The sequence below is a fragment of the Emys orbicularis genome, chromosome 12, assembly GCF_028017835.1.
Source record: "Emys orbicularis isolate rEmyOrb1 chromosome 12, rEmyOrb1.hap1, whole genome shotgun sequence".
NCBI classification, from domain to species: Eukaryota; Metazoa; Chordata; order Testudines; family Emydidae; genus Emys; species Emys orbicularis.
In genome coordinates this window covers 37185601-37257246 of record NC_088694.1, presented here as the reverse complement: position 1 = coordinate 37257246, position 71646 = coordinate 37185601, and the positions used below count along the sequence as shown (strand labels likewise).

At 46.4% G+C, this 71646-nt stretch overlaps 3 protein-coding genes and 1 pseudogene across 3 annotated transcripts; all 4 read right to left on the bottom strand.

Annotated features, from left to right (window-relative positions):
- Positions 1 to 7185: 7185 nt before the first annotated feature.
- Positions 7186 to 8136, bottom strand: LOC135885970 (olfactory receptor 10A7-like). The gene has a single exon (XM_065413866.1). It carries the CDS (start codon positions 8134 to 8136, stop codon positions 7186 to 7188), a length of 951 nt encoding a protein of 316 aa, XP_065269938.1.
- A 21578-nt stretch (positions 8137 to 29714) lies between these two features.
- Positions 29715 to 33601, bottom strand: LOC135886118 (olfactory receptor 6B1-like). The gene is made up of 2 exons (XM_065413994.1): positions 33512 to 33601; positions 29715 to 30674 (listed from the first exon to the last, which is right to left on the bottom strand). Exons 1-2 carry the CDS (start codon positions 33599 to 33601, stop codon positions 29715 to 29717), a joined length of 1050 nt encoding a protein of 349 aa, XP_065270066.1.
- A 4496-nt stretch (positions 33602 to 38097) lies between these two features.
- LOC135887161 (olfactory receptor 5AP2-like) lies at positions 38098 to 39048 on the bottom strand (annotated as a pseudogene).
- Positions 39049 to 45127: 6079 nt separating this feature from the next.
- On the bottom strand, positions 45128 to 46036 carry LOC135886027 (olfactory receptor 10A4-like). Its single transcript, XM_065413918.1, has one exon. It carries the CDS (start codon positions 46034 to 46036, stop codon positions 45128 to 45130), a length of 909 nt encoding a protein of 302 aa, XP_065269990.1.
- Positions 46037 to 71646: the final 25610 nt, after the last annotated feature.

Sequence of the window (71646 nt, the reverse complement as noted above, 5' to 3'; positions counted from 1 at the left end):
GGCAGAAACAGCCAGGGACGAGGCTGCCCAGAAAAGAGCCCTGGAATTAAAAGACAGAGAAATACAGGCCCAGATTGATGCACAAGTGGCCAGAGAAAAAGCTGCTAGGGAAGAGAGGGAAAGAGAGAGGCAGCAGGAACTGGAGGAAAAGGAAAGAGAGAGGCAGCATGCTCAGAAGGAGAGGGAAAGAGAGAGGAACCATGACCTGGAGGTGATGGAGTGGAAAATACGGAACCCTTCAGCAGCTGGCTCTACTTCCCCAAAAATCCACAAATGGGAGTGACTATGTCCACGGTATGATGAATCCAGTGATATTGCTGAATATTTCATCACCTTTGGGAGACCCTCCATGAAGTTCCTGAAGACCACAAGATGACCACATTGGTAGCAAAATTGACTGGAAGAGCTCTGGATATATTCAACAAGATGCCTATTGAGGATGCTTCTGACTATGATAAATTTAAGGATTTGGTTTTGAAACTATTTCAAATTACACCTGAAACTTACAGAGTAAAATTTAGAGCCCTTAAGAGAGGGGCTGGAATAAGTAATGTGTCTTATGTAAACCAGATGACGGATCTGTTAGATAAATGGGTCAAAGAAAGGGGTGTAACTAGCTTTGAAGGAATGTGTGATTTGGTTGTAAAGGAGCAGTTCCTGATTATGACCAATGATGATGTAAAACAGTGTTTATTGGAAAAGAAAATGGACCTAGCAGAAAGTCTTGATTCTTATGCTGATCAATACAAGCAGTCCCAGATTGTTAGAGAGGCGGGGCAAATCAGAATAAAGCATGTGGAGATAGCAGACAGGAATAACCCTGGTTGCAGTTTGGGCGGATACCAGAAGGGACACCCCGAGACCACACCATACCACCGGGGGCCTCTGTATTCAAGTCTTTTTCCTAATTTAAAACAAAATTATCACAATTATGGCATTGAGGGTATTAACGCTATATTAATCTTGTGTTCTAATTAACATAAAGTCTTTCTGTGGTTATATTTCAGTCAGAAAACATGTAGAATATAGTTACGTTAATTCTAAATCGCCTAGTTCTTGCCTTAGAACAGCTGTTATATTAGTTTCCTTCTGGGAGGGAGTTTGATGCAGGAGGAGATTCTGACCTGGGGCAGGAGGTTGGGGTGAAGGAAACGGGGTCTGGGAGGGAGTTTGGGTGCAGGAGGTGATTCTGTCCTGGGGCGGTTCCCAGCCAATGCGGGGATGGTGCCGGGGTCTGGGGCAACACACGGAGTCTCCTCCTCCTGCCTGCCAGGGGCTGCAGAGACGTGCCATCAGCTGGCCGCTTCCAGGAGCGGTGTGGGACCATGTCTTGCAGGCAGGCTGCGTGAGCCCTGCTGCACCGCTGGACTTTCATCGGCCCGGAGATCACAATCGACTGGCAGAGGCTCCAGGATCGACCAGTTGATTGCAATCAATGGGTTGGTGACCACTGAATTATATATAATTATGGATTTATTTTTGCGGGGCCTCCCTTAGCCTGAAGCCCGGGGCTGCAGCCCCTAAAGCCCCTGTGTTAATCCCGCCCTGTCCTGTACCGTAGGTCTGTAATTCATCTGTTAGAGTTTGAGAAGCAAGGAATAACACTGATTCCATCCAGTAAAGGACAGTGTTCTATAGTCACACTAGCCAAATCATGGGTGAGTTTGGGTACAGTCAATATAATCATTTCCGTTGTGTGTATTGCAATATATTCTACAACTTGACTCCAACACTGTCCTTCTCAGCATGAAGTTTTTGACCTACTGTCACTTCTTGCCCTGAAGGGAAGGTTTGTTCCAACATTTACAGAAGGATACAAATATCCACTTATTTCTGAATGCAAAACCAACTAGGAGATTGTTATAATTCCAAGTTCTCTCCTACCATAATTTGCCCCCTAACCATGCAGTAAGGTCTCAATCCAATTTATCCCCATTCTGAATAATTTTGTGCTAAAGCTTTGTTGTTCATAATGTCCAAATGTTGAATATTTGTGGCTCGCATCATTGTATTTTTGAAAAAGGGGTTTGTTTATTTGTTTGTTTATTTGTTTGTTTTTAATTGATCTCTGGCAAAAACATTGCTGACAGGCGTGGGTGGTGTGTAACGTAGGCTGAGGGATACTAAGACTCCCCAAACAGTCCAGCATGGCCCTGCCCATGGTCCACCCTGAGGCTCCCTCCTGCTTGCTGCTTCCCCCTTGGCCCCACCAGCCCTGGCAGGCTGCTCCTCTTCCGGGAATCATGCCAGGGTTGGGGCTGGGGCTAGAACCTGTGGCCAAGACTTGAGGCAGCTGGGGCCGCCCAGCAATGGGGTTCCCTGGATTCTGGGGTCATACTACACAGAACTCCAGGGCTGGGGGTGCTGGGGCTACAGTGCGTGATTCTGGGGGGTGCTGGGGTGGGGTGGCCCAGGCCCCGGGGTCGGGGTGAGTGATTGTGGAGGGGAGAGAGGGGTATGGGGCTCTGATAGGGTATGGGGGAGCAGAAGGGGAGAAGGAAGGAATGGAAGGGGGAGGGGCTTCAGGTAGAAGGGGCAGGGCTGGGGGCTAGCGTCCCCCAAGGAGCGGCTCACAAACTGCCCATGCCAACAGGGATGAAATCCCATTGCTTAACTCTTTGAGGGATACATGTCTAACCTGTACCTTGTCTAGAATACCAGGAGAGAGCTGAATCTTCTCACACTGCGGCTTAAGTTTTTAATTTCATGTGGATTCACTCTTCATCACTTTAAGGAATATTAAACCTGTGATTTCAGATAAAAAATATTATTTTATTTGTCATTCCTTGTGATCAGCTGCCATGTAGATGTTATTAGAAAGGTTACATAGAACATAGGCCACATTAACCTTTGCTTCCCTTAATGCCCAATACACAATATAGCCCCCCCTTTCCCAGCCTTCCCCTCTTCTATCCCTATTGCCCCCATGCTACAGAAGAGCTGCCCCTTTGACATTCCTTACCCTCTGCTGCCCCAATGCCCCTTTGCCCCAGGTACATACTTGCATGTGCAGCTGGCACTGTACAAAAACAGGATGTACAACAGTACACTGTTAGAAATAAACAAACAAACCCTGAAGAGCATTCTGTGATGTATCAGCAGGAGTGTTGTAAGCAAGATATGAGACACACTTCTTTCACTCGATACCACACTGATAGGGCCTCTACTGGAGTATTGTGTCCTGTTCAGGAAAGATGGGGTCAAATTGGAAAAATCCAGAGAAGAGCAACAAAAATGATTAATGCTCTAGAAAACAGAACCTATGAGGGAAGATTGAAAAAACGGGGCTTGTTTAGTCTGGAGAAAAGAAGACTGAGAGGGGACATTATAACAGTTTTCAAGTACATAAAAGATTGTTAAAAGAAGGAGGGTGAAAAGTTGTTCTCTTTAACCTCTTAGGATAGGACAAGAAGCAATGGTCTTAAATTGCAGCAAGGGTGCTATAGGTTGGACATTAGGAAAAACTTCCTAATGATCAGGGTGGTTAAGCACTGTACTAAATTGCTTCACAACATTGTGGGATCTCCATCATTGGAGGTTTTTAAGAACAAGTCAGACAAACACCAGCCAGGGATGATCTCGTTATGATGTAGTTCTGCCTTGAGTTCAGAGGAATAGATGATCAGCTGAGGTCCCTTCCAGTCCTATTTTTCTATGATTCTGTTAATGTAAAAGACATTTCTCTTGGATTATAGGAATTTGTTTCAAAGCTAGGAATGTATGGACGTATTTTCACAGGGACTCACACAAGGTCTCTAGCCATATTTTGCACCAGGATAACTATTTTCGTTAGTGGTGCTAATGTGTTATGGAAATAGTTATACTGTTACACCATCTTGTGTGGACACACTTTACCAATAGATCGCTTATTCCCCTTCCCATGTGGGAATGAACTATCCCGCCAGAAGCTCCATCACATCAGTACGATTTCATCTACTCAGTGTAGACGAGTGGACACCTGACAGCACCCCCTGGAGGACTCAGGGCAGCTAAGAACACAGCCCCTCACCTCAGTTTCCCTCCCCCACCCCATATAATGGAGGGATTCCACTAGCCTCAGGGTTTTCCCTGCAGGAATCTCTCTTATTCTCTGAAATCTCACATCAGCCTCCTGAGTTTGACTCTTTCCCTAGCCCCCTTCTGCCCTTTACTGGAAATGGCCTGATTCCCCTCAGGTCGGGACCCTTCTCTGAGCTGGGCGGGATTGACTCCTGGCTCTCCAGCCCAAGGGCACACAGCCCTGTCACAGGCAGGGATAGGCAGATATAGTTAAAATGGTGCAACTTGTATGTGTAGACCAGCTTTGCACATTTATTCCACATACTGGATACGAAGCGGACAGATAATGGGAGGTCTGACAACAGAGAGAACAGAAAGAGAAGACGCAGTTTGGTTCTTTTATTGCATGATATTCTTGGTGAGAGACTTGACTGCTGAGTGACCCTGGGCAGATAATGTCACCTCGTTATGCCTGAGTTTCCTCCGCTATAGCATGAGGACAAGGGTCTGGAGCTAGGGCTAGAATCACAAAGCTCCCACTTTAGGCACCCGAATCCCAGAGTCTGGCCCCCGGGATTCACAAACCCAGCTCGGCTGCTGGCAAACCCTGCAGGCACCCAAGTGTTTCCAGTAAATGGGCTGTAGGTGCCCCTTACATGCCTTCTGCAGCCCCACACCAGGCATCTGGACGCCGAGGCCCCAGAGTGACACACAAACCTGGGGAAGGTGGGTCTTCCCCTGCCTGACTCCTCCAGGGCCCCATCCCACAGGCCAGGTGCCCAGAGGCTTTGGAAAATCCCACTGGGCCCCCAAGTATCTGGAAACAACTGCCCCTAAATCGTTGCTGAAAAGTGGGCAAATACAAGTTCTGTGCTGGTGTCCTGTGGCCAAGGCCAGAGGTTTCCTTTGGCTTTTCTCTTCCTTTGGAAAGCAGCCTGGGGATGAAATACACACTAGGAAACAAATGTTAATGGTACAATTGCCAAACGCTGGAGTTCCAGGAGGATGTTGCAAGCCTATGTTTTTATAATGTAGGTATCATATATTTGTGTGTGTGTGTGTTTGCATATATCTGTGTGGGTATTTGTGCATATGGGTATGTCAGGGTTCCCTCCCCACTCTGAACTTTATGGTACAGATGTGGGGACCTGCATGAAGACCCCCTAAGCTTATTTCTACCAGTTTAGGTTAAAAATTCCCCTATTCCTTGGATTAAGTAATGCTGCCACCACCAAGTGATTTAAACAAACATTCAGGGAGGGCCACTTGGAGCCCTACCTTGCACAAATATCCCCCAAGCTCCTACACCCCCTTTCCCGGGGAGGCTTGAGAATAATATCCTCACAAATTGGTACAGGTGAACACAGACCCAAACCCTTGGATCTTAAAATGATGAAAAATCAATCTGGTTCTTAAAAGAAGAATTTTAATTAAAGAAAAGGTAAAAGAATTACCTCTGTAATGTCGGGATGGTAAGTACTTTACAGAATAAAAAAACCCCTCAAGAACATAGAGGATCTCCCCTCTAAGCAAAACCTTAAAGTTACAAATCCAGGGATAAACCTCCCTCTAGACAAAACCTCCCCTTAGACAGGGAAAATTACAAGCCAAAATAAAAGTAAGCTAATGCATTTGAGTTGGATTGCTTGCCTTCTTGATCTGTCTCCGGCAAGCACACAGAACAGACAGACAAAGAATAGACAAAACAAAGCCTTTCCCCCCTCCCCAGATTTGAAAGTATCTTGTCCCCTTATTGGTCCTTTTGGTCAGGTGCCAGCTAGGTTACCTGAGCTTCTTAACCCTTTAAAGATAAAAGGATTTTGTGCCTTTGGCCAGGAGGGATTTTATATTACTGTATACAGAAAGATGTTTACCCTTCCCTTTCTAGTTATGATAGGTATGTGTGTGGGGGTGTATGTGTGCTTGTGTGTGCGTGTATATGTGTGCATGTTTGTATGTGTTCATGCGTGTGTGTGTGTGCATGTGTATGTGTGTCTTGGTGTCTGTGCCTATGCATGCATGTGAATATGCATGTGTGTGTGCATGCATCTGCGTATGTAACAATGGGTGTGGATGTACGTAGGTGTGCATTTTCTTGTGTGTGGGTATGTGTGTGTGTGCATGTGTGTGTATGTGTGCATGTCTGTATGGGTGCTTGCATTTGCGTATGTGTGTGTGTGCATGTGTGTGTATGTGTGCGTGTCTGTATGGGTGCTTGCGTTTGCGTATGTGTGCCTGTGCGTATGCGTGCGTGTGTGCGCATGCATATGTGTGTATGGGTAAGTGTGTGTGCGCGTATGTGTGCATGTTTATATTCATGTATGAATGTATTCATGCATGTATATGTGCATGTGTGTGCATATGTGTGCATGTGAGTATGTGTGCATTCATGTGTGTGTGTGCATGTACGTGTGTATGCCTGCATGTGTGTGGATATGTGTGTGCATGGGCATATGCATGCATGTGCGTATGTGTATATGCATGTGTGCGTGTTCGTACGTGTGTGTATCTAGAAGTCTCTCACCCTACAATGAACGGATGCTCAGCGTTTTTTCTGAGTCCATTTCACCTGCACCCTCTCACTGAGCACAATCGCTGCCATTGTCTGAACTTTGAGCAGCCATAAGTACAAGTTTCCCACCAGCGCAGTGATACCCATCAGTGGAGTCGGATACCGGCCCTAATAAGACTGGGGTCCCAGGTTCTGAGTGTCTCCATCTCCACTTTCTCTCAGGGCTGTAAGAACAGTTGTTCTCAACCAGGGGCACGTGTAGCCTGGGGGTACACAGAGGTCTTCCGGGGGTACATCAGCTCATCTAGAGATTTGCCTAGATTTACAACATGCTACAGAAAAAGCATGAGCAAAGTCTAAACTAAAATTTCATACAATGACTCGTGTAGTCTCCTGTATAGACTATACCCTGAAATCTTTATATTCTAATTCATTTATTTCATAATTATGTGGTTTTGAAAGTTTCTAAGTGAGATGAAACTTGGGGATACGCAAGACAAATCAGACTCCTGAAAGAGGTACAGTAGTCTGGAAAGGTTGAGAGACACTGTGAAAGAGCAGGACATGAAGCCCAGGGAAGCTCAGAGAAACACGACTGGGGACTACAGCAGGCTTTGCTTCAGGCTCTACCCCAGCCCATGTTATATCTATCTTAACCCAAGGAAATTAACCGGTTAGCATGGTCCAAACTTGAATTTCCTGCAAGCTTTCCTCAGGGCCTCCTGGACCTTTTTGTTTCTCAGGCTGTAGATGAGGGGATTGACCAGGCGTGTCAAGACTGTGTAGATAACAGACAGAACTTTCTTGAAGTCGCTCAGGAGGTCGGTGGTTGGGAACATATAGACAATCAGCAGAGTTCCATGATAAATGCTCACCACAATGAGGTGGGAGGAGCAGGTGGAAAAGGCCTTTTGCCTCCCAGTGGTGGACGGGATTCTCAGGATGGTGGCAATGATGCATATGTAGGACATCAAGATAAGTAGGAACGGGACCAGTGAGAAAAGCAAGATGACTGCAACAGCCAACGTTTCCATCAGGTGAGGGTCATTGCAGGAGAATTTTAGAAGGGGGATAAAATCGCAAAAGAAATGATCAATAACATTAGGGCCACAGAATGTTAACTGAGATATTGACAATGTTGATATGCCACTACCTATGATGCCACCTATCCAAGAGCCACCTGCAAGCTGGAGGCAGGCCCTGCCACTCATGTGGGCTGTATAGTGCAGTGGATTGCAAATCACTAAATACCGATCGTAAGACATAACCGACAGGAGAAGGCATTCTGTACCAACTATAGAACAAAAGAAATAATATTGTGTGAGGCAGCCACTAAATGAAATAGTCCTGTCCCCAGTCAGGAGACCAGTCAGCACCGTGGGCAGGATGGAGGAGGAGCAGCAAGTCTCGAGGCAGGAGAAGTTCCCCAGGAAGAAGTACATGGGGGTGTGAAGGTGCTGATCAGCCACAAGTAACGCAAAGATCAGGACGTTCCCGGCCACGGTTGCGATGTAGATGATGAGAAACAGCAGGAAGAGAAGAGTTTGTAGCTCAGGGAAATTCCCAAATCCTTGTAGGATTAATTCCTTGAAAACCGTTTGATTCACTTGCTCTGGGTTCGCCATGAGGTCCAACTAGGGGAAAGAAACCAAAATTTACAATGGAATCTGAAGAGGATACATTTTTATCAAGCATTAGCATCAATTTACTTTCATATAAATTCCATAAGGTCCCTCATCCTGTGGGGTCAGTGAAGAACCAAGGCTCTGGAGGCTAATTTCCTATTCAGATCTTTGAGATTCCATTATCACCCCCCTCTGGTCAGTTAAGAGATCGATGCAGACAGAAAACCACACACACCACTGTGCATATTTATGTCAAAATTGTCAAAGCCATTTTGTATTAGTCGTTTGTAATTTCGACAAGTGGTCTCCATGGCTGACCAGGGTGGACTGGGACTTCTTGCACTGCAAACATATTATCGGTTCAACTAATGGCTAGCAGGCTCTAGTGGACTCAGCCAAGAGATGGGACAGTGACCAACACGCTGTCATAGCAGGTTACGTTAGTCTCCACCAGGCAAGGTCCAGCCCTTTCCTGCTTTTATTCTTTTTCCATTTTTTGACATTCATCCTAGACCACGCCAGAGAAGGAGAGAGACTCGTCACTGAGCTGTTGAATCACAAACTGATTCCAAATGTATACTTCACTCTCCTTATGGTGTCCTTTGCCAGCATCACAACCACCGTGGTGTTTTGGTTACTTTCCCTTAGAAATAGTCACCAGTTAAATCTCGTTTTTTTTCTGTCTGCAGTTGACTGGTTCCTCAGTCCTGCTGTGAATTTGCTTCCGCTACCCAGCTGATGTTGTCTGTGATTAACTTCACGTTCAGGGTGAAGGGGGATTATGAATTCGCACAGGACCCACAACCCAATGAGCTAGCTCCTCAAACTGGCTGCCCCCACTCTATGATCGCTCTATTATAAAGCTGTTTTATCCAATACCCCGGTCCCCCAGCTCATAGCTTCGCTCTGTTACTGAATGCCACTGGTTTTGAAAACTGAGCCACTCAGCCAGCCACAAGGTAGTGCCAGTAGCGAAAGCAATCGGATATTTTCAGCCACTGTATAATTCCACTGACAATAATGGCATGTGTTTGATAAGATTTATTTTTACCGCCGCTCAGTCCTCTGTGTGACTCATTTTCCCCAGGACTTCTAGAGCGTTGTCAATTTCTCTCTTAATAATCAAACAACAATAATAAAATAGGCATTGTTAGGAAAACAATGGAACAATGTGTAGAATTTGGGGAATTATTGTCATGATTTCAGGGTAACGGCACCTGTTTTAGACCTCCATTGTCTACTCTGGGAGTTCCCAGTCAGGTCTCCAGCCGTCAATTGTCTCTGGGCAGGGGCTTTTAAGACTGCACAGATCACCGGCCTTGCACAGGGAAGTCCCCAGCAAGCCAATCTACCTAACGCCCAGCACCACTGCATTGCTTTCTCTCCAAGGGCTATGAACAGGTATTGCCAACACTTCTGAGTTACCCCACAGCACATTTATTTTCAAGGTGAAAGGATTAGCAAGGAAAAGATCATTAAAAGACAACAATCAGATTTAAAACTAACATCAAACACACCAGGAGTCACCCAGCAGCTTCATGGGCCCGAGTTGGGCCAAGCCTTCCTTGTCCCCCCTTCTTGGACAGAGATCCTGTTCATTTCTGTGTTTGCTGGGGCCGGTCTACACTTAATGCTTAGATCAACTTAGCTACATCGCTCAGGTCTGAGGACAATTTTACACCTTATGTGACTTCCCACCCACACACAGTAGACACCACTAGGTTGAGGATACAATTCTTCTGTTGACCGAGTGTCACCGTGCCTCCATGGGTCACAACTGAGAATACCAAATGAAGGACAAACTGCTGAGAAATAGGGCAGACACACCCCAAAACTGGGGGTTCTTCTCCCATAAGATATAGCAAACCAGCAACAGAATAAACTTCTCTCTCACCACACTGGCTAATAAGAAGTCAAAAAAACAGTCTCTTTAGGCATTTTAGGCCTTGTACCACCACACTAGACTTAATGAGGAGGGGCTATTTAAACCATTTTCATCAAACAAAAGGGTTCTTTGGATCCTAAAGGGCCAGTCACACACCCAGGTCAATATGTAATTCAGATCTTACCGAATAATCAAGTATTCTTTAGGAATCAAATGCATACAATAAATGCAAAGTTCTTGGATCAGGATTGTAGCATTGATGGAATAATCTGCTGGCTTGTTAAATCTCTGGTAGTTTCCGAATCATTGGAATGTCCTCAGTTCCTAGGTTAGAATGCTCCCATTAATATAAGTTCATCGTAGTCCATAGATTGGAGCAGGAAAGAGGCCAATACTCATAACTTCAGATACAAAAATGATACATGCTGTGACAGACCCAGACCAGTGCGGTACAGGAGTCTGGTAGAGGGCAAATATACTGGTCACTGGATGAGTAGTTTTCTGTTCCCTGAGTGACCATAGCAGGAGCTGTACTAGAGTAATCAGGAACCTGCTAGAAACAGTTAAGGCAGGCAGGCTAATTAGGACACCTGGAGCCAATTAAGAAGAAACTTCTAGAATCAATTAAGGCAGGCTAATCAGGGCACCTGGGTTTTAGAAAGGAGCTCACTTCAGTTTGTGGTGCGAGTGTGAGGAGCTGGGAGCAAGAGGCGCAAGGAGCTGAGAGTGAGAGGGTGTGCTGCTGGAGGACTGAGGAACACAAGCGTTATCAGACACCAGGAGGAAGGTCATGTGGTAAGAATAAGGAAGGTGTTTGGAGGAGGCCATGGGGAAGTAACCCAGGGAGTTGTAGCTGTCATGCAGCTGTTACAGGAGGCACTATAGACAGCTGCAGTCCACAGGGCCCTGGGCTGGAACCCGGAGTAGAGGGCAGGCCCGGGTTCCCCCCAAACCTCCCAATTGACCTGGACTGTGGGTTCTTCCAGAGGGGAAGGTCTCTGGGCTGTTCCCCAACCCACATGGTGAATCTCTGAGGCAAGAAAATCTGCCAATAAGCGCAGGACACACCAAGATAGAGGAGGAACTTTGTCACAACGCATACAAACAACACAATCATATTCAGCAAATCATAACTTTCCTATTGACACCTTACATGACACACATTGTATAAGTTTCGTTGCAATTGTATAATAATGGTAGCAACAATGATCTACATGGTCATTGTCATAACTATAAAGGGATGTGTACAATACTATAAAATCCCTCCCGACCAGGGACTCCAAAATCCTTTTACCCTTAAAGGGTTAAGAAGCTCAGGTAACCTGGCTGACACCTGACCCAAAGGACCAATAAGGGGACAAGATACTTTCAAATCTTGGTGGGGGGAAGGCTTTTGTTTGTGCTCTTTGTTTTGGGGGGAGTTTGCTCTTGGGACTAAGAGGGACCAGACATCAATCCAGGCTCTCCAAATCTTTCTGAACAAGTCTCTCATATTTCAAACTTGTAAGTACAGCCAGGCTAGGCATGTTAGTTTTATCTTTGTTTTCTCAACTTGTAAATGTACCTTTCGCTAGGGTGTTTACCTCTGTTTGCTGTAACTTTGAACCTAAGGCTAGAGGGGGTTCCTCTGGGCTCTTTAAGTTTGATTATCTTGTAAAGTTATTTTCCATCCTGATTTTAAAGAGATGATTTTGACCTTTTTCTTTAATTAAAAGCCTTTTTTAATAACCTGATTCATTTTTTCTTGTTTTTAGATCCAAGGGGATTGGATCTGGATCCACCAGGAGTTGGTGGGAGAAAGGAGGGGGGATGGTTAATTTCTCCTTGTTTTGAGATCCAAGGGGTTGGATCTCTGTTCACCAGGGAATTGGTGGAACAGTCTCTCAAGGCTACCCAGGGAAGGGAGTTAGCCCATTAGGAGTAGTGCAGCGGACAAGATCTAAGCTGGTAGTTAAGCTTAGAAGTTTTCATGCAGGCCCCCACATCTGTACCCTAAAGTTCAGAGTGGGGAAGGAGCCTTGACAGTCATATTTTAATTAGATAACATCACACCGCTACGCAAAATTGATGCTGGAAGGGGTGTCCCAGACACTGCTGAATGCATCATAGAAACTTCCCATTCTTAGTTCTGTATTACTACAGCTTTGAAACCAAAATTAGAAGTATCAGTGTATAACAGAAATGGTTTATCAAAATCATTTTTGATCAAAAGAGGCTTTTTCTTTGTCAGGTTCATTATGGAAGTAATAATATTATTTAATCCCTTTATAAACCCAAGGTAAAACTTGGTTAGACCAATCAGGCCAGCTCCAGCTTTTTTGCCACCCCAAGCTCTACCGCACCGCTTCATTCTTCGGCGGCAATTCGGCAGCAGGTCTTTCCCTCTCAGAGGGACTGAGGGACCCGCCGCAGAATTGCTGCCAAATACCCAGACGTACCACCCCTTTCCATTGGCCGCCCCAAGCACCTGCTTCCTTTGCTGGTGCCTGGAGCCGGCCCTGAGACCAATAGTGGATTGGATTTGCTGTTGCAGCAGAATTCATGTACATCTCATGCAAACTTGCCATGAGCTAATGAAAATAGCTATTTTATCCATCCAACCTCAGGCAAATGTTTGGAACAAAATTAACATCAAGTCAATGTAGATATTAATGTTCTTCATAGTGTAGGACTTTTGGCATTTAGCCATGAAAGTAATATAGTAGTGTGCCTCGGTTTCCCTTTTTCATACAGCACATTAGGAGTGTAATGTCTATTCTCCAGTGTACAGTATCCATACTGGTTACAGGCACTAACTGTAACATCAGTATTACAAGGCCTTTTAATGTGAAGTGTTTTATCTTGAAATGAAACAGTATAACCATAAAGGCTCATAGCACATAGTGAGTTCTTATGTCTCACTCCCAACATGTTCAAGGGTTTTTACAAAAGCTCATGCATATTGTACATTTTTACAGATTTTGGTATTAGCACAAATGTAACTAGTCACAAGAGTTAACATTAGCATTAATATTAAAATCTAATTGATCACAATTGTACATTTACAAGCACTTGGTCACGCCAAGTTTTTTGTTTATATAGACCATATTTAGTCAGTTTCTTCAATATCCCTTTCAACTGTCTGCTTCCACACAACCCTTTGTAGCTTTTTCTCTACCTCAGGGTTTTCCTTAACATAGGCTTTTACTTTAACTATATCCTTAAGGATTTAGTATTTAAGAGATGAATGAGGAAAATCTATGAGGGCTTTTGACCTTTCATGGGTTCTTTTCCCTTTTTAGAGGGTTGAAATTTGAGATTTCTGATATGCCATAATCTATAGTCTGTCTGGCTATGTTCTTATGGCTAGCAGATATGGGCAACTTTGTTCCTCAATTGTCAGCTAGGTAGTTTGCATGGACACCACGCCTTAAAGAGACACAGCCATTTTCTCTCATCATGTCTGAACTACAGTTCTGTTTTTCAACTACCCATTTTGGCATCCACAAGGCATTAGATCTTACTGAGAAATCACAAGCATCTTTAGGTTTATCCACAAGGCTGCTTTGCTATGTATAGCCAGGAATCCCGCCTTCCCTTTGAACCTGAGACACTAGCTGTTCACTTAAAGAATCAACATGGAGACATTCATGTCTCAACAATGTTGTCTTCCCAACAAGCTGGTCAAGCATAGCCACTGGCTTATAGGGCTGTTTAAATTCCCTTACAGTTTTCGTTCCATCTAAAAACTTCTTTAAGTTATCCACACTGGATCTTTCTAAAGCTGGGTCACTGGATCCATACACACCTGAAAGACTCAGTTAGGAACTGAAACTAACTCTATCAAATCACTTCCACACCCCTGCTTGCAAAAACTACCATGAGGATTCTTCTCTTAGGAGCTTCTCTAAGCAACAATCCATCTTTCAGAGAAATTCTGCCCTTACCCTCTTCACCTAGGGCTTGCTCTAAAGGAACATTTTCCCGAGCAACAACAGACTTTTTCGGGTTTCACTTAAATCCAGAATCACCTCTGGCACATTGGGAGGATTTTCACACAATTCCTTTTTATGCAAGCTTCTAGACTCCATAGTTAAAAGGTTAGAGGCACTCTCTTTCCCTTTGCTGCTTTCCTCACTGGCAACATGCAGGTTACCAGGCTCAACACCCGCAGGCTCAGGGACCATTCCCTCCTTGTTACAAGTTTCCACACTGTCAGTGGGTAACACAGTTAAATCACCTTCATGCTCTCCTTATGCCCTGGTCATGCTGTCAACCTGGTTAAACAGAATTGTCATACCTTTACTCAGCAACACACTAGCAACAGGCAAAATAGAAGCACCATAATCGCCTGGTCCCTGGGAATTTCCTATGACACTAACTTGATGCAACCAAGTTACAATGCCAGTCTCCCTAGCAGACACAAACTTAGTAACATTTCCTTCCAGGGCTTTTCTTAAATCCAGAACCAACTCTGGTACAACTGATACATTTTCAAGTAGCATAAACCGAGAAGCACATTCTCTCTGCTCCACAGACAAAAAGCTACACACACACACACACACACACACACACACACACACACACACACACACACACACACACACACACACACACACACTTTTGCAGCAGACACACTGCTATTCTTAACTGACAAACAATTGGAGGTATCCTTTCCTTTGTCCCAGCACCCATGGTTGATTTCAGACATATACTTGGAAAGTGGGTGACAGCTTTCTTAACAGGGAAGTTGTCACTCCCAACAGATAAATTGCTTTAAGCAAATCATTTCTTCCTTGTTCATGCTCACTATCACAAGCTTCACTTGCCAACAGTCCATTACCCATAAAATATCTGCCCTTTTCTTCCTCAGTTAGGGCTTTAACCTGACCATCAACTTTAATCTACTCTAGAGAAACATGTTCCTGATTAAGAGTTCTCTCTGGGTTTTATCAAATTCCAGATTCACTTCTGAGATATTAGACAGACATTCAGAAACTTCATTCACATACAAAGCACTTTTTTGCACAGACAAACAGCTATTTTCCTCAGACAAACATTTGGAGAAACCCTCCATAGGCAAGTCATTGCCCTTAGTAGACACAGGCTCAGGATCATTTGTTTCGTGTGACTGGTTCATGATATTACCTTGAGTAAACGTATCTCATAATCAAACAACATGTCATAATCAAACAACATACCAACATTGTTATGAACTGGACTTCCAAGATGATACAGTTTTTGCTGTTTTATTCTCTGGAGTTAGAGCTTAAGTCTGTCCACTTTTGCTTTAGGTTCTAGTTCCTGCTATTGAAAATTTGCCATTCTTTGTTCATGTTCAAGACACAGGCTCTCTCTCAGGGCTTGCAGTTTGATTGTTTCTGCTGATGCCTTCTGGCTCATGGTCACTGATCCTTAACCTTTAAAACTCTCAATATCAAATTTCAATAGCATGGGGTTCTGATCCAAAGTTTAATTGACTTCGTTCTGTGGATCCTACTGACTACACCACCGTAACTGTGCCTTAGTGGGTCACAACTGAGAATGTCAAATTCAGGACGAACTGCTGAGAAGTAGGGCAGATACACTGCAAGACTGGTGGCTATTCCCCCATAGGATATACCAAACCAGCAACAAAAGTAAACTTCTGTCTCACCACACTGGCTAACAAGAAGTCAGAAAAGCAGTTTCTTTTGGCATTCCAGTCCTTGTACCACCATCAAAACACTAGACTTAGTGATGAATGATTATTTAAACCAATTTCATCAAACAAAAGGATTCTTCTGATCCCAAATGACCAGCCACACACCCAAGTTAATATATAACTCAGATCTTACCCAATAAGCATGCTGTGGCCCATCCTTTAGTATTTACAATCTAAAGGTTTATTGATAAAAAGAAAGGAAGAAAGGTGAGAGCTACCATTGGTTAAAGGAATCAAATACATTCAATAAATGCAAAGTTATTGGATCAGGCTTGTAGCATTGATGGAATAAACTGATGGCTTGTTAAGTCTCTGGTAGCTTCCGAATCATTGGAATGTCCTCAGTTCCTAGGTTAGAATGCTCCCATTAACACAAGTTCATCGTAGTCCAGAGGTTGGAGCAGGAAAGAGGCCAATACGCATAACTTCAGATACAAAAATGATACATGCATACAAATAACACAATCATATTCAGCAAATCATAACTTTCCTATTGACAAATCACTTGACACACTTTGTATAAGATTCATTACAATTGTATAACAGTGGTAACAACAATGATCTACATGGTCATATTTGAATGAGATAACATCACACAAACTATTGCTTCTTGGGGAGGAGGATTTACTACAGAGATAGGAAAACCCGTTCAGTCGCTGGAGTAAGTGTCTACACAACAGTGGTGTAGTTGCACTTGTGCCCTGGTGTCTCTTGCAGTGTAGACATGCCACCAGTCTCTGTTAAAGACAGCCTGAACCAGTACATACAAACCATCCCTGGGAGGGTGCAACTTCTCTGGAGTTGTGTAGTCGCAGTAACTTGCCTTCATAACCTCAAGCCCCCAAGTTTTTAGTTCCTGACAGAGCTGTGGTTACCCTCCCCCTTGGAGCTGTATACAAGCCAGGACCCACAGTGATCCATGACCTTAAGACAGTGGAGTCCACAACAGTAACAGTCACAACACTATATTAATATTAATATAATATTATAATATAATATAACACAATAATAATGACTCAATTCTTGATGGAGATTATTATTGATTATTAATATTGAAATGGCTCCTAGGAGACCTACTCATGGACCAAGACCCATTGCCCTCGTAGCTGTACTAACCCAGAATGGTTGTGTGATAAAGTATCGGTAACATTGCTCAGTACTGAAGATGGAAAGTCCTCAGTAATGTTCTCATTCTTATCACTGAGTGTTTTCCATCACAAAACACTATACAACATGAACACATTAATTCTGTCCATGGCTCAGGGAAAAGACTTGGCATCATCGAAAAGGAAATGATGTCTTTGTGCAGGTGATGGGTACAATGACATTTTCTTCCCTGTCCTGAATGATCTATTTTTAAAGAAGATGAGTGTGAAAGGTTTATTTACCTTAAGGTTGACATAGAAGATGTTGGAATTTGTCGTGTGACCTGTCACTTGGCGTTTCAGAGAGCAGGATCCTGGTTCTGCCATCCCCTTCACCTATTTTAGTTGTCTCAAGGTACATCTACCCTGCACACTACTGGCAGAGGCGTGTAGGGTCTGTGTGGGTACACAGTGCAGTGAAGAGCAGTAATGAGATCTGTATGTTTTTGGCTGGACACCCTAGTTGTGCTGATACCCTTGGTTTGCTTTGCCTTGTATCTGTCACCAGAAAATAAATGTCCTTCCTGAGTCATTGTTTACCCTGCAAACACCACAGGTGAATTTTCCCTTGAGACTTTGCTAATGGCCACGTTAAATTACCGGGAAGGAAAAGTGAATAGCATGTTTTGTTTAGGTTTCTGAGCTAGACAGTATGTTAATAGAATCAAATTTCTTTCGGACACTCAAGGAATGGACCAGAGAAGGAAAAGCTTCAGAACTATAAAGTCTTTATTATTTGAAGCCCAAGACAAGGACCAGGGCCCCAATATGCCTGGTGCTGACAAACACAGAACAAAGAGATGGTCCCTCCCCCAGGCCTCTCTCACTCTGGCCTGTTGAAGGTGTGGGTGAAATACTAAGATATTCATTCGGCCAAAGAGACAGACTGAGAATTACACTCCAGCCCACTGGTTGGGGCACTCGCGTAGGAGTTGGGAGACCCAAGCTCCAGTCCCCTTGCTGCAATGAATAAGTTAGTGATTTCATACGCCTCCTCCACGTCCCGTCTGAGCCCTAGAGCTGTCCTGTGCCCTGGCGCCTGAGCACGCTGTCAAGGCAGAGTGAGTGTGTGTGGGTTATGGTGGGTCGGGTCATTGCTCAAGGAGCACAGAGTTATGGTAGCATTGGAATGAAGCTTTACCCTGCACCTCCTCATTAGGAAGAAAGTCCAGGGTGCCAGGAGATGGTGGGGTGGGAGCCCACGCTGGTGAAGTTCGCACCTTCCTCTTCTCTTGTCTTTTGGTCAGCCAGCGTGGTGATGGCCAACTTTCCTCCCAAAGTCTCTTTCTCTGAGAACCCCAAAGGGAGTTCTGGGGCAATAGTCCATCCCCTCACTATCTTGTCCGTAAACTAGCTTGAATTTCCAAAACACCAGTTTTGGTTCATTGACTTGCACTCTCACGCTGTTCTCGTTTACCAGGCATGACTGTAACACCATCCTTGAGTTCTAGCAAAAGGGCTTTTTGTTTGGACTAATTCAGTCTTTTGTCTCTTCTTTGCATTTTTTCCCCATCCCCATTTGTTGTTCTTGTTCACCGTGACACTCTATGAACTTTCCCTCACTTCTTCCAGTTGAGTTCCCACTGAGGGTAAGTTTGCAAGCCAATTATCACAGACCCTTTGTGAATCCAGCCCTGGGTGGGACTTTTAAAACCATCGAAGTTGTGTACACCCTTTGAAATCAGTGAGTTTGAGGAGCCTGGGTGCTTTGGAAAAACCCAGTAGGCACCTAAATACGTTTAAAAATCTGTCTGTAAGTGCCCTTGAGAGAACTTAAAAACCCATCACAAGTAGCTGGCATAACTAAAGTTCAGTGCAGCATAACTCACCATCAGTGACCCTGAAAGCGCCAATCTCTCCCCTTTTCCATCAGTGTTAGATAGACGAATCCCTTGTTTTAGTCCACTGGATTCAATATCCTGGCAGTAACAGGGATAATGAACAGATCTCCCCAGATGCCAGTCCAGCAACCCACTCACACACCTTGAACTGTAGTGACCTCAGTGGGTGTTTACAATGAAGCATATTCTTAAATGCTTTGCTGCCTGGGGGCAGGAGCACTCAGTTCTGTGTAGGATCCAGTCTGCTCACATTGATCAAGTGCAGAATCCCCCATCAGGTCCAGGTCCCTGGCACCAACACTTTGGACCAAATTGTGCCAGAGGTTGATCCAGAACTGAGCTCGATGGGAAGGTTTGGGGCAGATACTGTGTGAGGGAGAAACAAGTTAGTATGGCAGAACTGACACCTAAAATCATTCTTAGCCAGTTTCCTCCCCTGACACACATGGCATATGCACAGAGACGTGGGCACGGCACTACATACACACTTCTGTCCTCCTCTTTAACCGTGTTTCCTTATTCGACAGTAGGGCTCACTACATACAGAGACACAGCCAGGGTCTTATGCCAAAAATAACAAAGTTTGAAAATCCCTGTGGTTAGCTCCCAGGGGTAGAAACAGTATTACTGAGCACAGAACTATCCCGTAATATTATTTTAGCTGGAAATTTACCCTCTTAGGGACGAATAAATTCTGTATGAAATTTGTAAGAAATGTGGTGGTGATTTTCTCATTATTAGAGCTATTCAGGACCTGAATTTACATTTCATGGGAAATTCGATGAGATCAAATTTTTCTTTTCTTTCCAAATCTGACTTTTAATTTTAAATTTTATTTTGAGATTTTATTTAATGTTTTATTTCTTTTTATGTCATTTATTCTATTTTCAATTCTATTCTACTGTTTTCTTTTTATATTATATTTCATTTTTTGGTATTTTACACAATTCTTCCCCCTACACAAAATTTTGTAGAAATTTCCCATGGAACATTTTGATCTTGACAATTTGGCATTTTCTGATGGCAAAAACATTCCATCCGAAAATTATCAATCTTCATGAGCACATATTAGAGAATCTTGTACCAGATATAGGCCCCTTGTTGGTCTATTGGAGTGAATGATAACCACCAGAACGCGTGTTCCATCAGTTACAGAAGAACACAAATATCCACTTATTTCTGAATGCAAAAAAAACCTAGAGGATTGTTTTTCCCAGTCCTCTCCTAGCATAATTTGCTTCCTAATCATGCAGTAACGTCTCATCCAATTTATCACCAGTGTGAATAATTTTGTGTCACAAAAGCTTTGTGTCTCATAATACCCAAATGTTAAATATTTATGGCTCACACAACTGTATTTTGGAAAAATAGGATTTTTAAAATTAATCTCTGGAAAAAATATTGCAGACAGGGATGAAATCCCATTGCTTAACTCTTCAAAGGATGCATTTCTAATCTGAAACTGGCTAGAATACAGTGACAGACCAGAATCTTCTCAGACCATGGCTTAAATTTTAAATTCCAAGTTGATTGACTCCATAATTTAAGGAATATTTTTAACTGAAATCAGGGGTATAATCTTTATTACTGGCTATTTACCATTCTCTGTGATCAGCTGCTGTGTAGAGATCAATAGGAAGGATACAGAAAAAATTGGCTTCCTCCTAATGCCCATTGTACACCATGGCCATGCCTTTAGCAAACTTCACCCTTTGCTCTCCCTAGTCTCCATGTTACAGTACGACTGCCCCTTTCCCATCTCTGCAGCCCCAATGCCCCTTGGCCCTGGGTACATTCTTGGTTGAGCAGCTGGTGCTGTAGCTGGTACTGCAGTTTCTATTTTTAGTGAGCTACCTAGAGTACAGCTAGAGCAACTACAGGAGATTCCATTCATACCCCTGGCTGCAGAGTAGACGCACCCAACGTATGTAAACTGAATTATTCAGTCAGGCCCCTTTCTGTCAGTCGGCTGTTTTTGACTTGGCAAATCAGCGTAAATTCTCAACATGCCATTTCAGTGCAGAAGACAGACAGGTTCCTTGGATCCCCGGAGTTCTTTTCAAAGCCACGAACATACTGAAGTAGTTTCACTGGGACTTACTTACGCGAGGTCTCCACACAGATTTTGCACCAGGATCATTATTTGGGTTAGTGGTGTGACTTTATTTTGGAAATTGTTCTACCAGTACAACCTCTAGTGCGGACACAGCAAACCAATATCGAGGTCCCTTGGACTGGTATAGCTTCTTCTCCTTCGGAATGAACTATCCTCATACAAGCAGCTTTACATCAGTGTAGTTGCATCCAGTCAGATTAGATGAGTGGCCACCTCATGGCGCCCACTGGAGGCCTCAGGGCAGCCAGAATGCAGACCCCTCACCTCAGTTTCCCTTCTTCCTTCCCGAAATAAATTCCACATGTTTTTTTTCCAGTCCAAAAGCAACAGCCCCCAATTTAGGTTTCATTTATTAACTTAACATTCAAAACTAAAATGCAGATGACACCTTCCCTCCAGTTCCTATACCCCAAACTCCCCCCGTCCAGTCTGAGTTCTGCGCACCTTAGCAGGCCACTCCCAGCTCTTCCTAACTGGAGCAATTCCCCCGGTCGCAGGGTTTTCCCTCATTCACTCTCTGAACTTTCACTTCAGCCTTCTGAGTTTGCCTTTTCCCCATCCCCTTCTGCCCTTTATTGGAAATGGCCTGATTCTCCTCAGTTGGGGACTCTTCTCTTCCCCGTGCTGGCTTGGCTCCCGGCTTTCCGGCCATAGGGGACATGGCCCTGTCACCGTCAGGGATAGGCAGATATAGTTAAAGTGGTGTAACTTGTATGTGTAGACAAGCCTTGCACATTTATTCCACACACCTGATATGAAGGGGACTGTGGCAGGGCTGAGGTAGAAACCCCTTGGATGTCCTGCCAAAGGGGTAGCTCCTCCCCTGCTTCTCTGCAGAACGGCCAAGTGCAGGGGCCCAGACACTCAGCAAAGAGCTCAGCTGCTGGCTCTAACGAGGGCAGGCTCAGAAGAATCAGCTGAGCTGAGTGGTGCAAGCTGCGCTGGGGGCTGGGAGGAGGTATAAGCCCAGGGAAATCACTCGGGGAAAGGCTAGCCGGGGGGAAGTCAGAGGAATTGCAGCTCTGGCTCTACCAGCTGCAGAAAGCCTCAGGGGCTGGTAGACCCAGAGAAGGGTCAGAGTGGGGATTGGTGTTGTGGGAATTGGGACTCTGTAATAAGCACTGTAAATAAAAAGACACGGGAGAACCACCTGAAGGAGGCGTTGGGACCCTTTCTTTGACCAGCCCAAGCTCAGAGCACAGGGATTAGAGGGCAGTGCAGACCCTGTGACACTGGGGGCTTGTCCGGGATCCTCCTAGCCACCACTATTTGTGGCTGCCAGCATGGAGGAGACCCTAAAGTGGCTGGTCAATACAGTGGAAGAGATGCAGCAGTCACACCAGACAGAAAGACAAGCCCTGATGACGTGACAGGTGGACCAACAGGCAGCTCTCCAAGAGTTCATAAGGGAGCAGTCAGCGGCCCAGCAACAGATCCTTCAACGCGTGGTGAGTCCAGCGCCCGGGGATGGAACCAGGACACCAGGGTGGGGGTTCTGTAAGATGGGCCCCACAGATGACCCTGACACCTTTCTGGGGACATTTGAATGGGGGCTACAGCAGCCGGATGGGAGAGGTCAACGTGGGACATGCAACTAGCCCCATACCTGGGAGGGGAAGCCCAAGGGGCGTTTATGGCTTTGGGCGAGGCCCAAGCCAGGGACTACAAGGCGGTAAAGGCCGCTATCCAAGATAGGGTCGGACTCTCAACCAAGAAGTACCGTCAGTGGTTTCGGGCCCCCTGCTGGACAGAAGGACGGAGGCCCAGGGCGTTCGCCCAGAAGCTGATGGACTGGGCCACCATTTGGCTGAGACCCCTGCCCAGACAGTGGAGGAGATCATGGACCGAGTGATCCTACAGCAATTCCTCCTGGGGCTCCCGGACCCAGTGCGCATTTGGGTCCAAAGACATCAGCCAGCTCACGTAACCGATGCGGTCCGGCTGGTGGAAGAATACATAGAGGCAGAGGGACCCAGGTGGGCGGTGAAATCTGAAAAAGAAGCAGGACCTGTTAGGATCCCACTGGACTGGACACCCAAGAGGGGGTCGGACCCAGGGCTCACCCGCAACCGCGAACTGACTTGTTGGCAGTGCAGGTGTCCAGGACATAAAAAGCAGGATTGTCCACAAATGGAATGTGGACTAGCAGACTTTTGGGGGTTGACTGGGAGGCAGAAGGGATCAGGGAAGCAGCCCCTGACCACCATAACAGTGTTGCTGGGGAGGAAGCCCCGGGGAGGGGGAGGGTGGACTCTGCCTCCACCTGCTCACTGGTTCGGAAGGGTCTAGTGAAGGAGTGATGGATGATTCCAGGGGCAAAGGTGGCCCTTCGATGTGTCCATGGGGAAACGAGGAACTACCGGATGGCCTGGGTACCTATGGAGGTCCAGGGACGCTTCTGGTGGCAGTGGGTAGGGGTAGTAGAGAATTTATCCTACCTGGTCCTTCTGGGGAGCGATTGGAGGCCCCCTGCTGGCAAGGCACGATGGCGGGAGGGGGAGCCTGTGGAAGGGGGCATGCTGAACCCAATTAAGGAAGTGACAGAAGGGGAGGGAATAGTAGAACCCCCACAGGTAGCAAGAACCCCCCTCACAATACCACAGGAAGCGGGGGGAATAAAGTAGAAACTCCTAGACAACAAGCAGACGGACTCATAGAATGTTGGTTATGCAGTAACAAAGGACCCCGGGCAGGAGTCCCAGGAGTGCGGCCCTTGAGAGCCCGGTGAAGGCAAGGTCCAAGAGGCTGTGGAGCCAAACCCAGACTTGGGGTACCCGAGGCACCCCGCCAGGCCAGAGGGATGGCCCAGGGAGGCGAGAGGGCAACCAGCCACGGCCAGAGCAGGGTGTGTACTCTACCGCAGCGGCGGGGGGTAAAGGAAGTCCTGCCCAAGGGCCGATTTGTCTGGCCGAGAAGAGGTAGGGGCTGGTGGAGCCTGACGGCTCATTTAAGAGGGGAGATGTGTGGCAGGGCTGAGGTAGAAGCTCCTTGGATGTCCTGCCAAAGGGGTAGCTCCTCCCTGCTTCCCGGCAGAACGGACAAGTGCAGGGGCCCAGAAACTCAGCAAAGAGCTCATCTGCTGGCTCTAACAAGGGCAGGCTCAGAAGAATCAGCTGAGCTGAGTGGAGCCAGCTATGCTGGGGGCTGGGAGGAGGTATAAGCCCAGGGAAATCACTGCAGAAAGCCTCAGGGGCCAGTAGACCCAGAGAAGGGTCAGTGTGGGGATTGGTGTTGTGGGAATCGGAACTCTGTAATAAGCACTGTAAATAAAAAGACACGGGAGAACCACCTGAAGGAGGCATTGGACCCTTTCTTTGACCAGCCCACGCACCGAGCACAGGGACGAGAGGGCAGTGACCTGTGCAGACCCTGTGTCAGGGACAGATAACGGGAGGTCTGACAACAGTGATTAGGAATTGGGCACCTCACACCCTTCAGTCCCATTCTCAAATACAATTGGACGTGGTGGAGCAGACAGGGCAGTGGACTGGGACTCTCGATAGTTGATTTCCTGCTACGAGCACACTGAGTTATTCTGGCCCTCTGGGATTCATAAACCCAGCTTGGCTGTTGGCAGACCCCGCAGGCACCGAAGTGTTTGCAGTAAATGGCCCATAGGTGCCTCTGGCCATGCCCTGTGGAGCCCCACACCATCTATCTGGATGCCAAGGCCCCAGAACAACTCACAAACCTGGGGAAGGTGCGTTCCCCTGCCTGATTCTCCTCCAGGGCCCCATCTGGCAGGTCAGGTGCCCAGAGGCTTTGAAAAATCCCACTCGGATTCCAAGTATCTGGAAACAACTGGCCATAAATCATTGCTGAAAATGGGCAAATAAGAAGCCTGTGCTGGTGTCCTGTGTTCTGGGGCCCAGGTCAGAGGGTTTCCTTTGGCTTTTCTCTTCCTTAGAATGAAGCCTGGGGATAAAATATACTCTATGAAAAGAAAGTTAATTATTCTATTTTCTAACATTGGAGTTACATGCTGACATTCCAACCCGGTATTTTTAGAATGGAGGCATCTGGATTTTCAGGGATGTGTGTGTCTATCTAGAAGTCTCTCACCCTACCCGGAATAGATGCTCAGTGTTCCAGCTGAGTCCATTTCACCTGCACCCTCTCACTGAGCACAATCTCCCCTCATTCTCTGAACTTTGAACAGCCACAAGTTCAAGTCTCCCACCAGCCCAATAGTACCCACCTGTGCCATCTTATATAGGTCCTAAAAAGCCTGGGGTCACAGATTTTAAGAGGTTTCTCCGTCTCCACTTTTTCCCACAGCTATGACCCTGTAAAAGCATGACTCGAAGACCAATGAAACTCAGGGAAACATGAGCTGGGACTACAGCAGGCTTTGGTTCAGTTTCCTACCCCAGCCCATGATATATCTATTTTAACCCAAGAAAATTGACGGGTTAGAATGGTCCAAACATGAATTTCCTGCAAGCTTTCCTCAGGGCTTCCTGGACCTCTCTTTTTCTCAGGCTGTAGATGAGGGGATTGACCAGGGAAGTCAAGACTGTGTAGATGACAGATAGAACTTTCTTGAAATCGCTCAGGATTAACATAAAGCCATTCTGTGGTTACATTTCTGTCTTAAAACATGTAGAATATGGTTAAGTTAATTCAAAATAGCCTAGTTCTTGCCTTGGAACAGCTGTTATATTAGTTTCTTTCTGGGAGGGAGTTTGGATGCAGGAGGGGGCTCCAGGCTCGGGCAGAGTGTTGGGGTGTAGGAGAGGGTGAAGGGTGTGGGCTCTGGGAGGGAGTTTGATGCAGGAGGGGATTCTAACCTGGGTCAGGGAGTTGGGATTGGGGTGCAGGAGGGGGTGCAGGGTATGTTAGGGAGTTTGGGTGAAGGACGGGATTCTGACCAGGGGCGGTTCGTGGCCAATTGGAGCTGCGGGGACGGTGCTGGGCGTGGGGGAAGTGCGCGGAGCTTCCCCCCCCCACCAGGGGCTGCAGAGACATGCCATCAACTGGCCACTTCCGGGAGCAACATGGGGCCACGTCTTGCAGGCAGCCTGCCTGAGCCCTGCTGCGCCACTGGACTTTTAGTGGCCCAGAGATCGCAACCGTCTGGCAGAGACTCCAGGATCAACCAGTTGATCACAATCAACAGGTTGGTGACACTGAATTGTATATAATTATACAATTTTTGTGGGTCCCCCCTTAGCCCGAGGCCCAGGGCTGCAGCCCCTTAAGCCCCTTCATTAATCCTGCCCTGTCCAGAACTGTAGGTCTGTACCTGGTCTGTTAGAGTTTGAGAACCAAAGAACAGCACTGATTCCATCCACAGTGTTCTATATTCACACTAGCCCAGTCATGGGCCAGTTTGGGTACAATCAATATAATCATTTCAGGTGTGTGTATTGCAATATATTCTACAACTTGACTCCAACACTGTCCTTTTTCAACATGAAGTTTTTGACCTACTGTCACGTCTTGCCTTCTTCCACCATTTACAGAAGGATACAAATATCCACTTATTTCTGAATGCAAAAGCAACTAGGAGATAGTAATAATTCCCAGTTCTCTCCTACCATAATTTGCCCCCTGACCATGCAGTAAGGTCTAAACTCAATTTATCCCCAGTGTGAATAATTTTGTGTCAAAGCTTTGTTGTTCATAATGCCAAATGTTGAACATTTGTGGCTTGAATAATTGTATTTTTGAAAAAGGAGTTTCTTTCTTTTTTTAATTGATCTCTGGTAAAAACATTGCTGTCAGGCCTGGGTGGTGCATATCGTAGGCTGGGGGAAATTAAGGCTCCCCAAAACAACCCAGCATGGCCCTGCCCGTGCTTTGCCCCGAAGCCCCCTCCTACTTGCCGCTTTCCCCTTGCCCCCCTGTGCCCATCTCTGTGAGGCTGCTCCTTCCGGGAAGCGTGCCAGGGCTGGGGCTCGGTTTAGAGCTTGCGTCCAGGACTTGAGGGCGCTGGGGCTGCCTAGTGCTGGGGGCCCCCGGGTAGTGGGGCCACGCTGCCCAATGCTTGGGAGGGCTGAGGGTACTGGGTTGGGGCATCCCACTGCTGGGGCGATGGGGCCAGCAGCTGCGTGGAGAAGAGAGCGGCTCGGGACTCCGACAGGGTAGGGGGACAGAAGGGGCAGAGGAAGGGGCAGAGGGGGGCAGGGCCTCAGGCAGAAGGGACAGGGCTGGAGGCTTGGCCCCCCCAAGGCGCAGCTCACACACTGCCCATGGTGACAGGGATGAAATCCCATTGCTTAACTCTTCAAGGGAAATACATCTAATCTGCATATTGACTAGACTACAGGGAGAGAGCTGAATCTTCTCACACTGCAGCTTAAATTTTTAATTCCAAGTTGATTGACTCCCCATCACTTTAAGGAATATTAAACCTGTGATTTCAGTTTAAATAATTATTTTATTTGCCATTCCCTGTGATCAACAACCATGTAGAGATCATTAGGAAGGATACATAAAACATTGGCCACATTAACCTTTGCTTCTCCTGATGCCCAATACACAGTATAGCCCCCCCCCTCCCAGCCTTCCTCCTCTGCTATCTCTAGTGCCCATGCTAAAGTAGAGCTGCCCCTTTCCCATTCCTCACCGTCTGCTACGCCCAATTCCCCTTTGCCCCAGGTACATACTTGCATGCGCAGTTGGCACTGTACAAAAACAGTAGGTACACCGTTGGAAACAAGCAACCAAACCCGAACACCATTCTGGGATCTATTAACAGGCGTGTTGTAAGCAAGATATGAAAAGCAATTCTTTCACTCAATACCATGATGATATGGCCTCAACTGAAGTATTGTGTCCTGTTCAGGAAAGATGGGGACAAATTGGAAAAAGTCCAGAGAAGAGCAACAAAAATGATTAATGGTCCAGAAAACATGACCTATGAGAGAAGACTGAAAAAACTAGGTTTGTTTAGTCTCTAGAAGTGAAGACTAAGAGGGGAAATGATAAGAGTTTTCAAGTACATAAAAGGTTGTTACAAAAGCAGGGAGAAAAGTTCTTCTCCTTAACCTTTTAGGATAGGACAAAAAGCAATGGGCTTAAAGTGGAGCAAGGCACTGTAGACTGGACATTAGGAATGAAATTGTGGGACCTGCATGATTGGAGGTTTTTAAAAACAGCTCAAATACCTGTGAGGAATGGTCTGGTAATGACATAGTCCTGCCTTGAGTTTAGAGGACTGCAGTAGATTATAGAATCATAGAAGATTAGGGTTGGAAGAGACCTCAGGAGGTCATCTAGTCCAACACCCTAATGAAAGCAGGACCAATGCCAACTAAATCATCCCAGCCAAGGCTTTATCAAGCTGGGCCTTAAAAATCTCTGAGGAGGGAAATTCCACCACATCCCTAGGTAACCCATTACAGTGCTTCACCACCCTCCTAGTGAAATAGTGTTTCTTAATATCCAACCTAGACCTCCCCCACTACAACTTGAGACCATTGCTTCTTGTTCTGTTATCTGCCACCACTGAGAAGAGACAAGCTCTATCCTCTTTGGAACCCCCTTTCAGGTAATTGAAGGCTGCTATCATATCCTCCCCAGTCGTCTCTTCTGCAGACTAAACAAGCCCAGTTCCCTCAGCCTCTCCTCGTAAGTCATGTGCCCCTGTCCCCTAATCATTTTTGTTGTCCTCCACTGGACTGTCTCCAATTTGATCACAACCTTTCTGTAGTGGACGGAAAACTGGACGCAATACTCCAGATGTGGCCTCACCGGTGTGGAATAGAGGGGAATAATAAAGTCCCTCGATCTGCTGGCAATGCTCCTACTAATGCAGCCCATTATGCTGTTAGCCTTCTTGGCAACAAGGGCACACTGCTGACTCATATCCAGCTTCTCATCCACAGGTCCTTTTCTGCAGAACTGCCACTTAGCCAGTCGGTCCCCAGCCTGTAGCGCTGCATGGGATTCTTCCTTCCTAAGTGCAGGACTCTGCACTTGTCCTTGTTGAACCTCATCAGATTTCTTTTGGCCCAATCCTCCAATTTGTCTAGGTCACTCTGGATCCTATCCCTATCCTCCAGCATATCTACCTCTTCCCCAAGCTTAGTGTCATCCACGAACTTGCTGAGGGTGAAATCTATCCCATCATCCAGATCATTAATAAAGATGTTGAACAAAATCGGCCCCAGGACCGACTCTTGGGGCACTTTGCATAATACCAGCTGCCAACTAGACATCAAGCCATTGATCACTACCCATTGAGCCCGACCATCTAGCCAGCTTTCTATCCATAGTCCATTCATCCAATCCATACTTTTTTAAACTTGTGGCAAGAATACTGGGGGAGACCATATCAAAAGCTCTGCTAAAGTCAAGATATATCATGTCCACTGCTTTCCCCATATCCACAGATCCAGTTATCTCATCATAGAAGGCAATCAGGTTGGCAATGAGGAGCAGCTGAGGTCCCTTCCAGTCCTACTCTTCTATGATTCTGTTAAGCTAAAACACATTTCCCTTGGATTATCAGAGTTTGTTTCAAAGCCAGTGACGTACAGACTATTTATTTTTTATTTTTCACTGGGACTCTCATGAGGTCTCCCAGATTTTGCACCAGGATAATTATCCTGGTTAGTGGTGCGAATGGGTTATGGAAATAGTAATACCGCTACACCCTCTCGTGTGGACACAATTTACCAATAGATCGCTTATTTCCTTTCAGATGTGGGACTGAACAATACCGCCAGAAGGACTGTCAGATCAGCACCTGTGGCATCTTATATAGGTCCTAAAAAGGCTGGAGTCACAGATTTTAAGACGTCTCTCCATCTCCACTTTCTCCCACAGCTGTGAGTCTGTGGGAGAAGGACATGAAACCCAATGAAGCTCAGGGAAACACAACCTGGGACTACAGAAGGCTTTGTTTCAGTCTCTACCGCAGCCCATGTTATATCTATTTTAACCCAAGGAAATTGATCGGTTAGCATAGTCCAAACATGAATTTCCTGCAAGCTTTCCTTAAGGCCTCCTGTACCTCTTTGTTTCTCAGACTGTAGATGAGGGGATTGACCAGGGGAGTCAGGACTGTGTAGACGACAGACAGAACTTTCTTGAAGTCGCTCAGGATGTCGGTGGTTGGGAACATATAGACAATCAGCAGAGTTGAATAATAAATGCTCACCACAATGAGGTGGGAGGAGCAGGTGGAAAATGCCTTTTGCCTCCCAGTGGTGGACGGGATTCTCAGGATGGTGGCGATAATGCAGATGTAGGACATCAAGGTTAGCATGAATGGGACCAATGAGAAAAGCAAGGTGAGTGTGAAAGTCACTATTTCCATCAGGTGAGGGTCATTGCAGGACAGTTTTAGAAGGGGGATAAAATCACAAAAGAAATGATCAATAACGTTGGGGCCACAGAATGTTAACTGAGATATCGACAACGTTGATATACCACTACATAGGAAGCCACCTATCCAAGAGCCACCTGCAAGCTGGAGGCAGGCCCTGCTACTCATATGTGCTGAATAGTGCAGTGGATTGCAAATCGCTAAATACCGATCGTAAGACATCACCGACAGGAGAAGGCATTCTGTAACCACCAGAGAACCAAAGAAATAATATTGTGTGAGACAGCCACTAAATGAAATAGTCCTGTCCCCAGTCAGGGGACTGGCCAGCATCCTGGGCAGGATGGAGGAGGTGTAGCAGGTCTCCAAGCAGGACAAGTTCCCCAGGAAGAAGTACATGGGGCTGTGAAGGTGCCGATCAGCCACAACCAGCACAATGATGAGGATGTTCCCAGCCACAGTTGCGATGTAGATCACTAGGAACAGCAGAAAGAGAGGGATCTGCAGTTCAGGGAGGTCCCCGAATCCCAGGAGGATGAATTCTGTGATGGACGTTTGGTTTCCCTGCTCTGGTTTTCCTACGGGGTTTGTCTATGGGAAAGAAATGAACTCTGCCATATAAATGAAGAAAAATCACTCAATAAAATGTCAGCACTGTTTTCATTGCCCCCCTCTGCTGGTTACTGGAAGGATGGGTGAGTGGAGAATGGAGGCCAGGGGAGTGGAAATGCCATCTTATGATCCCTGGGGCAGATTTCATATCTGAGCAGACTGCAGTTCAACAAAACATTAATCTCTCTGGAAACTCGTGTAATAACTTGACAGATGGCACTAAGCACTCAAATATTAAGGTGATTGGGCTTTGGTAAAACAGTACAAAATGCGTTGTTTCAAATAGTCACGTTTCACTACCTGGTGTATCAGAGCAGGGCAATGTTCTTTATAGATTGGAGATCCATGGGCGAAACGAGCCAGGATTTTATATTTTAGAGGAAGCCACAACAGAGAAACAAACCAAACAATTAAGGCTGGGATTTGCAGTGTGTGGGCAGACAACTCCAAGTGAATTGCAGTGGAAATGGGCCACCAAGCTGTATTACAGCCATTTGAAAGTTTTTATCATCAGACAAGTGCCTCTCCTTCCCTAGGACAATACTTCATTGTCCTGCAGTCGTACACTCTACACATAGAGAAGTGATCTTCATTAAAAACCAAAACCAAAAAAACTCCTGCTAGAAACCACCATGTTAGCTGGAAATTGATCCTCTCTTGCAAGAAAAAAATCTGGATAAAATTTGAAATTTGTAAAAATGTGCAATTTTCATATTATGAGAGTTGTGTAGAACCTGAATTTCCATTTCTTCGGCAATTCCATGATTTCAAATGTTGGATTTCATTCCCATTTTACTTTTAAAATGTATTTACCAATTTTTAATTTTATTACTAGTATATTTTTATATTATATTTCTTTGTGTTTTATAGTTATTTACATTTATTTCTATTCAGTTTTATGTTACTTTATTTCATAAAGCTCTATACAATAACTCATTTACTAAACAAAATTGCGTAGAAATTGATCTGTTCCCCTGGAACATTTAGATCTCTATCAACAAAATATATTTTCATCAAAAATGCCAATCAGAAATTTTTTATCAGCTCTATGTTTTCTTCTTTATCTTTGGTTAAGGGTAATACTAATCCTCTCTCTCGTCTGCCACTACTCTCTCTCTACCCATCACTTATCCTTAAAGAGAGAGGGTGAGTGAGGTCATATCTTTCCCTGGATGGATTTACTAAGCTGTATTACCTGCTCAGTAAAGCCCTGATCCTGCACAGAGTTATGCACAATGTTAATTTTAAACCCCGGGAATAATTCTGTTCTGTCCGAGACTTCTCCGTTTACACCTCAGATAAAAGTTCTACTGACTTCAAGGATGGGGCCTCTTTGATTCCAATGGGATTTGGACAGCAAACACCTTGAGCTTTCTTTAAACATACATCTCGGTTGGGTTCAGCTTCCATCGACAGATGTTGGTAAAGGTCTATATCAGCTGATACAACCAAACCAATCAATATAAACTATCAGTAACAGTGGGAATTAGTGTGGTCTCTCCCTGCACCTTGCACCTGCAGGGATGGTGTCACCGGCCCCACAGCCGGGCTGGGAGCCCTCTGCTCCCAGCTATCCTGGGAGTGAATAAGCGTGGCTGGGACAGCAGAGCTGCAGAGGGATCCCTGCAGCGCCGCATGGCTGGCGACACCCAACCCTGAAGGCACAAGTTGCAGGGAAGTCTGCAGTCCTGGCAGGCCCAGGCTGTGAGGAGGAGGGTGAGTCCCTGGCTGTGGGGGAGGCCACCCCACTGCCGATTGGTTACTGCCTATCGACGGTGCAGTTCAACAATGAGGTGAACACTCCCATGGCCGGAGGCTCCCCACCATCCTCCGCTTCCTGCTCCCAGCCCTGGCCATGGATCTCTGCTCCACTGGGCCAGAGCAGCCGCCTTTCCTGCCCCTTGCGCCCTGGTGTCTTGGATCCCTCAGCCGGCCGGGTGCCCCCCACACCTCGCTGGCAGCGCTGCCCTCGCCCTGACCCGCATCTTAACTCCCGCTGAGCTACTGCAAAATTTAATAGTTAAAAATTGGTGGGGGGGGAGAATCTTAAAGATAAAATAATCCCAATGTTAACCCTCTAAGCGGAGAAACAAAACCGATTTGTGCCGAGTCCACTTATAGCCAGTGTCTGATCCTGAGCACCGAGCACAGCACTGAAAAGCAGCTCTGCTTTCCCCTCGGCAGTTCACTCAGTGCCCTGTGAGGGAGAAGCTGCCAGTGAGGGCACAACCCTGTAGGGGTCAGGAGAGGAGATTAGAGAGGAATGAAGACTCCTCCCGTGTTTGAAGTGCTGGCTCCCATGTTTGAGGAGTCAGCAGATGTTGCTTAATTTCCCTGCTTTATCACCAGCTCTTTGTGTGACTTTCAGGGCAGATTTCCAAAGGCTGGTAGGTACCTAACAATGCACACGGGTGCCTCAGGAGGGGCCGTACCTAACGCCCATCGATTTCCAATCCCACTGGGAGGTCTGAGTCTTGAGGTGCCAAAAAACTTCCATAAATCTACCCCATGTGTGCCAGGTCCCATCTGTAAAGAGGAGGTAATTGCATCACATAGGGGTGGTAGGAGGATAGATATATTCAAGGCTGTGAGGTGCCCAGATATCAGGGTGATGGAGGCCAGTTAAAGAACTAGGATAGACATGACTTGACAGGTCTTTCCTATTCCTAAATTGAGTCATTTTGCTTTGGGTTGGGAGTTTGAGAGAGATCAGTGCCCAGTTCCACTTAGATTCCCATGGGATTAGTTACCGAACAGACCTACACTGCTTCAGACTCCTCAAGATTCAAGGATCAGAGAGGAAAAGGTTGATTTACCTCTAAGCCGGAACTGTGAGCAGCTGGAGTCTCTGTTGTCACCTCCTCACGCAGCATTTCAAGGACCAGGATCCAGGTTATATAGTCCATTTTCTCTCCCCACTGCATTCACCTACTTCCAGGTGCCCAGTAACTGGAATCACAACTTAGAAAAGCTACGAGGCTCCGTTCCAAATATGGTATTGTGACCCTGTGCCTCATACCCTCTGTCAAATGGGGAATGTCTTTTCTGATTCATTATATATCCTTCTGCAGGAAGAGGCGGTCCCTGGAGACATGTCTGCTGTGGGGAATGCAACAGGCAAGGGGAAGTTGGTATTTACTGACATTTTCTAAAACTAAACCAGAGTCAAACTTCTGCTCTCAAAGGGAGAGTCCTGCAGAGGGAAGAAACTTCTAATCCTGAAACAAATCTCTCTCTTTATTGCATGAATGCTAAGGTGATTGTCGAGAAATAACACACTAATTCTAGATTTTACAGCTGCCTCAGTGATTTAGACTCTGAGTTCCTATCCAATTCCCTTAGAAAGGTTTGAAAATGTCAGCAGAGTTAGCTAATCTTACATTTTCTCCAATGTTGCCCTCCGTAGCAAGCACACATATACCCAATCCTCATCCAGTGAGCTCACTGAATTAGTTCAGGCAACATTTTTAAAAGAGTCTAAGTGATTTAGAAGCCTAAGTCCCATTTTTGAAAGTTTCTCAGTTGCTAAGGCTTAGCAACCTAAATATCATTGAAAGGCAATGGGATTTAGCCTCCTATGTCACTTTTGAAGTTTGCTTAAGTGTTTTTGAAAATGTTACCCTTAGCTCAATACTTCCTGGTCAGTCATTTCTGAAACGAGGAAGTGCAGCCTGCTGCTCAGATAAAATGCAGGTGCAACAGGGTGCTTTACACATTTCGGTTGGGATCTTCAAAGAGGGGTAATGTACGCAATAAAGACCCAACTCCCATGAGATTGCTATGAGAATTTGTCACCTAACTCCCTTTTTCCCAAATCCCAGAAAAGTTTCAGGGTCTCATGCTTCTTCAGTACTACAGCAATTATACAAAAATGTAATCTTGTTCCAGAATTGTAGGTGTCTAGTTGGTCTATTGGAGATATTGTGAACCAAAGAATAGCACTGATTCCATCCCGTAAAGGACAGTGTTCTCCATTCACACTATCTGATTCATGGGCCAGTCAATATAATCATTTCAGGTGTGTGCATTGCAATATATTCTACAACTTGACTCGAATACTGTCCTTTTTCAGCATGAAGTTTTTGACCTACTGTCACTTCTTGTCCTGAAGGAAAGGTTTCTTCCAGCATTTACAGAAGGATACAAATAGCCACTTATTTCTGAATTCAAAACCAAACAGGAGACTGTTATAATTCCCAGTCCTCTCCTACAATAATTTGCTCCCTATCTATGCAGAAAGTTCTCATTCCTATTTATCCCGGTGTGAAAAATTTAGTGTCAAAGCTTTGTTGTTCATAATGCCCAAATGTTGAACATTTGTGCCTCTCATAATTGTATTTTGGAAAAAGGGGTTTGTTTCCTTCTCTGTTTTTTTAATTGATCTCTGGCAAAAAAAAAACATTGCTGTCAGGCCTGGGTGGCATGTATCGTAGGCTGGGGGAGGCTAAACCTGCCCAAACAGCCCAGCATGGCCCCGCCCATGCTCTGCACCAAGACCCCCTCCTGGTTGCTGCTTTCCCCTTGGCCCCAGCCTTGACAGGTTGCTCCTCTTCCAGGAAGGGGTCTGAGGCTGGGGCTAGAGCCTGTGGCTGGGACTTGAGACACCTGGAGCTGCCCAACTCTGGGGGCCCCCGGGCACTGGGGCCACACTGCCTGGCCCTACAGGGCTGTGGGTGCTGGGGTTACAATGCCTGGTGCTCGTGCGAGGAGGGGAGGCTGTGGCACTGGGGCAGGTCAGCCCAGGGCTGGGGCCGTGGGGCCAGCACCTGCAACGGGGAGAGAGGGGCTCGGGACTCCGGCAAGGTGGGGGTGGGCCGGAAGTGATTGGGTAAGAGGCGGAGGGGGGCAGGGCCTCAGGCAGAGGCAGGCAGGGTCTCCGGAGAGGGGGCAGGGCTGGGGGCTAGCCTCCCCCAAGGAGTGGCTCATGCACAGTCCATGCCGACAGGGATGAAATCCCATTGCTTAACTCTTCAAGGGAAACACGTGTAATCTGCACATTGGCTAGAATACAAGGAGAGAGCTGAATCTTCTCATACTGCAGCTTAAATTTTTAATTCCAAGTTGACTGACTTCATCACTTTAAGGAATATTAAACCCTGCAGGAGCCTCTCCCACTCTCTGAAGTCTCACTCCAGCCTCCTGAGTTTGCATCTTTCTCTGGCCTCCTTCAGCCCTTTATTGGAAATGGCCTGATTCCCGTCAGCTGGGGACCCTTCTCTAACCAGGGCTGGCTTGGCCCCTGGCTCTCCAGCCCAAGGGCACACGGCCCTGTCACAGGCAGGGATAGGCAGATATAAGTAAAGTGGTCCAACTTCTATGTGTAGACAAGCATTGCACATTTATTCCACCAGACACGAAGGTGACAGATAAGGGAAGGTCTGACAACAGAGATGACAGAAAGAGGACTCAGTTTATTTATTTTATTACACGATGCTTTTGGTGCAAGGCCACAGTTATTAGGGTCTGCTAGAAAAAGGTAAAACAGGAGAAGGAACTGGTGGAAAACATCTCCTGGGAGTAGAAGGAATTCTCAGGATAATGGTTTGGCTGTAGATGTACAGGCTGGGTTTTCCCATAAGAGGCCAATGTTAAGTACCCAAATCCTATAGACAGTGAATGGGAGTTGCGCACTTAACACCCCTAGGTCCCATTGTTAATTACAACTGGATATGGTGGAGCAGACAGACCACTGGACTTGGACTCTGGATAGTTGGTTTCTATGACTGTCCCTGCCACTAGACTGCTGAGTGATTCTGGGGAGGTAAATTTACCTCTTCCTGCCTTAGTTTCCCCAGCTATAACATGAGGATAGGGACGTGGAGCTTGGATTGTATACATAAAGCCTCCACTTTGGGAATCTGAATCCCAGATTCTGGACCCTCCTTATTCACAAAACCAAGCTTGGCTGATAGCAAACCCTGTAGGCACATAAGTGTTTGCATCAAAAGGGCCAGAGATGTCTCCGAACATGTCCTTTGCAGCCTCACACTGGGTATCTGGACGCCGAGGCCCCAGAGCCAGGGCTGGCTCCAGGCACCACCCGAGCAAGCTGGTGCTTGGGGCGGCAGCTTGTAGGAGGTGGCATTCCGCCCAATCCTAGGGCGGCACGGCCGCTTTTTGTTGTTGTTGTTGTTGTTCTGCTCCAGCCGCCCTGTAGGGGGTGGGGGCGCGGAGGACGGGAGCGCCCTGCAGCAAGCCCATCAGGGCAGCCCGCGTCCTTCCCTCTCAGCAGACCGGAGCGGTGTGGAGCCCTCCCAGCAGGGGGCACGGTGGGAGGGGCCGTGTGGCAGCGCCCCGCTGAAGCCCTGGCCGCCCCCCTTCTCCCTCTCCCCCTTCCCCTCTCCCCGCTAGCCGGGGCACATCTGCAGGGCAGGGAGTCCCCCTGCACCCTGGTTCCATCCGCGCCGCAGGTTTATTTATTTATTTATTTTTATTTTTTTGCTTGGGGCGGTCAGAAAGCCAGAGCTGGCCCTGCCCAGAGCGAAGCACAAACCTGGAGAAGGTGGGTGTTCCCCTGCCTGACTCTCCTCCAGAGCCCCATCCAGCAGGTCAGGTGCCCAGATACTTTTGAAAATCCCACTGGTCCCCCAAGTATCTGGAAACAACTGGCCCAAAATCATTGCTGAAAACGGGCAAAGAATGAGTTCTGTGCTGGCGTCCTGTGTTCTGGGGCCCAGATCAGACGGTTTCCTTTGGGTTTTCTGCTCCTTTGAAGGGACCCTGGGGATAAAATACACTCTATGAAAATAAAGTTAATTATTCAATGATGGGGTGAGGGATAGCTTAGTGTTTTGCGCATTGGTCTCCTAAACCCAGGGTTCTGAGTTCAATCCTTGAGGGGGCCACTTAGGGATCTGGGGCAAAATCAGTACTTGGTCCTGCTGGTAAAGGCAGGGAGCTGGACTCAATGACCTTTCAAGGTCCCTTCCCGTTCTAGCAGATAGGATATCTCCATTAATTTTATTTATTTATAACATTGGAGTTCCATGTTGACATTGCAACCCTGTATTTTTAGAATGCAGGCATCTGATTTTTCAGGGGTGTGTGTATATCTAGAAGTGTCTCACCCTACATGTAATAGATGCCCAGTGTTCCAGCTGAGTCCACTTCACCTGAACCCTCTCACTCAGCACAATCTCCCCACATTGTCTCAAATTTGGGCAGCCACAAGTTCCAGTCTCCCACCAGCTGATGGGTACCCACATGTTGACTCTGATACAGGTCCTAATAACAATGGGGTCACAGGTTTTAGGAGGTCCATCTCCACTTAGGCCCACAGCTGTGACTCTGTAAGAGCAGGACATGAAGCCCAGGGAAGCTCAGGGAAACACGACCCGGGACTTCACTTCAGGCCCTACCCCAGCCCATGTTATATCTATCTTAACCCAATGAAACTGATCCGTTAGCATGGTCCAAACATGAATTTCCTGCAAGCTTTCATTAGGGCCTCCTGTATCTCTTTGTTTCTTAGACTGTAGATGAGGGGATTGACCAGAGGAGTCAGGACTGTGTAGACGACAGACAGAACTTTCTTGAAGTCGCTCAGGATGTCTGTGGTTGGGAACATATAGACAATCAGCAGAGTTCCATAATAAATGCTCACAACAATGAGGTGTGAGGAGCAGGTGGAAAAGGCCTTTTGCCTCCCAGTGGTGGACGGGATTCTCAGGATGGTGGTGATGATGCAGATGTAGGACATCAAGGTAGGTAGGAATAGGACCAGTAAGAAAATAAAGCTTAGTGTGAAAGCCAACATTTACATCAGGTGAGGGTCATTGCAGGAGAGTTTTACAAGGGGAATGAGATCATAAAAAAAAAGGTCAATACCACTGGGGCCACAGAACACTAACTGTGATATCGACAATGTTGTTATGCTACTAAGTAGGAAGCCACCTATCCAAGAACCACCTGCAAGCTGGAGGCAAGACCTGACACTCATACGGGCTGGATAGTGGAGTGGATTGCATATTGCTAAATACCGATCATAAGACATCACCGACAGGACCAGGCATTCTGTAGCAACCATAGAAGAGAAGAAATAATATTGTGTGACACACCCATTGAATGAAATAGTCCTGTCCCTAGTCAGAAGACTGGCCAGCAGCCTGGGCAGAATGGTGGAGGTGTAGCAGGTCTCCAAGCAGGACAAGTTCCCCAGGAAGAAGTACATGGGAGTGTGCAGACGCTGATCAGCCACAACTAGCACCATGATGAGGATGTTCCCAGCCATGGTCGCAATGTAGATCACTAGGAACAGCAGGAATAGAAGGATCTGCAGTTCTGGGAAATCCCCGAATCCCAGGAGGACGAATTCTGTGTTAGACGTTTGATTTCCCTGTTCTGGATTCGCCATGGAGTTTGTATACATGAAATAAATTTACTACAAAATAAATGAAAAACAGCGTTAACTCAATAAAACATCAGCACTGTTTTCATTGTCCCCCTCTGCTCGCTACTGGAACGATGGGTGAGTGGAGAATGGAGGCCAGGGCAGGGGAAATGCCATCTCGTGATCCCTGAGGCAGATTTCATATCTGAGCGGGCTGCAGGTTCAACAAAACATTAATATCTCTGGAAACATGTTTAGTAACTTGACAGATGGCACCAAGCACTCTAACACTAAGGTGATGGAGCATAGGTAGAACTGTACAAAAATGTGTTGCTTCAAATAGTCACATGTTTCACTACCTGGAGTATGAAAGCAGAACAGTGACATTTGTAGATTGGAGATCCTTAGCCCAAACCGGCCAAGATTTGATATTTTGGAGTAAGCTTCAACAAAGAAACAAACCAAGGAACTAAGGGAGGGATTTGCAATGTGTGGGCAGCCAACTCCAAGTGAATTGCATTGGAAATGGGCCGTCTAACTCTATCAGAGCCATTTGAAAGTTTTTAGCATTAGACAAATACTTCTCCTTCCCTGGGCCAAGATTTCATTGTCCTGCAGTAGGACAATCTACTTTTAGAAATACGATCTTCATTAAAAAGGAACAAACAAAACAACTCCATCTGGAAACCACCATGTTAGCTAGAAATTGATTCTCAATTGCAAGAAAGAAATTCTGTATAAAATTTTAAATTTGTAAGAAATGTGCCATTTTCATATTGTGAGAAGGATATAGAACCCAAAATTCCATCTACTCTTCAATTCTGTGATTTCAAATGTTGGTGTTCATTCCAAATTTCACTTTTTAAAAATTTATATATCTATTTTTGATTATATTTCTAGGATATTTTTTATTTTATATTACATTGTATTTTATAGTTATTTACATTTATTTCTATTACATTATGTTTATATTATTTTATTTCATTTTATATTGTTTCATAAACCTCTATACCATTGGTTCTCAATCTGGGGGGCACGCCCCCCTTGGGGGTCGTGAAGAAATCCAAGGGGGACGCGAGGCTGCCCGTCCCTTGAACTCCCAGCCAGGAAGGTTAGCCCCCAGCCCCTCCCCTCCTGTCCCCCCTCGCCTGCAGTGACACCACTGTGTGGGCAGCGCAGCTTGCGCCCACCCACCTCCCAGAGCCAGTCCTGCCGCTCTGAGTGGCCTGGTAAGGGGGCGGGGAGTGGGGGGAGGGCGGGTTGGATAAGGGGCAGGAGGTCCCGGGGGGAAGTCAGGGGACAAGGAGCAGTTAGATGGGGCGGAGGTTCTGGGGGGGCAGTCAGGAGACAGGGAGCAGGGGGGTTGGATAGATGTGGGAGTCCTGGGGGGCCTGTAAGGGGGTGGGGGTGTGAATAGGGTTTGAGGCAGTCAGGAGACAGGGAGCAGGGGGGTTGGATGGGGGTGTGGATAGGGGTCAGGGCAGTCAGGAGACAGGAAGAAGGGGGGGTTGGATGGGGATGGGGTCCAGGGAGGGGGCAGTCAGGGGACAAGGAGCAGGGAGGTTGGATAGGGGGTGGGGTCCTGGGGGGTGGCTAGGGGTGAGTGGTCCCGGGAGAGGGCAGTCAGGGGACTAGGATCATGGGGGGTTGGATGATGGTAAAGGAGAGGTGGGGGACATGAGGGTTTCTCGAAAATTAAAAAGGGTGAGTGATGCCAAAAAGTTTGGGAAACACTGCTCTATGCAATAACTTCCTGAACAACATGTTCTATAAATTGATATGTTCCCAGGGAACATTTTGATCTCGATTGACACATTTTCCATCAAAAATGCCAATCAGAAGTTTTTACCAGCTCTACATTTTCTTCTTTATCTTTGATTTAAAAAAATATTAATTCTTTCTCTGTTGGTGGCTGTCTAGTCTGCCCTAACTGTCTCTCTTGCGGTTGCTGATCCTCAGAGAGACTAGGTGGGTGAGGTCATATCTTTTATTAGACCGATGTACGAATCCTTATTAACTGCTCAGTAAGGCCCTGATCCTGCACAGAGTTATGCACAAGGTTATTTTTACAACCCAGGAATATTTCTGTTCTGTCCGAGCCTTCTCCCACTGAAGTCAGAGACAAAATTTCAATTGACTTCAAGGATGGGGCCCTTTGATTCCAATGGGATTTGGACGGCTAATGCCTTTAGCCTTCTTTGAAACTTATAGCTCATCTCGGCAAGATTCGATTTCCATTGATAGACCTTGGTAAACGTCAATATCAGCTGACACCCTGAAACCAACAACAAACTATAGCAGCAACAGTAGGCGTTAGTGCAGCCTTCCCCGCACCTTGTGCCTGCAGGGATGGTGTCACTGGCCCATTGGCCGTGCATGGAACCTTCTGCACCCAGCTGTCCTGGGAGTGAGCGAGTGGGGCTGGTACAGCAGAGCTGCTGAGTGTTCCCCGCATGGCCGCGGGGCCAGTGATACCCATCCCTGCAGGCACAAGGTGCAAAGAAGCCTGCCAGAGTCGACAGCCCCAGCTGGGTCTGTGAGGAGGCAGAGGAGGAGAAGGAGGGCCTCGTTATGGGGGAAGCCCACCACTGCTGAATGGTTTCTGCCCATGGATGGAGCTATTCAACAACAGGGTCAGAGCAGCTGCCTTCCCTGCCCCTTGCGCCCTGGTGTCTTGGACCCCTCGGTAGTGCAGGGAGCCACCAGTATCTCCGCTGTCACTGCTGGGAGTCACCCCGCACCTCCATTGTCAGTGCTACCCCAACCCCACCCCTGTTGAATTTTCCCATAACAGTAAATATTAAAATAGTTAATAACTTGGGGGGGAAAACCCTTAATTGAAATCAGTATTAGTGGTCCAAATCGCAAAAATAAAATCTCATTCTGTGAAGCCTGCTTGTAGCCAATGTCTCCTCCCGGAGCACCGAGTGCAGCAGCAGCTATCAGCCCTGTGTTACCCACCTCAGCTCACTGACCTCTCAGTGCCACCAAGAAAAGTAAACTCTGGTGTGCAGCTTGGAAGAGGGGAGGTTAGAGAGGAACGAAGGCTGCTCCAGTGTTTGAAGTGCTGGCCTTAGATTTGGCAGATGTTGGTTCATTTCCCTGCTTCATCACGAGCTCCTTCTGTAACTTTCAGGCCAGATTACAAAAGGCCGGTAGGTACCTAACAATGCACCCGGGTGCCTGAGGAGAGGCCATACCTAACGCCCATCGATTTCCAATCTGCCTGGGGGGTCTGCCTCTTGAGGTGCCCAATATAAAATCTGCCCCTCTGTGTGCCAGGTCCCATCTGTAAAGCAGGGGTAATAGCATTGCACAGCGGTGGTGGGAGGATAGATACACTGAAGGCAGGGGGGTGCCCAGATACCAGGGTGATGAGGGTCAGGTAAGGAGTTACGATACACGTGACCTGACCGGTCTTTACTGTCCCAAATTCAGACATTTTGCTTTGGGTTGGGAGTTTAAGAGAGATCAGTGCCCAGTGTCCCTTGGATTCCAGTGGGGTTAGTAACCCAGCAAACCTATATTGCTTCAAACTCCTCAAGATTCAAGGAGCAGGGAGGAAAAGGTTGATTTACCTCTAAGACGGGTCTGTCAGCAGCTGGGGTCTCTGCTGTCACCACCTCATGCAGCATTTCAGGGAGCAGGATCCAGGTTATTCAGTCCATTTTCTCTCCCCCCTGCATTCACCTACCTCCACATGAGCAGTAACTGGAACGACAACCTAGAAAAGCTACCGAGGCTCCGTTCCACGTCTAGTAACATAACCCTGTGCCTCATACCCTCTGTCAAATGGGGAACATCTTTTTTGGTTCATTATATATCCTTCTGCGGGAAGAGGCAGTCTCCCGAGGCACGTCTGCTCAGGGGAATGCAATAGGCAAGGGGAAGTTAGTTTTTGGTTAATTTCTAGACAATGTTGGTAGAGTCAGACTTTTAGTCTCAAAGGGAAAGTCCCACAGAGAGAAAAAAATACATTTCATCCTAAAACAAATGTCAGCTTAGTGGGTGAATGTTATTCTGATTGTGAAGAAATGATTCTGCTGCCTACATCCCATTTTCCAAAATGTCTTAGTTAGCAAGGCTTAGCAGCCTAAATCTCACTAAAAGTCAACAGGACTTTGGCTCCTAAGTCACTTCTGAAGTTCTCTTACATGCTTTTGAAAATGTTACCCAACTTTTCCTCAGATAAAATGCAGGTAGAACAAGGTGCTTTACACATGTTAGTTGGGATTTTCAAAAACGGTTAATGTACACAACAAGCACCCAACTGCCACTGAATTGCTGTAAGAGTTTGGCCTTTTCTCCCTTTGTCTTCTTGGATAATTGTGTGTCACCAAAGCTTTGTTCTTCATATGCTCAATTCTGAATATTTATGGCTCACATAATAGCATATTTTTTTTAAAAAGGAGGTTACTTGTTTGTTTTTTAAGTAATCTGACAAAAACTATAGCAGCTGTGGATCAGATCTTATTGCTTAGCTCTTTGAAGGATACTGGCTGAATATAGGGCCAGAATATATAAAAAAGGGAGAGATCTGAATCGTCACGAAGCTTGGCTTACATTTTTTTATTCCAAGTTTTAACTTCAAATGTTAAATTCCAAGTTTATCAACTCTTAATAACTTAAACAATATTTTAACTAAAATCACTATTTTTATGGTTACTGCTGTCCATGTGTTATTCCCCATGATCAGGTGTGATCGAGAGATCATAAGAATGGAAACAAAACACTGGTCTGAAACCTGTTTGACCCTTCGTGCCCATTATACTGTGTCGACACCCCTTCCTGACCCCTGACCCTCTGCTGCATGTAGTGCCCATTATACAGTATAGCATCCCCTTCCCCACCCCCACCCTCTGCTGCCTACTAGAGGGCATTATATAGTATAGCTGCCACTTCCCCACCCCTCACCCTCTGCTGCCTTTAGTGCCCATTATACAGTATAGCCGCCCATCCCACCCCCACATTCTGCTGCTGCTAGTGCCCATTATAGAGTATGGACTCCCCCAACCCTCCTCGCCCTCTGCTGCCCCTAGTGCCCATTATAAAGTATAGCTACCCCTTCCCCACCCCCACCCTCTGCTACCCACGTAGTTATCATATATGTGTGTGCATGTGTGTGCGTGCATATGTGTGTGTCTAGAAGTATTTCATCCTACAATGAATGAATGCTCAGCATTCCAGCTGAGTCCATTTCACCTTCACCCTCTTACTGAGCACAATTGACTGCCATTCTCTGAGGTTTAAGGAGCCATGAGTTCAAGTCTTCCACCAGCCCAGTGGTACCCCCTGTAGAATCTGATATAGGCCCTAAAAAGACTGGGGTCCCAGGTTTTAAAAGGTCTCCTCATCTTCACTTTTCCCCAATGACTCTATGACTCTGTAGGAGCAGTGGTTCTCAAACAGGGGTACATGTAGCCTGGGGATACACAGAGGTCTTCCAGCTCATCTAGAGATTTGCCTAGTTTTACAACAGGCTGCATAAAAAGCACTAGGAAAGTCTGTACAAACTAAAATTTCATACAGACAATGACTTGTGTATACTGCTCTATAGACTATACACTGAAATGTAAGTACAATATTTATATTCCAATTCATTTATTTCATAATTAATATATGGAGATACACCTATCTCATAGAACTGGAAGGGACCCTGAAAGGTCATCGAGTCCAGCCCCCTGCCTTCACTAGCAGGACCAAGTACTGATTTTTGCCCCAGATCCCTAAGTGGCCCCCTCAAGGATTGAACTCACAACCCTGGGTTTAGCAGACCAATCCTCAAACCAATTTTTCAGTAGTAGTGCGCTATGAGATTTTTATATTTTTATGTCTGACTTTGTGAGCAAATAATTTTAAGTGAGGTAAAACTTGGGGAGTACGCAAGACAAATCAGACTCCTGGAAGGGGTATAGTAGTCTGGAAAGGTTGACAGTCACTGTGTAAGAGCAGGACACGAAGCCCAATGAAGCTCAGGGAAACACGACCTGGGACTACAGCAGGCTTTGCTTCAGGCACTACCCCAGCCCATATTATATCTATTTTAACTCAAGGAAATTGAACGATTAGCATGGTCCAAATATGAATTTCCTGCAAGCTTTCCTCAGGGCCTCCTGGACCTCTTTATCAGGCTGTTGATGAGGGCATTGAACAGGGGAGTCAGGATGGCAAAGGAGACAGAGAGAACTTTCTTGAAGTCGCTCAGGATGTAAGTGGTTGGGAACATATAGACAATCAGCAGAGTTGCATAATAAATGCTCACCACAATGAGGTGGGAGGAGCAGGTGGAAAATGCCTTTTGCCTCCCAGTGGTGGATGGGATTCTCAGGATGGTGGTGATGATGAAGATGTAGGACATCAAAATAAATAGGAATGGGACCAGTGAGAAAAGCAAGAGGAGTATGAAAGCCAATGTTTCCATCAGGTGAGGGTCATTGCAGGAGAGCTTTACAAGGGGGATAAAATTGCAAAAGAAATGGTCAATAATGTTAGGGCCACAGAATGTTAACGAACTTATCAACAATGTTAATATGCCAATACATAGGAAGCCACCTATCCAAGAGCCACCTGCAAGTTGGATGCAGGCCCTGCCACTCATACGGGCTGCATAGTGCAGTGGATTGCATATTGCTAAATACCGATCATAAGACATCACCGACAGGAGAAGGCATTCTGTAGCCACTAGAGAACCAAAGAAATAATATTGTGTGAGGCAGCCACTAAATGAAATGGTCCTATCGAGAGTCAGGAGACCAGCCAGCACCCTGGGCAGGACGTTGGAGGAGCAGCAGGTCTCCAAGCAGGACATGTTCCCCAGGAAGAAGTATATGGGGGTGTGAAGGTGCTGATCAGCAACAACTAGCACAAAGATCAGGACGTTCCCGGCCACGGTTGCAATATAGATGGCGAGAAACAGCAAGAAGAGAAGAGTTTGTAGCTCAGGGAGATTCCCAAATCCTAGCAGGATGAATTCCATGAGAACTGTTTGATTCACTTGCTCTGGGTTCGCCATGAGGTCCAACTAGGAGAAAGAAACCAAAATTTACAATGGAATCTGAAGAAGATATATTTACATCACGCTTTAGCATCAATTTAGTTCCATAAATATTGCATAAGGCCCCTCATCCTGTGGGGTCAGTGAAGAACCAAGACTCTGGAGGCAAATTTCCTATTCAGATCTTTGAGATTCCATTATCACCCCCAGGGCCGGCTCTGGCTTTTTTGCCGCCCCAGGCAAAAAAGCCTCCGGCCGCCCTCCCGCAGTCCAGGGGGAGGACGACGGGGGAGAGGGCGGCGAGCCCCGGCGGGGGCTCCGCTCTCTCCCCAGCGTCCGGGGGGAGGGTGCCGGCGGGGAGGGCGGCCGGAGCCCTGGGAGGAGGGCGGCGAGCCCCGGCGGGGGCTCGGCTCTCCCCCCGGCGGCCAGAGCGCCGGGGGCAGGGCGGCGAGAGGGCGGCTCTCCCCGGCCGGGGCTCGGCTCTCCCCCCGGCGGCCAGAGCGCCGGGGGCAGGGCGGTGAGAGGGCGGCTCTCCCCGGCTGGGGCTCGGCTCTCCCCGGCCGGGGCTCCGCTCTCCCCCCGGCGGCCAGAGCGCCAGGGGGCAGGGCGGCGAGAGGGCGGTGAGCCCCGGCTGGGGCTCGGCTCTCCCCCCGGCGGCCAGGGGGCAGGGCGGCGAGAGGGCGGCGAGCCCCGGCAGCCGGGGGGAGGGCGTGGGGGGGGGAGGGCGGCCAGAGCGCCGGGGGGAGGGCGGCGAGCCCGGCTGTGGCCCCGATCTCCCCGGCGGCCGGAGCGCCACGCCGCCCCCCTCCAGGTGCCGGCCCAAGCACAAGCTTGGTGGGCTGGTGCCTGGAGCCGGCCCTGATCACCCCCCTCTGGTCAGTGAAGAGATCGATGAAGGCAGAAAACTACACAAACAACTGTGCATATTTATGTCAAAATTGGCAAAGCCATTTTGTATTAGTCTTTTGTAACTTCTACAAGTGGTCCCCATGGCTCACCACGGTGGACTGTGACTTCTTGCACTGCAAATATATTATTGGTTCAGCTAACAGCGAGGAGCCTCTAGTGCACTCATCCAAGTGCGGGGACAGTGATCAACATGCTGTCAAAGCAGGTTACGTTAGTCTCCATGAGACAAGGTCCAGCCCTTTCCTGCTTTTATTCTTTTTCCATTTTTTCACATTCATCCTAATCCTCTCCAGAGAGAGAGAGAGAAAGAGAGAGATACATGTCACTGAGCTGTTGCATCACAAACTAACGCCAAATTTACACTTCAGTCTCCTTACAGTGTCGTTTGAAGCATCACAACCACAGTGGTGTTTTGGTCACTTTCCCTCAGAAACACTCACCAATTGAATCTCATTTTGTTTCTGTCTGCAATTGAATTGTTCCTCAGTCCTGCTGTGAGTTTGCTTCCATTCCCTGCTGGTGTTGTCTGCCAATGTGATTAACTTCACGTTCCGGGTGAAGGGGGATTATGAAATCGCACAGGACCCACAACCCAATGAGCTAGCTCCCCAAACTGGCTGGCCCCCACTCTCTGATCGCTCTGTTTTAATGCTATTTTATCCAACACTCCGGCTCCCCAGCTCATGGATTTGCTCTCTGTTACTGAATCCCATTGGTTTTGGAAACAGAGCCACTCAGCCAGCCACATGGTAGTGCCAGTAGTGAAGGCAATTGGATTTTTTCGAACAGTGTCCTTGTAACACCTGAACATGTCACATCAGTGCAACCCCATCAACCACTGTATAATTCAACTGACAATAATAGCACATGTGTGATAAGATTTATTTTTACAGCCGCTCAGTCCTCTGTGAGGCTCATTTTCCCCAGGCTTCTAGAGAATTATCAATTTCTCTCTTAATAATCAAACAACAATAATTAAATAGGCATCATTAGAAAAACAATGGAACAACATGAAGAATTAGTGGAATTATTGTCATGATTTCAGGGTAACGGCACCTGTTTTCCCCTCCATGGTCCACTCTGGGAGTTCCCAGTCAGGTCTCCAGCCATCATCTGTCTGTAGGCAGGGACCCTTCTCCCAGGCCCGTCTGGCAGGGGGTTTCAAGACTGCACAGCTCCCTGCCTTGCATCTTTCTGGGTTTCAGTTGAATCTAGAAGGACTTTTGAGACAACTGACATATCCTCAGTCAGCATAAGCTGAGAGCCACATTCTGCCTGGGTTTTAGTTGAGTCCAGAACCACATCTGACAAAACGGACAAATCCTCAGTCAGCATAAACTGAGGGGTACTTTCTGCCTGCTCCACAGACAGGACACTGGAGACATTTTCTCCCCCAGCAGTTAAACTGCTGTTCTGACTAGACAAACGGTTTGAACTTCCCTCCCCCTTGTCACAGACCACATGGGTGTTCACAGACAAACACTGGGAAATTGGGATGGCTTTTTTAACAGGCAAATTGCCACTCCCAAGAGACAAACCATGGGAGACAGTTTCTCCCTTATACACGCTGAGCTGAACCTGTTTAGTGATTGGTGTCCCTTCGGAGTTCCTTTCCGCTAACAGTTGGGCTAACATCCCTGGGTTCCCCACTGTAGCCCTCACAGTGGGTCTCCCCCAAACATTGCACGGAAGTCTTCTGATCAGCTGGGGAGGCCCGTGGGGAACCGGGCACCCCTACTGATCGTCAGACTCCCTTGAGAGCCTGCACTCCGAAGAGGGAGCAGGGATCTGGCTTTGGCAGGGAGTGGGCGTGGGGGATGCACTCCATACTGGGGCAGTGGGTAGTGGGGGAGCTCCCTGCATTAACTCCGTTCTCCGCATGTCCTGAGATAAAGTATTAATCCAGATGCTGAGGGGCTAGCCATCATATTTTCCCAGATCCTCCCCTAAATTCTCCAGCTTCTTCCAAATCATGTTCCTAAGGGTCTCCATGGTTTGGCACTGCCCAGGGCTGTGGGAGGTAGGGGAATTAGAATTGGGAGAGTGACTGGCAGAGTGAGGACCATTATTTGTAAATGTGATAGCCTGCTCGGACTCTGAGGTAGTCTTTTTCCGTACTTGTCTTTTTAAGAGACCAGTCTCTCGCAGCAAATCTCATGCCTGTTTGATTTTTGCTACTAGTTCACTCCAGGTTAGGTGTTCTAAATCCATAGTCCCCATGATCATTTTTGTCTGAGAATTTAGTCCTGCATAAGTGCTCTGTACTAATTCATGTCCCTGATACTGGAAAGTGATAATCCCATTTTCTTCTGCCTGGGGTAATGAATCAGAGAGAGCTACCAGCATTTTCTTTTGAATTAAGTAAGCTTCTGGGGCCTCTCCTGGTTTCTGCTCTTCCATTATATACAGTTTCTTAAGGGAAGACACAGGCAGTAATATTTTAAGAGCACTTATCATCCATTCCGGGGGTCCAGTGACAGTCCACTCCCAAGAACCTATGCCATCTGCATCACAAGGAGAGGCGCATAGTTGAGCCAATTGGGTTAAGTCTATGCCATCATCAGAGGGGTACATTTGCCAAACACGGGACACAGCAACGGCTGTGTCATGTTCAGTGGCCCCAGTCTCAGCAATAGCCTTGGCTTGACTAAGAGACCACCTTACTACGTCCGTGACCAGCTGTGTTGTAGGAAGATCGGATTCTGCAACTATGTGTTTAACCTCGGTTGTGGAAACAGGGGCAACATTATGCATGTGTGGCCAATCGGGGTTGAATGGGTTTTTGGGGACAGCATCAGGGGGTAGCTTTATTTTCCCAGCGGGATCCAAATCACAATCCTCTCTCAACCTTACAGCTGCTACCACCCCCTTATGGGTGCTAAATTGGGCACACAATTTACTAATCTTTGCCTCACACTCCTGACGGTCTGCTGCTGCCTTTGCTGCCCTGTTTGCTTCTGCGAAGAAGTGAGTTGCTACTCTTGCTTCTTCTAACAGAACTTTTGTGTGTGTTAACTCTTTCCTATACTGTTCTGCATTTCTGCTTTCCTTGTCTCTCTCCTCTTGTATATCTCTAAATACAGTCACCATTCTGAGCTTTTCTGCTATCAGTTCACACCCCTCTGTCTCACATTTGTTCAAACACTGTTGTAACTGCTTTTTCTCCAGCTCCAGTTCCTGTCTTCCCTTTACCATTTCAACCATGTCCAGACATGCATAGAATAATGCCCATGCATCAGCTGCATCCTTTGCACTACCACGTGGCTTAAAGATTGTGCAATATTGTTCAAAGCTCAGACTAGCTTCAGTCAGGGGATTCTCACCCTTAAAACACCCCCTATCCCAAGGGCTTTTCCCCTTCTTCATTACCCATCTCTCTAACCTGTTGGTTTTCTCCTGTCTCAAGCAAGCAGCAAATAGGTCTTTTTCAGCCATCTCTATTTCCTTATCTCGCTAAGGATCCCCACCAACAGCTCTTTCACTAGTCACAGTATTGCTCTAAAACCTTTATTTTCAAAACACAACTCTTATCTCCTTATTGCACAGTTCTACGGGTATTCTAAGCACAATTCTTAACATAAGGTTACCAAATATTCTATGAGAGAGAAGGACCTTTCTAAAGGAGCTTGGTCTGAAAAGTAAAAGAAAGAAAGCTTGCTCAGGTCCCTGCCTCAGTTTCCCTACTCCACAGCAACTACTCAACAATTACCACGTGCTGTGGGTCATGTGTTGCCTGCATTTCTCCACCAATTTGTTACCAGACTTGTCCATTACTTTGGGTTATGCTCATTTATTAGGGTTACTCTTCTGGGGGGAGGGATTCCGTAATTCTATTAATGTACTGCTTATGTCACTTCTGTGTTCATATGGAGACCTACTTCTCCCTTCTGCAAGTCCCCTCCCAATGGAGCTATCCTGCAGGACCTAGGTTCCCCAGGGCTAGGTTCCTCCAGCCCCAGAACCAGATGAACACGCACACACACATTAACAGAGCAGGTATGAGTGGACCGGGTCAATTAGCACTTTCAAGCTGTCACACTTATATGTCCCTGGGCTCAATAGGCTGGGCCAGGCAGCACTTTCAAGCTGCAACCCTTATATGCCACAAGTACCGCACCGGAATAGAGTAAGCCTGAGCAGGCTGGGTCGAACAGCACTTCCAGGCTGCCACCCTTATATGCCCCTGTACTCAGCGGACTGGATCAAGCAGCACTTTCAAGCTGCCAACCTCTTATGTCACAGGTTTAGCTTATCCCTATCCCCACTTTCACGTCACAATTGTATTGGTAGTAACCCACTTGATGAGCAAACCCCACAGTATTTTTGGGTGCTGCAGGGATCTTTAGCTTAGGTATGAGAAGCGTTGCTGCAGAGTAAATGGGGAAGCTAAAGACACAAAGGAGTAAAGTTCAGAGAGAGAGAGAGAGAGAGATCGGAAGGGAAGCAACCAGCTTAACCATAAAAGTTATTTATTGAATAATAGTGATAACTATACAAGGAGAGCCTAAAACAACATAACTGTTACATTATTAAAGGTTAATACCTGAGGTAGAGAAGAAAACAGAGAGAGAGAGAGAGAGAGAGAGAGAGAGAGAGGGAGAGGGATGTTACCCACTCCATGGAGCTTGAACTGGTCGGGATTCCTAGGTGATGGTGGTAGTTCAGGGTCCTGAGTGCTGGAGACAGGCAGAGCCCCAAGCACAATCAGTCAGGAGAAGATGGAGTCCCAGTGAAACTAATGCATAGTTTGGAGCCAAGCATCAGAACACTTAATTGGGCATAGGTAGGGGTTTTTGTAGAGAAAATACAATGGTTCAAGGGAGAACAATAGATTGGTTTATGGGTAAACTGATGACTCAAGGGTTTTCTGTAGGCTAGACAATAGGAGCTGATCACTCTTGGCTATGGGTGATGTTCCTTCCAGGGAGCTCACAATGCAATTAGGCTGCTTCAGTACTTTGGATTCAATCAAGGATTTATTACTAGAACTGGTCTGAGAAATGCTGAGCTGGGTGTGTGCAGGCATAGGTTCATTAACATCTGGATCAGAGATCCCCCATGATGCAGTGCTCCCTGCTTTGCTGGTCCCAGAGTTCAGTGCTGTTCTCTGTTCTCTATTCTGTATGCTAATGGAGATGCCTTAATCTTGTTACCCTTGTCAGGAGGAGTCTCCTAACGCCCTTCACTGCTCTCTGCAAGTCTTTTCTCTGATCGGTTTTGGTTCAAGGAGAGGCTGCGGAGGTGGGGTGTCTTGAGTCCAACAGGCTGGATACTGCACCCTGGTTTCCCAAGAACAAAGAGCTGACTGGTATCACTTGCACAGGGAGGAACCCAGCAAGCCAGTCTACCTAATGCCCAGCACCACTGCGTTGCTTTCTCTCCAAGGGCTACAAACACTTACGAGTTACCACACAGCACATTTATTTTCAAGGTGAAAGCATTACCGAGGAACAAACCATTAAAAGACAACAAAGAGATTTAAAACAAACATCAACCAAACCAGGAGTCACCCAGCAGCCTTATGGGGCCCGAGTTGGGCAAAGTCTTCTTTGCCCCCCCCCCGCCCATCGTGGACAGAGATCCTGTTCATTTCTGTGTTTCCTTGGGCTGGTCTATACTTAAAACTTAGATCAACTTAGGGTATGTCTACACTATGAGAGTAGTTCAATTTCACTTAAATCGAATATGTGGAATCGATATTTCAAAGTCGAACGTGTGTGTCCACACTAAGGACATTAATTCGAATTTGTGAGTCCACACTAACGGGGAAAGCGTCGACATTGGAAGCAGTGCACTGTGGGCAGCTATCCCACAGTTCCCGCAGTCCCCGCTGGCCATTGGAATTCTGGGTCGAGCCGCCAATGCCTTCTGGGTAAAAAAATGTGTCGAGGGTGCTTTTGGGTAACTGTCGTCATCCATCCGTCACTCCCGCCCTCCCTCCCTCCCTGAAAGCGCCGGCGGGAAATCAGTTCGCGCACTTTTCTGGTCAGTACAAGGGCGGACGCCACAGCACTGCGAGCATGGAGCCCGCTGCGACCATCGCTGCAGTTGTGGCCATTCTCAATGCCTCGCAGCTTATCATCCACCTTTCCCAGAGGCAGATGCAGATAAATCAGGAGAGGAGGCTACTGCACCGCGGTGAGGGCCTGAAGTCTGAGAGTAGCACAGGCCTGTCAGAAAGCATGGGACCCAGCGCCGAGGACATCACGGTGACAATGGGTCATGTGGATGTTGTGGAACGGCGATTCTGGGCCCGGGAAACAAGCACGGACTGGTGGGACCGCATAGTGCTGCAGGTCTGGGATGAATCCCAGTGGCTGCGAAACTTTCGCATGCGGAAGGGGACTTTCCTTGAACTTTGTGAGTTGCTGTCCCCTGCCCTGAAGCGCAATGACAAGTGGATGTGAGCAGCCCTGACTGTCCAGAAGCGAGTGGCCATAGCCCTCTGGAAGCTTGCAACGCCGGACAGCTACCGGTCAGTCGCGAACCACTTTGGCGTGGGCAAATCTACCGTGGGGGTTGTTGTCATGCAAGTAGCCAACGCAATCGTTGAGGTACTGCTCTCAAAGGTAGTGACCCTGGGAAACGCGCAGGCCATCATAGATGGCTTCGCCGCGATGGGATTCCTAAACTGCAGTGGGGCTATAGATGGAACTCACATCCCTATCCTGGGACCGGACCACCAGGCCAGCCAGTACATCAACCGGAAGGGCTACTTTTCAATGGTGCTGCAAGCACTGGTGGACCATAGGGGACGTTTTACCAACATCAACGTCGGATGGCCGGGCAAGGTTCATGACGCTCGCGTTTTCAGGAACTCTGGTCTGTTTAGACGGCTGCAGGAAGGTATTTACTTCCCAGACCACAAAATAACTCTTGGGGATGTGGAGATGCCTACAGTGATCCTCGGGGACCCAGCCTACCCGCTAATGCCCTGGCTCATGAAGCCCTATACTGACGCCCTGGACACTGAAAAAGTACTGTTCAACTACCGTCTGAGCAAGTGCAGAATGGTGGTGGAGTGTGCTTTTGGCCGTCTCAAGGGGAGATGGAGAAGCGTACTGACTCGCTGTGATCTCAGCAAAACCAATATCCCCATTGTTATAGCAGCTTGCTGTGTGCTCCACAATCTCTGTGAGAGCAAGGGGGAGACCTTTATGGCGGGGTGGGAGGTTGAGGCAAATAGCCTGGCTTCTGATTACGCCCAGCCAGACAGCTGGGCGATTAGAAGAGCCCAGCGGGACACGCTGTGCATCCAGGAGGCTTTGAAAGCTAGGTTCCAGAGTGAGCAGGGTAACCAGTGCCTTTAAAGTTTGTGTACAGAGAAGCTGAACCTGCCCCCATTTCTTTACCCAGTTAATGTTGGCTATCCTCTCCAGTTACATACCCCCTTCACCCCCTTCCAAAAAAATAAAATCAGTTCTATTTTGTTAATGAACACCGTTGTCTTTATTACTGTTTTCGCGGGAATGTTTTAAACCTGGGACGCAGACTGTGGTGTGGAGCGGGTGTAGTGTACTGATGCAAATGATGCTTCTAAACTCCAGGAATGACAGGCTCCGCAGTGGTGGACTGGTTGTTTCAACGGAGCCTGCCAGCCCTCCTGAGCGGGACTGCGTGTATGTGGGGGCTATGTGACTTTCTGGCAGGGGGAGGACGGTTACAGATCCCCTGCTGCGTGGCTCTGTGATCCAGGATAAGGACCACTGCATAAGATCTGTAACTGCCCTCCCCCACCACAAAGTCACAGAGCAACCCCCCCCCCCCACATAACATGAAAACCACCTCCCAGACTGACCAGGGTAACTAGTGACTGCAATGTGTGTGCGCCCTGCTGCTGGACCTGCCCCCGCCTCTGTACCCTGCTAAAGGTGACTGTCCTGTCCAATTACCAAGCCCCTTCCCCCCTTCAGACAGACTCTCCTCCAAAAGAACATGATGGAAACAGTAATTAACAGAAACGTATATTTTATTAGCAACCACACATGAAACGGTGGGGGGTGAAACTTGGACGGGGGCTTGTGTGTGGCGGGAAGGAAAGGACTTGTCAAATTTTGGGGAATGAGAGCCTTCTAGTACTAGAGCAGTCTGCAGGGGTGGAGTGAGAGTTTTCACGGACTCTGCCACCCCTCCTTCTTTGGACTTTGGGTGAGGGGGGTATGGGACTTTGTGGCGGGGGAGGGCGGTAACAGATAGACTGCAGCGGGGCTCTGTCCTCCTGCCTCCGTTCCTGCAGAACATCCACAAGGTGCCGGAGCGTGTCCGTTTGCTCCCTCATTAGTCCAAGCAGCGTTTGAGTCGCCTGCTGGTCTTCCTGCCGCCACCTCTCCTCCCGTTCCATTTGTGAACGGTGCATTTGGGACAAGTTCTCCCTCCACTGGGTCTGCTGTGCTGCCTGGGCTCGGGAGCAGCCCATGAGTTCCGAGAACATGTCTTCCCGTGTCCTCTTCTTCCTCCGCCTAATGTGCGCTAGCCTCTGGGAGTGTGATGCCAGGCTGGGTTGGGAGACACTCGCAGATGTGGCTGTGGGAATGGGAAAAAGGGAGTGAATTCCTCAGAAAGATAAATGTAGTTGTGAACAAAGAACATAGTCTTTCTCTGTGAACAAGACCATGCACTGCACCTATCACATGCGCACTCAGGACAAGGTCGAATTTTCGGCCCTCGCCTTCAGTGCCTGGGGTCTTGCACTGCTGATCTGAGAAGCGGGGCAGGACACCGGAATTTGTGTAGCAGGCAGACATGGTAAGCCGTAGACTTGTGGCTGCTTAAAACTTTAATAGTAGCACTGGCCTCCTTTCACATTGAAAGCAATGCCAGTCTCTGCTGCCAGCAATCCGGCAAGCATGAACTCTGCCCCTGTCCCACCCCCTCGCGGCTGTCCCAGGGAAAGATCCCTGTATGCTGCCCCTCTCCCGCCTCCACCGCGTGGCTGTAAACCGGCGGTTACAGTTCTGTAAAGGAACGGGCAAGCAGTCCCAATACTAACATTCCCCTACCTAATTCAAAGCACGTCACCATGAGTGACATCACCCTCATGAGGATCTCAGACAGCGACAAAGAACGAATGCTTCAGGAAAGCCTGCAAAGACCAGGGCCGTATGCCGCCATGCTCTGCAGGGCAATGATCCCGGAGTACTTGATTGTCTCCTGGTGCGGAAACGTTTCCTACCATGGAGGACCCAATAAGGCCATTCTCCCCAGGAACCTGATGAACAGGCTTTCAAATTACCTCCAGGAGAGCTTCGTCGAGATGTCCCAGGAGGATTACTGCTCTATCCCCGGACATGTAGACCGCATTTTGCTGTAGCTGCACTGGCAGGGACTAAGCAGTAGAGCGGCTTGGGCAGAACAATCATGCAAAACCGGACATTGTTAGATTTTTTTTCAATAGTTGCACTGCCCAGGACTGAACCGTTAAGCGCCTAGGGCAAACCAATCATGAAAAACCCATTGTTGTTATTGTTAATATTCCAGTTCTGTTAAAAGTAAATGTTTAGATGTTTAAAACACTTACTGGTTGATCCTTCCCCTGATTCTGTGTCCGGGTTAACGGCTGGGGACGGTTGGTAGGGGATCTCTGTAAGGGTGATGAAGAGATCCTGGCTGTTGGGGAAATCAGCGTTGTAAGCGCTGTCGACTGCCTCGTCCTCCTCATCTCCTTCCTCATCTTCCCCGTCCGCTAACATGTCCGAGGAACCGGCCGTTGACAATATCCCATCCTCCGAGTCCACAGTCAGTGGTGGGGTAGTGGTGGCAGCCGCACCTAGGATGGAATGCGGTGCCTTGTAGAAATGGGATGTCTGGGGCTGGGCTCCGGAGTGTCCGTTTGCCTCTTTGGTCTTCTGGTAGCCTTGTCTCAGCTCCTTGATTTTCACACGGCACTGCGTTGCATCCCGTCTGTATCCTCTCTCTGCCATGGCTTTAGAGATCTTCTCGTAGATCTTTGCATTCCGTCTTTTGGAGCGCAGCTCGGAAAGCACGGACTCATCGCCCCACACAGCGATCTGATCCAAGACTTCCCGATCAGTCCATGCTGGGGCCCTCTTTCTATTAGATTGCACGGCCATCTCTGCTGGAGAGCTCTGCATCGTTGCCAGTGCTGCTGAGCTCGCCACGATGTCCAAACAGGAAATGAGATTCAAACTGCCCAGACAGGAAAAGGAATTCAAATTTTCCCGGGGCTTTTCCTGTGTGGCTGGTCAGAGCATCCGAGTTCGGACTGCTGTCCAGAGCGTCAACAGAGTGGTGCACTGTGGGATAGCTCCCGGAGCTATTAGCGTCGATTTCCATCCACACCTAGCCTAATTCGATATGGCCATTTCGAATTTACCACTACTCCCCTCGTTGGGGAGGAGCACAGAAGTCGAATTTAAGAGACCTCTATGTCGAACTAAATAGCTTCGTGGTGTGGACGGGTGCAGGGTTAATTCGATGTAACGGCGATAAATTCGACATAAACGCCTAGTGTAGACCAGGCCTTAGATACATCACTCAGGGCTGAGGACAATTTTATGCCTTCTGCGACGCAGTCAAGTCGACCTCCCCCCCCCCACACATAATAGACACCACTAGGTTGAGGATACAATTCTTCTGTTGACCAAGTGTAACCATGCCTCCATGGGTCACAACTGAGAATACCAAATGCAAAACAAACTGCTGAGAAATAGGGCAGACACACACCAAAACTGGTAGTTATTCTCCCACAAGATATACCAACCCACCAACAAAATAAACTTTTTTCTCACCACACTGGCTAATAAGATGAAAGCACTAGACTTAACGAGGAGGGGTTATTTAAACCAATTGCATCAAACAAAAGGGTTCTTCTGATCCCAAAGGACCAGCCACACACCCAGGTCAACATATAACTCAGATCTTACCCAATAATCATGCTGTTGCCAATCCTTTAGTATCTAAAATCTAAAGGTTTATTTATAAAAAGAAAGAAAGAAAGAAAGAAAGAAAGAAAGAAAGAAAGAAAGAAAGAAAGAAAGAAAGAAAGAAAGAAAGAAAGAAAGAAAGAAAGGTGAGAGTTAAAATTGGTTAAAGGAATCAAATACATACAATAAGTGCCATATTCTTGGATCAGGCTTGTAGAAGTGATGGCTTGTTAAGTATTTGGCTGCTTCCGAATCATTGGAAGATCCTCAGTCCCTTGGTTAGAATGCTCCCATTAGTACAAGTTCATCATAGTCCAGAGGTTGGAGCAGGAAAGAGGCCAATACTCATAACATCAGATACAAAAATGATACACGAATACAAATAACACAATCATATTCAGCAAGTCATAATTTTCGTATTGACACCATACTTGACACACTTTGTATAAGATTTGTTGCAATTGTGTAACAGAGGCAGTAACAATGATCTACATGGTCATATTTTAATCAGATAATGTCACACCGCCAATGCAAAATTAATGCTGGAAGGGGTCTTCCAGACACTGCTGAACGCATCATAGGAACTTCCCATTCTTGGTTCTGTATTACTACAGCTCAAAACCAATATTAGAAGTATCAGTATTTAACAGAAATGGTTTATCAAAATCATATTTGATCAAAAGAGGCTTTATCTTTGTAAGGTTCATTATGGAAGTAATAATATTATTTAATCCCTTTATAAACCCAGGGTCAAACTTGCTTAGACCAATAGTGGATTGGATTTGCTGTTGCAGCATAATTCCTGTACATCTCATGTAATCTTGCCATAAACTAATGAAAGTAGCTATTTTATACATCCAAGCTCTGGCAAATGTTTGGATCCCAATTAAAATCAAGTCAATGTAGATATTAATGTTCTTCATAGTGTTGGAATTTTGGCATTTAGCCATGAAAGCAATATGGTAGTGTGCCTCAGTTTCCCTTTTCCTAGAGCACATTAGGTGTGTAATGTCTTTTCTACAGAGTACAGTTTTAAGACTAGTTACAGGCACTAACTGTAACATCAGTATTACAAGGCCTTTTAACGTGAAGTGTGTTGTCATGAAATGACACATTATAACCATAAAGGCTTCTAGCACATAGTGAGTTCTTATGTCTCACTCCCAACATGTTCAAGGGTTTTTCCAAAAGCTCATGCATATTGTACATTTTTACAGATTTTGGTATTAGCAGCAAACTAGTCACAAGAGTTAACATTAGCATTAATATTAACATCAAATCAATCACAATTGTACATTTACAAGCATTTGGTCACGCCAAGCCTTTTGTTTTGATAGCCAATTTTTAGTCAGCTTCTTCAATATCCCTTTCGACCCTTTGTAGCTTTTTGTTTATCTCGGGGTTTTCCTTAACATAGACTTTTGGTTTAAGCACATCCTTGAGGCTTTGGTATTTTAGAGATGAGTGAGGAAAGTCTCTAAGGGCATTTGGCCTTTCATGGGTTAACTTGCCTTCCTTCTTCTCCCTTTTTAGAGGGTTGAAATTTGAGATTTCTGGTATGCCATAGTCTATGGTCTGACTGGCTATGGTCTTATTGCTAGCAGCTATAGGCAACTTTGTTCCTCCCTTGTCAGGTAGGTAGTTTGCATGGACACCACGCCTTAAAGAGAAACAAGCATTTTCTGTCATCATCTCTGAACTACAGTTCTGCTTTTCAACTACCAATTTTGGCATCCACAAGGCATTAGAGCTTACTAAGAAATCATATTCAAAGCATCTATGGGTTTATCCACAAGGCTGCTTTGCTGTGTATAGCCAGGAATCCAGCCTTCCCTTTGAACCTGAGACACTAGCTGTTCACTTAAAGAATCAACACGGAGACATTCATGTCTCATCAACATTGTCTTCCCAACAAGCTGGTCAAGCATAGCCACTGGCTTATAGGGCTGTTTAAATTCCCTTACAGTTTTCGTTCCATCTAAAACCTTCTTTAAGTTATCCACACTGGATCTTTCTAAAGCTGGGTCACTGGATCCATACACATCTGAAAGACTGGCAGTTAGGAACTGAAACTACCTCAATCAAATCACTTCCACAGCCCTGCTTGCAAAAACTACCATGAGGATCCTTCTCTTAGGAGCTTCTCTAAGCAACAATCCACCTTTCAGATAAATTCTGCCCTTACCCTCTTCACCTAGGGCTTGCTCTAAATGAACATTTTCCTGAGCAAAAACAGACTCTTTCTGGGTTTCATTGAAATCCAGAATCACCTCTGGCACATTAGCAGGATTTTCACACAATTCCCTTTTATGCAACCTTCTAGACTGCATAGTTAAAAGGTTAGAGCAGGGGTAGGCAACCTATGGCACACGTGCCGAAGGCGGCACGCAAGCTGATTTTCAGTGGCACTCACACTGCCCGGGTCCTGGCCATCGGTCCGGGGGGCTCTGCATTTTAATTAATTTTAAATGAAGCTTCTTAAACATTTTAAAAACCTTATTTACTTTACTTACAACAATAGTTTAGTTATATTTTATAGACTTATAGAAAGAGATCTTCTAAAAACTTTAAAATGTATGACTGGCACATGAAACCTTAAATTAGAGTGAATAAATGAAGACTTGGCACACCACTTCTGAAAGGTTGCTGACCCCTGGGTTAGAGGCACTATCTTTTCCTTTGCTGCTTTCCTCACTGGCAACATGCAGGTTACCAGGCTCAACACACACAGGCTTAGGGACCATTCCCTCCTTGTTACAAGTTTCCACACTGTAAGTGGGTAAATCACCTTCATGGTCTCCTTGTGCCCTGGTCATGCTATCAACCTGGTTAAACAGAGTTGTCATAACTTTACTCAGCAACACACTAGCAACAGGCAAAATAGAAGCACCAGAGGTCCCTGGGACTTCGCTATGACAGTAACTTGATGCAACCAAGTTACAATGCCATTCTCCTTAGCAGACACAAACTTTGGAATATTTCCTTCCTGGGCTTTGCCTTTTGTTAAATCCAGAACCAACTCTGATACAACTGATAAACTTTCAAGTAGCATAAACTGAGAAGCACTTTATGTCTGCTCCACAGACAAAGAGCTAGATATGCCCACACTTTTGCAGCAGACACACTGCTATTCTTAAAAGACAAACAATTGTTGTGGAAGCAGAGAAAGAACTGACAGGAAGGAACTGCAATGCATGACAGTTCGTTAGCAAGAGTCAGGCTAACTGTAACCCTAATAACGCGAGATTTGTAGAAGCGAGGATTGTGTGAGGCGAGTGGGAAAGAACTGTGTGAGAAGTTGTTGCGACCTTGTGTAGATAATGTGTAGAAAATATTGTATGTAGGCTAGAGTCAAAACAAGTGAGAAAAATAAGATATCAAGATGGCCTATGTATAAACAAAATGCAGCTGTTGCTTGTTATTGTCTGTAATGAAAGGTATAAAGGTTTGCTGTAATTGTTTACCTGTAGAGAGACCTGCTTAGCTCTCTCCCTCTGCGCAATTGTGAGAGTTAATAAAGCATCTGACTTGCTGTATCCAAACCAAAAGTGAGAACTCTGTTATTCTCCGACAGAGGTATCCTTTCCTTTGTCCCAGCACCTATGGCTGATTTCAGACATATACCACTGGTCTACAATTTTTAAGAAGTTGTCTGCTTCAGAGATAAAATGTGCTATTTATTATGTATTTTGCTGTGCTGAATTCAAATATGACAATTAAAACAACTGATTGGCTACTGTTTCTAAGATATTTAAGTTTTTACATTTTATGTCTATGTATATTGTGTAGATAGTAGAGTTTTAATCATAAATTGTAAACCTAGGTCTTTTCATGTGTTTATGGTTGCTTTACATGATAATATTTCACCTGTCCTGTTTATGTAATGCTTTAAAAATCAGCAAAAGGGTTATATAAATAAAATTTATTATGAAACAAAAGGCAAAAAACTATTCTGTACATAGTTTAGTCCTATTCAGTGTCTACTCGGCGCTTCTTGGCTTGTCTCTTGTATTCATTAAATGGAGCATCTCTTGTCACTGTCCAGCAATAGTCTGCAAGCATTGATGGGCTCCATTTGCCCTGATAGTGTTTCTCCATTGTTGCAATGTTCTGGTGAAATCTCTCGCCGTGTTCGTCACTCACTGCTGCGCAGTTCGGTGGAAAAAAATCTAGATGAGAGTGCAAAAAATGTATCTTTAGTGACATGTTGCAACCAAGGCTTTTGTATGCCATGAGGAGGTTTTCCACCAACAACCTGTAGTTGTCTGCCTTGTTGTTTCCGAGAAAATTTATTGCCACTAACTGGAAGGCTTTCCATGCCGTCTTTTCCTTGCCAGGCAGTGCATGGTCAAATGCATCATCTCGAAGAAGTTCACGAATCTGAGGACCAACAAAGACACCTTCCTTTATCTTAGCTTCACTTAACCTTGGAAATTTTCTACGGAGGTACTTGAAAGCTGCTTGTGTTTTGTCAATGGCCTTGATTAAGTTCTTCATCAGACCCAGCTTGATGTGTAAGGGTGGTAACAAAATCTTCCTTGATTCAACAAGTGGTGGATGCTGAACACTTTTCCTCCCAGGCTACAATGACTGTCGGAGTAGCCAATCTTTCTTGATGTAGTGGGAATCTCTTGCACGACTATCTCATTCGCAGAGAAAACAGCAGTACTTTGTGTATCCAGTGTGCAGACCAAGCAAGAGAGCAACAACCTTCAAATCGCCACAAAGCTGCCACTGATGTTGGTCATAGTTTATGCACCTCAAAAGTTGTTTCATGTTGTCATGGGTTTCCTTCATATGGACTGCATGACCAACTGGAATTGATGGCAAAACATTGCCATTATGCAGTAAAACATCTTTAAGACTCGTCTTCGATGAATCAATGAACAGTCTCCACTCATCTGGATCATGAACGATGTTGAGGGTTGCCATCACACCATCGATGTTGTTGCAGGCTACAAGGTCATCTTCCATGAAGAAGAATGGGACAAGATCCTTTTGACGGTCACGGAACATGGAAACCCTAACATCACCTGCCAGGAGATTCCACTGCTGTATTCTGGAGCCCAACAGCTCTGCCTTACTCTTGGGTAGTTCCAAATCCCTGAAAAGGTCATTTAGTTCACCTTGTGTTATGAGGTGTGGTTCAGAGGAGGAGGATGGGAGAAAATGTGGGTCCTGTGACATTGATGGTTCAGGACCAGAAGTTTCATCCTCTTCCTCTTCCTCGTCTGCCTCAAGTGAGAATGATTCTGGTGCATCAGGAACCGGCAGTCCTTCTCCGTGGGGTACTGGGCGTATAGCTGATGGAATGTTTGGATAATGCACAGTCCACTTTTTCTTCTTTGACACACCTTTCCCAACTGGAGGCACCATGCAGAAGTAACAATTGCTGGTATGATCTGTTGGCTCTCTCCAAATCATTGGCACTGCAAAAGGCATAGATTTCCTTTTCCTGTTCAACCACTGGCGAAGATTTGTTGCAAAAGTGTTGCAGCATATGTGTGGGGCCCACCTCTTGTCCTGATCTCCAATTTTGCAGCCAAAATAAAGGTGATAGGCTTTCTTAACCATAGTGGTTATACTGCGCTTTTGTGATGCAAAAGTCACTTCACCACAAACATAGCAGAAGTTATCTGCACTGTTCACACAAGTACGAGGCATCTCTGCTCACTTTGGCTAAACAGAAATGTGTCCCTTTGCAAAATCAAACACTGACAAATAAGAGAGCACGACACTGTATGATTTCTAGAGCTGATATAGGGCAATTTGTTCAGCAGAGTGATGTAAGCTTCATTATGATTGCATCATCCATGACTTCTAGGAATAACATGATGCAATCCATATCATGTATGACGCAATACCAGCTTCAGATTGCATCATTCATTGTTTTGCCTAAAAAGCAAGTACTGTCCAAACCCAGTCATAGATTTATTCATAGATCCAGTCAAAGATGTATTTTAGTCATTTCTGGTTTAAATTGAGATCCCTTCCCTTTATAACTCACTTATCCTCTGCCATTCCCAAGTCAAGGGTCGTATATACTGACCCAATAGCATATCTTGAAAACTAGAGCCAATCAACAATTTTAAGCATCATTTTCGTTCTCAGTGACCCAGAATTAGTAAAGTTTGACTACATTTATTTCAGAAGCATTTTGGCTGTAGAGCAGTATACTTAGAAAATTGGCCACAGCTTTTTTAATAGGCAAGTTGTAACTTCCAACAGATAAATAGCCTCATCATACTGAGCTACTTTTAGCAAATCACTTCTACCTTATTCTGGCTCACTTTCACAAACTTTACAGGACAACAATACATTACCTATAAAAAGTCTACCCTTTTCTTCCTCAATTAAGGCTTTAACCTGACCATCAATTTTAATCTGCTCTAGAGAAACATGTTCCTGATTAAGAGTTCTCTCTGTGTTTATTGTAATTCCAGATTCACTTCTTAGATATTAGAAAGACATTCAGAAACTTCATTCACATACAAAGCACTTTTATGCACAGACAAACAGCTATTTTCCTCAACAGTATTAGTCACAACACTATATTAACGATTATAGGAATTCTTATAAGACTCAATTCTTGATGGTGATTATTATTGATTATTAATATTGCAATGGTCCCTAGGAGACCTACTTATGGACCAAGACCCATTGCGCTCAGAGGTGTACAAAACCAGAATTTCGTGTGGTAATGTATCGGTAATGTTACTCAGTATTGAAGATGGAAAGTCCTCAGCAATGTTCTCATTCTCATCTCTGAGAGTTTTCCATCACCAAAATGCTTTACAACATGAACCCGTTAATTCTGTCCATGGCCCGGGGAAAAGTCTTGGCATCCTCTAAAAGGAAATGTGCAGGTGATGGATACGGTGACATTTTCTTCCCTGTCCTGAATGATCTATTTTTAACGAAGAGGAGGTGAAAGGTTTGTTTACCTTAAAGTTGGCATAGAAGAAGCTGGAATATGTAACGTGACCTCTTCACTTGGTGTTTCAGAGAGCAGGATCCATCTCCGATCTGCACCCCCTTCACCTATTTTAGTTGTCTCAAGGTACATCTATCCTGCACACTACTGGTGGAGGCGTGTAGGGTCTGTGTGGGTACACAGCGCAGTGAAGAGCAGTAACGAGACCTGTGTGTTCCTGCCTGGACACCCTATTTGTGCTGAGACCCTTGGTTTGCTCTGCCTTGTATCTCTCAGCAGAAAATAAATGTCTCTCCTGAGTCATTGTTTACCCTGCAAACACCACAGGTGAATTTTCCCTTGAGACTTTGCTAATGGGCACATTAAATTACCAGGAAGGAAAAGTGAATAGCATGTTTTGTTTAGGTTTTTGAGGTTGACAGTATGTGAATAGACTCAAACTTCTTCCGTCCACTCAGGGAATGGAACAGAGAAGGAAAAGCTTCAGAACTAAAAAGTCTTTAGCCTGAGACAGAGACCAGGGCCTCACTGTGCTCAGTTCTGTACAAACACAGAACAAAGAGATGGTCCCTGCCCCAGGCCTCTCTCACTCTGTCCTGTTGAAGCTGTGTGTGAAATATTTAGATATTGATTGGGCCAAAGAGACAGACTGAGAATTACGCTCCAGCTACTGGTTGGGGCACTCGCGTAGGAGCTGGGAGACCCAAGCTCCAGTCCCCTTGCTGCAATGAATAGTTAGATATTTCATATGCCTCCTTCATGTCCTGTCTGTGCCCTAGAGCTGTCCTGTGACCTGGTGCCTGAGCGCGCTGCCAATGCAGACTGAGCGTGTATGGCTTATGTGGGTCAGGTCATTGCTCAAGGAGTGCAGAGTTATGGAAGCATTGTCATGTAGCTTTACTCCGCACCTCCTCATTAGGAAGAAATTCCAGGGTGCCAGGAGACGGTGGGGGTGGGAGCCCACATTGGTGAAGTTCGCACCGTCCCCTTCTCTTGTCCTTTGGTCAGCCAGCGTGGCTGACCAAAGGACAAGAGAAGGGGAAGGTGAACTCCAGTGAACCCCAGAGAACCCCAAAGGAGTGATGGGACAGTAGCCCATCCCCTCACTATCTTGTCATCAATTAGCTCTAATTTCCCACACACCAGTTTTGGTTCATCAGCTCGCGCTCTCACGCTGTTCTCGTTTACCAGGCACTACTGTAATGCCGTCCTTGAGTTCTAACAAAAGGGCTTTGTGTTTCAACTAATTCAGTCTCTTGTCTCTTCTTTGCATCTTTTTTCCATCCCCATTTGTTGTTCTTAGTCACCGTGATGCTGTATGAACTTCCATTCACTTCTCCCAGTTGAGCTCGCACTGAGGGTGAGTTTATAGGCCAATTATCAGATCCTTTGTGAATCCAGCCCTGGGTGGGATTTTTAAAAACATTGAAGTTGCAAACACCCTTTGAAATCAGTGATTTTGAGGAGCCTCAGTGCTTTGGAAAAACCCACTAGGCACCTAAATACCTTTAAAAATCTGTCTGTAAGTGCCCTTTAGATAACTTAAAAATCCATCACAAGTAACCGGCATAACTAAAGTGAAGTGCAGCATAACTCACCACAAGGGACCCTGAAAGCTCCAATCTCTCCCCTCTTCCATCAGTTTTAGAATCACGAATCTCTTGGTTAGTCCTCTAGATTCAATATCCTGGCAGTAACGGGCATAATGAACAGATCTCCCTAGATGCCAGTCCAACAAACCACTCACACTGCTTGAACTGTAGTGACCTCAGTGGGAATACCATGGCATTTACAATTAAGCATGTTGTCATAAATATAAAGGGAAGGGTAACCACCTTTCTGTATACAGTACTATAAAATCCCTCCTGGCCAAAGGCACAAAATCCCTTTACCTGTAAAGGGTTAAGAAGCTCAGGTAACCTAGCTGGCACCTGACCAAAAGGACCAATAAGGGGCAAGATACTTTCAAATCTGGGGAGGGGGAAAAGGCTTTGTCTGTCTGTTCTGTGTGCTTGCCGGAGAAAGATCGAAAAGGCAAGCAATCCAACTCAATTAGAATTAGTAAGTAATAATAAGGGAATGTGTTAGCTTACTTTTATTTTGGCTTGTGATTTTCCTTGTCTAGAGGGAGGTTTTGTCTAGAGGGAGGTTTATCCCTGGATTTGTAACTTTAAGGTTTTGCCTAGAGGGGAGATCCTCTATGTTCTTGAGTCTTTTGTTATTCTGTAAAGTACTTACCATCCCAATTTTACAGAGGTAATTCTTTTACTTTTTCTTTAATTAAAATTCTTTTTTTACGAACCTGATTGTTTTTCATCGTTTTTAGATTCAAGGATTTGGGTCTGTGTTCACCAGTACCAATTTGTGAGGATATTATTTATTACATGCCCCCCAAATCACAGATAGTGCTGGACAGCCGGTTCCACACTGGCTGTGATTTCTTTCTGGAGCTCTAGGGGAAAAGAGAGTTAATAAGACACATGTACCTTTAGATATTCTACTGACTATTGTGATAAACTAAGGACAGACAGCTGCAAGGGGGGGGGCTAGAAATCAGTCTCAGAAGGCTAAAAGGCCTTCCTCCCTATCAACTGAGGAGGGGTAACTACAGGTCAATCAGGTTCAGCTGACAAGGGGTTAGCAGAGTATCAATTAGAATCAGCTGAGAGGGAGCTACCTGAGGTTAATTAGGATCAGCTGATTCCAACTAAGGGCTGCCTGAGACCTTTTTAAACCCTTCCCTGGGGGAAGAAGGGGGAGGGAGTAGAGAGAGAAGGAGTCCTGCTGCCAGGAGGTTAGGAGCAGCAAGACAGCGCGCCTCAACAGGAGGAGAGGCTACATTCCCTCCCATAAGGGAGAAAAATAAGCTAAAAAGACTGGTGGAGAGAAGGAATGGACTTCCCCTGTGCCACCAAGAGGGAATATATTACCCAAGCCTGTCTCGCCAGGGCTAAAAGCAGCGGAGGCTGGGGAGACAGAGAAGGTGCCTTGCCACACTATATAAAAACTAACAATATTTTCCACATTTTAAGGACGATTTTAACCAGTTGATTTTGCGAAACTTTCATGGGAGAGTGCATCAGCCACTTCGTTAGAAGCTCCTGAAATGTGTTGTATTTCAAAATCAAAATCTTGGAGAGTTAAACTCCACCGAAGTTTTTTGTTATTGTCCTTGACGGTGTGAAGCCACTTCAGCGCAGCATGGTCGGTTTGTAGTTGGAAACGCTGTCCCCAAACGTATGGGCATAGCTTTTCCAGCGCGTACACAATGGTGTAGCATTTCTTTTCGCTGATTGACCAGTGGCTTTTCCTTTCAGTCAGTTTTTTGCTGAGAAACACGACAGGATGGAATTCTTGACCTGGTCGTTCCTGCATTAAAACTGCTCCCTCACCACGCTCGGACGCATCTGTGGTTACTAGGAACGGTGTGTCAAAGTCTGGGGCCCTTAGCACAGGGTCAGACATGAGTCTCGCTTTAAGCTGGTTAAAGGCCTTTTGACATTCTTTAGTCCACTGAACTGCATTTGGCTGTTTCTTTTTGGTTAGGTTTGTCATTGGAGCAGCGATTTGGCTGTAGTGCGGTACAAATTGCCTGTAATATCCAGCCAAGCCTAAGAAGGATTGGACCTGTTTCTTTGAGTTTGGGATAGGCCATTTTTGGATAGCATCCACTTTGGCCTGTAGGCGGCTGATAGTTTCTTGACCCACCTGGTGTCCAAGGTAAGTCACTCTGTTTAGGCCTATTTGACACTTTTTAGCCTTAACAGTTAGTCCTGCCTCCCTTATGCGCTGGGCTGTAAACTGACAAACTTTTAACTTTTTGGAATAGACGGGCTTTAGAGAATTAACATGATACACTTTAGGCTTGAGGTTTGAGGTGGGGTGTGCTATGAGATAGTTAACAGCTTCCAGGCACTTTTTGGACCGTGAATGGCCCTTTTCACAACACTTTCATTTTATGGGCCTGGAGCACCTTTAAGACCATGACCTGGTTTTCTACTTTGAAGGAACGCTTTTTGGCATGTTTATTATACCAGGCTTTTTGCTTTTTTTGAGCATTTTGTAGGGGGGGTTTTTTAGCAAGGGCTAAAGAGGTTTGGAGGGTGTTTTGTAGGTTGCTTACAAAGTTTAGAATGTTAGTTTCTGGAGAAGGCGTAAGCCCCTCCCATTGCTGCTTTACCAACTGTAATGGCCCCTTAACCTTGCGGCCATCCACAAGTTTAAATGGTGAAAACCCTAAACTGGGATGTGGTACAGCCCTGTAGGCAAAAAGCAACTGCTGTAACACTAGGTCCCAATTATTGGAGTGCTTATTTACTAATTTATGTATTATGGCCCCCAAAGTTTTATTTAACTTTTTCACTAGGCCATTTGGTGTTAAGGGGTGGCAACCAAGTGGTTTACCCCACGAGCTTTCCACAGGCTTTTTATGGTCCCTGCCAGGAAATTAGTTTCCGAATCTGTAAGGATGTCGGAGGGCCAACCTACCCTGGCAAAAATGTTTGTTAATGCCTGGCACACACTTTTAGCCCTGGTATTGCTTAGAGCTACTGCTTCCGGCCATCGGGTGGCAAAATTTATGAAAGTTAGTATGTACTGCTTTCCTTTGGGTGTTTTTTTGGGGAAAGGACCCAGAATATTTACAGCTACTTGCTGAAATGGAACCTCAATTATGGGGAGTGGCTGGAGAGGGGCTTTGACATTGTTTTGAGGTTTTTCCAGTTTTTGGCAAACCTTACAAGACTGGTCATAGGTAGAAACATACTTGCCCATTCCCTCCCAGTGGAATGACCTCCCCAAACGGTTTTTGGTCCTGTTCACCCCAGCATGGCCACTAGGATGATTGTAGGCTAAGCTTAACAGCTTTACCCAGTACTTAGTTGGAACTACCATCAGTCTTTGAGGATGCTAGTCTTCCTGGTGCCCACCAAAAAGAGGTTTCTTGTATAAAAGTTCTCTTTTTACAACAAACCGGGATTGATTAGAAGAGCTGAGAGGCGGTGGGTTGCTTCGTGCCATCCAAGCTTCCTGGAGGCTTTTATTTGCTTCCTGTTTGGCCTGGAACTGTTTCCTTGATGCTGGAGACATCAGTTCCTTACTGGATTGTGGACCGGGGCTTGGTCCCTCTGGAAGCGATGCAGGTCATGGGACTGTTTTTGTTGACTGTGAACCAATCTCCGCTGGTGCACTATGTGGTATTTTAGGCTCTGGCTGAGCCTCTTGTGTAGGGTTATCTGCTGCTGCTGCCAGTGCAGGCTCGGTAGTGCCCTCTGGTGTTGGAGCTGTAGACGGGGTTGCAAGCGCTGGACTCAGTGCTGGCAATGGTTCTGGTGCTGGTTGCTTCACCAGTTCCGGTTCTTGGACTGGCTTTGGCTGGGTCTCTGGGACTGGATCCACTACAGCTGTTGCAGTTGTTGGCAGGGAATCCACCACCTCCATCTGGGTTTCTAGTAACACAGAAGGGGCCCTGGTGGAAGGCTCAGGAACAGGGATAGGTGTGAAAGCTTGCTTAGCCTGGCTGAGGGTGACCATTCCCACCCTCTTGGCTACCTTCACATGGTTGGCCAAGTCTTCCCCCAGCAGCATGGGGATGGGATAATCATCATAGACTGCAAAAGTCCACATTTCTGACCAGCCCTTGTACTGGACAGGCAACTCGGCTGTAGGCAAGTTTAAAGATTTTGACATGAAGGGTTGAATCGTTACTTGGGTCTTTGGGTTGATGAATTTGGGGTCCACTAAGGATTGGTGGATAGCTGACACCTGTGCTCCAGTGTTCCTCCACGCTGTAACCTTTTCCAACTTACACTCACAGTTTGCCTTTGCTCTGAGGGTACCTGGGAGGCATCTGGGCCTGAGGACCTTTGGTGTAACTCCAGTGTAATGAACTGCAGTCTGTTTGGGTTCTTGGGGCAGTTGGCCTTCACATGCCACAGCTCATTACATTTAAAACATCGCCCAGCTGACTGGTCACTGGGGCGAGGTGAGTTGCTGGAGACGGGTGTGGTGGGATGATAAGGTGTTTGGGGTTTTCCTTGGGATGTAGGTGCGGCCTTGGGCTGCCCCCGGTGGTAGGGTGTTATCTCGAGTTGCCCCTTCTGATATCCGCTCCAACTGTTACTAGTTTTTTTCTTTTCCACCACCTCCACCCATTTGGTTCCAATCTCCACTGCCTCAATTACAGTTTTGGGCTTTCCATTTAGGATATACCTTTTTATTTTCTTAGGAATACCTTCTAGGAACTGCTTCATTTTTATTAGGAAAGACAGATCTTCCAGAGATTTAACGCTTGCTCCTGCTATTTAGGCATTCCAATTTTTTTTAATGTGGTAGGCGTGTCGGGAAAATTCCCATCCGGTTTCCACTTTAGGGCTCTGAACTGTCGACGGGCATGCTCAGGTGTTAGCCCCATTTTGATTTTGGCCTTTTTAAAAAAAAGTTCATAACTGTTTATGTGTTTCTTAGGCATTTTAGCCGCCACCTTTGGTAAAGGTCCACTGAGCTGTGATCTAAGCTCTACCATGTACTGGTCGGTAGAGATGCTGTACCCAAGGCAGGCCATTTTGAAATTTTCTAAGAAGGCCTCGGTATCATCGCCTGCCTTGTAGGTGGGGAACTTTTGGGGATGGGAAGGGGTACCTGGAGAAGGAGTGCCAGGGTTGTCTGGTATATTCTGCTTGGCCCTTGCCTTCTCTAACTCCAGTTCATGCTGCCTCTCTTTTTCTTGTAACTTCAGGGCTCTCTTGTGGGCAGCCTCTTCTGCCTCCATAGCTCACTTGTAGGCAGCTTCCTGTGCCTTAATTTTTAGTTGTTTTAATTCGATTAGTCTTTTATGTTCGTTCTCTTTCTCCTTTGCTTCCAGTCTAGTCAGCTCTAGTTTATTGTCTGTTTCACTGGTAGTT

What these genes read in the sequence shown, in the direction of transcription:
- LOC135886027 (XM_065413918.1), bottom strand. Translation starts at nt 46,036, where the DNA reads ATGGCGAACCCAGAGCAAGTGAATCAAACAGTTCTCATGGAATTCATC.
- LOC135885970 (XM_065413866.1), bottom strand. Translation starts at nt 8,136, where the DNA reads ATGGCGAACCCAGAGCAAGTGAATCAAACGGTTTTCAAGGAATTAATC.
- LOC135886118 (XM_065413994.1), bottom strand. Translation starts at nt 33,601, where the DNA reads ATGGACTATATAACCTGGATCCTGGTCCTTGAAATGCTGCGTGAGGAG. An exon ending in CTCACAGTTCCGGCTTAGAG is followed by an intron (nt 30,675 to 33,511) that starts GTAAATCAACCT and finishes TCTTTCCCATAG; the next exon opens with ACAAACCCCGTAGGAAAACC.